This window comes from Bidens hawaiensis, unplaced genomic scaffold, assembly GCF_021521415.1.
Source record: "Bidens hawaiensis isolate Kalapana, Puna unplaced genomic scaffold, B.hawaiensis_p1.1 tig00008036_1, whole genome shotgun sequence".
Taxonomy (NCBI): Eukaryota; Viridiplantae; Streptophyta; class Magnoliopsida; order Asterales; family Asteraceae; genus Bidens; species Bidens hawaiensis.
In genome coordinates, this window is record NW_027491563.1 from 491 (window position 1) to 72,579 (window position 72,089).

A 72,089-nucleotide genomic window follows, 5' to 3' on the forward strand; every position below is an offset into this window, starting at 1 on the left:
ATGAACTGATAACTATTATTATTATGGTATCCTTGTAGCGAAGCCGTCTCTGAGAATGTATAAAACCTTAAAGGCCCTGTACGAGTATAAAAAATGGGCCCATATATATAAAATATGTTTTATAAAAATACCAAAAAATAACCCTTAATAAGTTTGTTTAGGCTAAAATACAAATAAAATTTATTCTTTAGATGATCTGAAACTTAATATACTTGCAAAAATCTTTTAGTTGGATTTCAAATTTAGTTATGAGCTTTGCTTTAAAAAAGCTATATATAATATATCTATAAAAAGTTTAATATAAACAAAGAACTAAACATAAATATGCATATATTTGTGGGCACCATCAAAAAGAAATTTTTGTGTGAAAGCGCAAAACAAAAGAAAGGTGTATTGAGCCAGACACCAACTAATGAAAAAGAGAGGAAATATTAGTGGAGATAAAAAGGTTCGAACATGAGTCAATCATTCACCTTGCAAACTGAAGAGAAACCTGTCTGAGCCAAACAAGAATTTTGGATTATTTGTGTCTGTGTTTAATTTATCTACTAGCTGAGTGCACGCGCGATGCGGCGGTGTGCGCCCACAACTTGACATTGAACACATGATCAGTGTCGATACATACGTCACCTTATGGCAGTGCGCACGTAACCCGAAATTGGACGTGTAACTTGTGTAAAGCCAGTACACGTGTAACCGAAGATTGAACACACCTAACCGGCACCGAAATGCACGTTATTAACATTAGACATGCTTCGCTGACTCAACACACTTGACCCCTTTCGACTTGAACCCTAACCGACCTAAAGCAAATTAACCCTTTTTTTTGTATCTGCTCGTTCTGACTCTAATCCAGTATTACACATGATCCGAGCTTGCCCGACTCGACTTGTTGCCGGTTCGAACTGGTATTCACGTAACATGTTAACTTTTTAAAACTAAAAAAATATAGCAATATCATAATCAAATTAAAGAGAATAAAATGCTCGTTTTTATTGTTCAATTAAAAAAAAGTTATTAACGAATGAAAAAGTTATGACTATTAAAAGGTCGTGGGGGTAGTTGGTTTTGAATTAAGGGGTATATGTGTAACTATTCTTTAAATTAACAACAAGAGATGTGTAAGGCCCCGTCACCGGTAACCCTACTTTCGTGTTGGATTTACTCATAAACACAGTTCTAAATATCAGAGTTAATTAAAACTTTACGCGGAATACAAAACTTTCATAAAACATTACATATCAATTCATAATCATGTCGTAAAACATTCCTTTTGTCTTTCCAAAATTAAAACATAACTTATAAAACATATCAGATCTTCAGATGCCAGGCTTTAGTCTTCTGCCATGTGTCCTCCACTCAAGCCAGCTGTCTCATCCTACTCACCTGCGTGCATACTAAAAGTCAGCTACGCTGAGTGAGTTCTAGTTAATCATACAATACCATACAATACCTTATTACATACATACGTACTTAACCTCATAACTTTCTTTTATACACACATAAGTACTCATACCTTCATTCTTACTTACATACTTTCTTTCTTACTTACATACTTTCTTTACATTCATAATCATACGTTTTAAAGAGCCTTTCGCCCTATAACCTCACAGATATTATAAGGGTCTGGTCCCTAACATCACAGATATTATAAGGGTCTGGTCCCTAACATCACAGATATTATGAAGGGTCTGGTCCCTATCCTCACAGATATTGTAAGGGTCTGGTCCCTAACATGACAGATATTATAAGGGTCTGGTCCCTAACATCACAGATATTATAAGGGTCTGGTCCCTTGCTTTCGAATATTAGTAGGGTTCAGTTCCCTCTTCGTTACCATACAACCATGCAACATACCTCGAGTATTATTAGGGCTTGGTACCCTTTTCGTAGCCATACAACCATACAACCGTCATTTCCTTCTTTTATTAACTTTATTACGTTCATACACATAAACATACATATCATACTTACCATATTTATAACGTTACAACCTGACAGTACGTGCAATATCCGAAGATCGTTCACGAACCATCAAGCAATCATTCATACATATCACATATATCACATATGGCTTTATAACGTTACAACCTGACAGTACGTGCAATATCCGAAGATCATTCACGAACCATCAAGCAATCATTCATACATATCACATATATCACATATGGCATACACTTATCACTTAGGATAAATGTATTAACAACACATCAAGTATGCACACAGCCCCGAAAACATAACAAGGAATGGGGCTAGAAACTCACCTGGATCCTGTTACGCTCGTCGTTGATCGTAATTCCTTTCTTTAACTGGGCTCGGCTAACTGTATAATATTTACACATATCAATTAACTACTACTACTCGTTTTGTATTTCTATCTATATATGACCCACAACGAACGGGGGTCCGGGGGCAGCGCCCCTGGCAGCAGGGTTCTAGGGGCGGCAGCCCCTAGCGGGGTCCAAGGGGCAGAGCCCCTGGCTGGGGCTAAGCTGCCAGGTCAGCTTGGAAAAATTTTATTTTCGATAACTGCCTTAACACATTTTCCATTAGGTTTTTAATTTATTTTATAAACGAACTTCACTTCAGGCGAAGTTAAACCTTAGGCGAACTTGGCTTCAGGCGAAGTTAAACCTTAGGCGAACTTGGCTTCAGGCGAAGTTATACCTTAGGCGAACTTGGCTTCAGGCGAAGTTAAACCTTAGGCGAACTTGGCTTCAGGCGAAGTTAAACCTTAGGCGAACTTGGCTTCAGGCGAAGTTATACCTTAGGCGAACTTGGCCGTAGGCGAAGTTATCCTTAAGCGAAGTTACGCTTGAAGGCGAAGTTACGCTTGAAGGCGAAGTTCATCAGGCGAACTTAATCTTGCAGGCGAAGTTATCGCGCTGCAGATCTGTTTGCCCATAAATCCTTCGTTTCTTAGCCAAATAACTCGATTTTGGTACCCACGGAATCGTATGATCGGCGCCTACAAATCCCAACCATCAAATCGGCCTAAAATCGACGTTTTAGGGGTCCGATTTGGGCAGTTTGGGTTTCGGGTTCGGTTAACCCATCAAATCCTAACCATTTTCAGTAATATAAGCTTTGGTGGATTTGTTCTTACCTTACCAACTCAGATCTATCAACAAAATCTCGGGTCTCGGCTTCGAATCTTGATCGGTTAGTATGTGTGTGTTTTGAGTGTGTGAAGAAAGAAGGTGGAAATGAAAGATTGGGTTTGGGATGGGATATTTATATCCCTCTAAGCCCACGGACCCAAGGCCCATTCTCATTTAACCCATCTTACGCAATCTAAGCCCAACTCCCTCCTTACTCGACATTAAATAATTAACAACGTGAAATCACTAAACATAACTTTCTTTATTATAATTAAAATTTAGGATGTTACAAGATGTGAAGTTAAGAGATGAAAGTTGTAACTATGTTTTGAAAGAATGAAAAGACTTAATTAACCTTAGATTTTATATTTTGAATGCATTATATGTTCTACATAAAGCATTAAGTTTGGCATGTCTTAAAATTTAAGCGGTCCATAACTCATGTTTTATATATAATATAGATTATGTCAGAAAAACTTTTTTTAATTTTTAGGCTCTCTGCGGTAGCCTAGCCCGCACATGCTATGGCCCGGCCCTGACTTGTAGGAGGTGAACCATAAAATAGGTGGTCTCGAACTGTTTTATTGACCAATTTTAAAGATAATCCAAAACCTGAGCTCGGTGAGTCCAGTTGACCTGTCAGACTTCACTTTCGGTTCAAAACATAGTTTGTCCTTACAATTATTGATTTTATATACTCTTTGGACGTGTGTGATAAACAAGCAAACTGCAAATACACCTAAATCATAGTTATATTGTAATATTGTGGACAACAAGAGTAATAAAATTAACATTTGGTCGTAATTGGAGGCCATGATTTCAGTTTCTAGCTATCACATGTAGCACGTCCGCATGTGTCATCACTTATGTTGGATTTTAAAATGGAAATATGGTTCATTTAATAAATAAAAATAATCTACATTGAAACAAGACTAATTTATTGTTTATGTATTCTTTTGAGCACTCCAAAAGAAGAAATAAAAAGTAGGGAAAGGTGTTTTAGATGGTAGTTATTGTAACCTACATTTATATATATTTAAAGTTAGTTTATGTATAACTTATAAGGATAAAATAGTTTATATGACATGGATTTCACATAATTTTTATCGTCTTTTAGTGTTAGGAACCAAACGTGTTAGCGAACAGCTACCCATAACTTATAAGAAATTGCATAGAATTATAAGACGCACATACCAAAAAAAATCATTCAAATTATATAATATGAAGAGTTGGTGTCTCAAACTTAGTTATGTTTTAAGTTTTCATTTTAACTTTGTTTTTCAATTGGAAAGAAAGGGAAAAAAAAGCAAATTAGTGTGTATAAAAGAGTTACTATGTCGTTGGAAAGGTAACTTTAAAAATAGTCATTATAAATATCAAAATGACTTGCATTTTTTAAAGTCTTCATCCATATAGTTATAAACAATTTTACAAAACAAATGATATTGATTTGCATAAGGGAGTGTGTAGACATATTTAGGATTTTTAAGTACGGAACAAATAATATTGATTTGCCTAAGTGATCATATAGAGAATGTAGCACCTAATATGGCAAAAATCTAGTAGCCGAAAGCATCATTAGCTTAAGATCTGACCCGGTTAGCATCGGCCACATGAAACCCCCCTTCGATTCCCATAGTCTCATGCTCTCCAGGTAAGCAAGCTCGAGCTTTTCCTAGCTGTTCATTTATGTTGTTATATCTGGTATTTTCAGTCTTGAAAAACCATTATACAAAATCTTTTAAACATTAAAAGGATTTAGGTTCGAACCACCCACGTAGTATAACAAAATTTGTTAATAAAAAATATTAAAAAAATGTATTTTAAAAACGTTTCTAGAAATGAATATTTAGTATTAAACCAAAATATGAGTGGTTTTGGAACTCTTGTTTGGTTGATGTGAAGCATTTAATGCCTTATGGGATGTTTCATTGGTTTGCAACATGCAACAAGCGTTAACAACGTCAATGGGCCAAACTTGAACCGACCACACGACGCCGTTTCTTCCACCGACAGTGACCACATACTAAGGCACACAGTTAAGGTTATTTTCATCAGAATTGAGTTTGAGTAATTGATTACATATTTACGACGAATGCGCTGATTCGTTAATTAGATGTGTAATCGCATTTACAGTGACGTCTTACAATGATCTTCTTGTCGGGACCATAAGATGTCGCAGTTTAGAAGAATTCTCCGTGGCTTTAAGGCCCTGTTAACGACAGTGGCCTACAAGTCTGCAACCATTTTTAAGATCATAAGCCGTTCAAACATAAGAATCAAATATTAACATTTTTTCTTGTATATAATCTAAAAGTTAAAATGGCTATAATAACACAACTCACATGCTGTTTAACTTAAAATTTATGTCAGACCTTTTTATGATTTTTTTTTAACTACCAACAAACATTGTATGCCTAAGTACTTCGTACGGAGTGACCCAATGATAAAAGGCTACCACTAGCTGACCCAACCCAACCATACGAAGCCCTTAAACACCTCCAAGTTATCTCCAATTTCGGAGAAAACCCATCGTTCAAAGGCCCACTAGTGGTAAAACCCGGATGCCTTCAGGATCGAACTGAAAATCACAAAGATCTCAGTCTTTCTTCATAGAGCCACTCATATCCCCCCAAAGTGTTGTAAGTGGGAATTGAACTTAAGTCTCTATTAAGAAACCCAAGCTCCCTACCACCACACCACATTGGATGGATAGACCTTTTTATAATTACAAGACTTAAATCTTCATCAACTAAGAAAAGAAAAACACTTTTAATCCAACTACTTGGTACTGTCGTACCAAATGCCCTTAGGTTATTAAAGACTTTATGACAAACATTATGATGAGTTCACTTCCCTAATACGCAAACGGAAAGTATTGAAATACGTGTTATGACGGAAAGTAGCCGGTTAAGTTAGCTGACCATGTCTCCCATGACATGTATCGGATTTTATAAATGCCTATCATATAAAACTAGTGTTTTACCCGGCGCACGGGTTGATAAAACTCGGGCATCGGTAAATTCCAAGCATTGTAGGTCCCAGCTTTGAGGCGGTAAGTTGACACGAATTCGATCAGCTTTGGTTATGTGTGTTATGGTATCGGAACTAAAACAAAAACGATTTAAAAACTAAGGTGGACCGATGGGGTGGCGTCGGTCAGTAAAGCTCGGACTTTGGTAAAACTCGAAAGTTGTCGATTCTGGGCGTTGAGATGATGAGTCTACACAACTTTGGTCGGTCTCCATCACGTTCGTTATGATACCGGAACTAAAAAAACAAAATTTTTATCCGGTCAGTTTTCGTCACTGTACCAATACTAAAACAAAACGCGGTGGTTGTATGCAAATTCGGTCGGTTTCACTTAACAACAAAACTATCTGGTACATGCCAAATTTAATGTTGAAAGACAAATCATTCTACCATACACAAAAACATAAATAACACAATTAAAAAAATGAAACCATCATTTGGGGCATCAGGGATTTGAATCCGGGTTGGAAACCGATGCAAACAGTTTCACATATCAACAAAATCATCTAGCCAACACTAATGCATGTGCTAACTATCAAAACCATTACAACATATAAAAAACATAAAGAGTCAACTTTGTGCCACAAAAGTTCTCAATTATACTAATTAGATAATGTAACTAGTAATTACTGAATTATACTACTATCACTAATAATTTGATTAGGGACCAGATTGTACCAATTTTTCGGTTCAGTACCAATTGATACATGTGCCATTGAAACTACGAATGCTGGTATCAATACCGGCTCAATACATACGGTAGATGCTCATCCTAAAATTACTATAAAAAAACAAAAAGCATTACATTAGTTACATATATTCCAAACAAAAAACTCAATTTCCAATTATAGATTAATCAAAACAAAAACATATCCAAATTTATGGGTTAGGTTCAAAGAAGAAGTTTGATTTTTCTAAGAAGGCTATGAAGAAGTGTATTTTAGTCTAATATTTTAATATCAAAACACACTTACTTTAATCTCAAAACCCATTTAAATTAATTTCAAAAACCCACTTACATAAAACCCAATTATATTACAATATGGTACTCATATAAAAGATAAAAAGACACTCGTTATTATGGTGAATTTGTTTTTCAATAAAAACGTCGTAAAAAAAGTTATGGACGTTTTAAAATGATGGGGGAATTTGCCATGTGCCTTGCATGTAGAGAGAGAAAATCAACAAATATGTTATTCCTTTTATGCCATTTACCTTGTGTTCACACTTGATTTCCCCCTAAACTAATCTCAACCCTTCATATTCAAAATCAATGGACAAAATTACTTCTTATCCTTCCTACAAAAACTAAACTTCCTATTATAACCTAACCCCCAAATTTATAACGTGATCCCATATAGCATATAAATATATAATCCTGTACCTAAACACATGCATATTAATCTATTATACTATTATATGATATTATCACCAACAAAAATAATCACACTAATTTTTACCAAAAATTGACTAAAACCAATCAAATCACACCTTCAATCTAAACCGTCCATTTCCAGATCTTAATCCTCACATCCACCTTACACTTAACTCCGGCAGTCGCCACCTTCGTCGCCGTCGTTTTACCCACCGGAACCCTAATTCCGTCACACGTAACCCTAATCGGCAGTTTCTTGGTGTTCAAGCTTCCAATTTTCACCTTCACTTTAGTATCCAACTGGGTTTTCAAATTCACACTCTTCTTATTCTTGAACTCTGTTTTCAACTTCAACCCATTATCATCATCACCCACAGTTTGACCGGTCAACGACACCACGGTTCTTAACGCCGTCGTGTTCTTCATCAGCGAGACAAACGCCGGAATATTCCCGTCGCCGACGTTAACGCCGTTGGATTTAAAACTAATAATAACCGGATCGTAATATAATAATATCTTCTCATTAGGGTTTCGAGCTAAAACAGTGAGATTGAATCTGGTGATTAATTTATTTGATGACGTCAGGTTGAACTGGGTGACGTGGAGTGAGGATATTGAGAACGTGGGTCGGTGAGGACGGAAGATGACGTACGTTACGCCGCCGGAGACGGCGGCGATGAGGAATAATACTATTATGGTGACGGTGAGACAGAGGCAGGTGGTGCAGCAGCAGCTCCGGCGGTGGGTCCGGCGAGGTTGTGGGCGGGGTTTGGTGGCCGGAAAAGTGGGTTTGGCCGGTGCCGGAGTTCCGGCGGGGTGGATTTTTTCTGCCATTGGGGGTTTGAGATGGTGAATTGAATTGGGTGTGTGTTGGTTTAAGCTGGTTGTGTGAATTGACGGTGACGGTGACGGTGATGGTTAACCGGAGAGGTGGTGGAAGGTCGTTATCGGAGTTGGAGGGAATAATAATAATAATAATAATAATAATAAGAAGAAGAAGGGGCATTTACATATTTCCTCTTCCTAAACTTTGAAATTACATATTTTCCCAAACCATGCTTAAAAAGCATTGTATATTGTGCATTAAAAACTTGTATTTTGGGAAAATATGTAATTTCAATAGTTTAGGAAGGAGAAATATATAAAAATTCCTAATAATAATATCAAATTCTTTTTATTGTTGTCTTTACATCTTATTATTGTTTTTGTTTATATTGTGTATGTGAAGGTTAAGGATGGGCGAGATAAGTGCCGAACCCGATAAACCCGGTTACTTGACATGTAAAACCGTGTAATAGACCTGGTTTCAAATTAGGGGGTTGGTTCTAGGTAGTGTTGTAAAAATTTCGACTAGGCGTTGATTAATCCCAGATTAATCGTAAGTTCTCACTTCACTGATTAGTTTTGAGTTAATCGGTCAATGGTTCGCCCAGGATCGGAATTCATCGGATTTTTTTGATGAGGTTCTGGCCAAAATAGACGGTTTATGGCAGGATTCTGACCAAAATTAGCGATTTCCGGCGAGATTCCAACAAAAATCAGTGGTTTTCAGTGAGATTTCAGCCAATTTCCGGCCAAAATGTGTTTGTGTATGTATAAAATTGAAAATTACATATAAAAATGTGTGTGTGCGTATATAAAACTGAAAATTATACATTAACGTCTAATTCGATTAATCCCAATTAATCGGTAGTACCCACCCACCGCACAACTAACGACTAGCGATTTTTACAACACTGGTTCTAAGGTCTTAGAATTTGTTGAAAAAGGGTTCGGGTCAGGTCCCTTTAAATGTGAAGGTTTCAATTGGACCCTTTTACCCGATTTAAGATTATTTTGAAATTTGATTATGGGGTTTTGCTGATCTTCCAATTGTAGTTATGCTATAACTAGTTTTTTTTACCCGACGCGTTGCACCCGAGACAGCTGACAAAACCCTAGCATTGAAATCCGGACGTGGTAAAACCCGAGTATTATGACGATGAGTTGACACGAATTCGGTCAGTACCAACTTAAGGTACCGGAATTAAAACAAAAGGTTGCGGCGGCGTGTCGGTAAAACCTGAGCGTTGTTAGTCTCTGGATTTGGGGCGGTAAGTCGACACAAATTTAATTGTTTTCAATTACGCTCGTTACGATATCGAAACTATAAAACAAAATAAAAAATACAAAAAAATATTGTCTAATGTCAGACCGCCACTTGGACCAATAAAATGCTAGTGGCACCAAACTTTCAATTTATATATATTAGATAATTCGAATTAAAAGTTAGTTTTTTTTGACAATTTTGGCCCTTTTAGTATTATTTTATGATTGTCACTTGTATAAAAGATGAGGATTGTAACTTGTAAGCTAATCCGATCATGTAGAGGAAATTACGAGATTGTGTACGTCTATCTAAAAGTGGTATGTTTTGCATTCCTTGATTAGAGTTGTTGTAAAGATAAAGACGTGAAAAGATAAGTATCTTTGGTGATTTGTAAGATATCTAGCAAAATCTTCACGTCACCGCCATGTAAAATAAATAGTCACTTGATGAACTAGGTTTAAATAGATTAAAGAAAATAATAATAATAATAATAATAATAATAATAATAATAATAATAATAATAATAATAATTTGTGATTGGTTGTTAATGCGGTGGACCAACTAATACTTTGTCGATCACCAATCACGATTATGCACATGGCACTTGGCTTTCATGACGTTTGGCTTGTTACTTTGTTTGAGGCGACGAGGTGTTCGTGGCACCATCATGTCATGGATGACGCCTCCAAACCACACAACCTTATAATACAAGCTATTTCTAAGTAAATGCATCAAATGCTTATAAGAAACATATATTAGCAAAATATAATTATAAAAACTGTGAAATTGTGTGAAACATATATTTGAGGGGAAAAAAAGATGTGAAGATTACAATTTCTGATAATTTATATTGGGCTTTCTGTTATGAGAACAATCGAAGGAAGATATAAGGCAACGGCCCAAATCAACACATAATTACAAACTCTTTTTGTTTGACAAAAGCCCAATAAGACTATAAAGCCTTTAACAAGAAGACCTATATCTGAATAATATTCTATCATTTTTTTGATTCGATTAATCCATCTTGGATATCTAAAGTTATACATTTAGTTTTTTAATCGATACTAAAAAAAGTTGTTTAGAAATAACCCAACTCATAATTGACGAATTCGTAGGTTCAGTTCCTACTGGATGGTGGATGCACGCCAATGGAACCCTCGAATAATATAAAATACACCCCCACCCCCACCACACAATTGTAATATTGCAATGGCTTCTCAAAGATATCAAATAACAACTTCATATAAATATATCATCGCAAAATTGGACAGTCACATAACAACATATTATTATTAATCGTTCATAAGACGCAAACGCAGTAACAAATAACTATTAACGAGACAAGCGTGTTAAAACCTATCGTCGGATGGAGGCAGACACTCAAAATAACAATGGCAAAGGTCGTGACCTTTGCATTGTGAAGCAGAACGTTTTCCATACAAGGAATTGCACAACCCCATACATAAGTCCCATCTGCATGCAGGCATAGCATAATCTTTTTCACAAACTTGTTGACTCATAACCAACTCTGTGCCTGCAAACATATATAGAATACATGCATGCATGGTTTTAATATCACATAAACTATTGTCATATTTTAGTTATAAATAGTAAAATATAGAGTTTACACATTACACCAATGTTTTAAAAGCCGGTACGTACCGGCCGGTTATACAGGATTTTTGTAAGCCATCCGGTTTTTAGAGCCCGATATTTTTGGACGGTTTGCTAGAACATCGTACCGCCGATTGTTTTTAATAACGGTTTAAACCAGCTATAAAACCAAGAGATTTTTTATATTGTTTGCAGCCCATATTTTTAAAAAATGGCTTTTAACATAGTAGACAAAATTGTAACCGGCAAACACGGTAAACGACGATTCGTTAATCATGCAAATCCAATGTTGACTAATTTCGTATACAAAGTACAAACTTTCTATCTAACTCGATCATTGTTCATCATGTGTGATATTTGGTTCAATTGATGCTTATTAGTGTACTTTTTGCGTTATTTTTAGTGTTAAAATTGTATTTATATGAAATTACAAAGTAAATTATTTAACCCGGTTGAACCTCTCGGTAAACTATTGCACCATTTTTAATCTAAATCAGGCACGGGTAAAATACCGGTTTTCAAAATATTACTTTACACCAAGACATAAGACAAACTGGCGCCACAAGCCCTTTTTAAATAGCAAAAACCAATCTTTTAAAAAAATTACGTCGATAGAACTTGGTGTCATAACATTATGCCGTCACATAAATCTTAAAAAACATAATAATGAATAAAGGGAAAGAGATTTATTTACCTAGTGTCATGAGAGCCAGAAGAAATACGGTGACAATCAATGACCTTGCCATTTTAATGTTTTGTGTATTTTTTTTTTCTTTAGTGCCAATAGTACTACAATGCTTATATAGGGAAGATACATATTGATGAAAGTTAAATATGTACATCTTTAATTGTAATAAATGAAAATATATATACAATAAAGGAAATGATTGAATGCTTCCTAAAATCTGGTTGTCTTTTTATTTTTATTTTTTTAAATTTTATTGGTTTATAATAATTAAAATAAAAGAAATCAAATCTAAGATTGTAATAAGCAAGCTAGCGATTTGGTTCTAAAATCAAGCTTCATTTTATTTTTTAATTTTAGGAATAAATCAAGCCTTTTATTTTATTTTTTAATTTTAGGAATAAATTTGGCCCTAAAATCAAGCTTTATGCATCAAATTCTTTTTATTCTTTTCTTTACCTCTTATTATAGTTTGTATTTATAATGTGTATTGCGAAAGTAAGATTTCTTTTTGTTTTTACAAATTACCTCTCTTAGTATTATTGTATAATCATTACTTGTATAAATGATAAGAGATTATTAATGTACTCCGATCATGTAGAGAAACTTACGAGTATAACTTATCCTAAAATGAGAAAAGATTAGAGGCGTTGTAAAGATAAAGATGTGAAGATCACATAATTTCACATTCACATTACAGTAGAAACTCGATAAATTAATACTCGATTATTTAATAAACTCTCTAAGATAATATTTTTTGCCGGTCTCGACTCGGGGATAGGGTGCTAAATTAATAATTCGCAAAAATTATAAGATAATACGTTTTTGATAATTTCTTTAGACCCCATATAAAATATAAATTAATAATTCCTTATATATAGCATATTACATGAATGATTTATGAAGGTTTCTTGAAAAATGACTCAATTGTCTTTTGTTTTTTGTTGAAATCAATTTCCCCTTGAATCTCGTCTCTAATTTTCCTTAGCATGGTAAGAACTTCTGGTGTTGTTTTCTCATAGCTCAACAAGAAATTGTTCAATGTGATTGCCGCTTTAATAGTTTCGTTTCGCGAAGGGGGCTCAATTGTAGAACTTTCATCATCTCCGTCATCGATATCATCTTTATTAATTCCAATAACGCTTTCAATAATTTCTTCGTCAGTCAACAACTGTGCAACTACATTTTCTTCTGGGTGAGTCAGAACATTCTACTATAAATTAACAAAATATTAATTAATATATAAATTAATAATTATTAATTTATCGATTAATTAATAACTCTTTTAATTAATAAATTTTGGTGGTCCCAAATATATTATTTTATAGAGTTTCTACTGTACTTGTATTGTGTCGGTGAAAACATTACTTGTGTTTTTCTAAAAAGAAGGGATTTGGTGTATATAAGATTATGGTTAGGTTCAAATAAGAAGTTTGATTTTCCTAAGAAGGTTAGGAATGAGGGTATTTTAGTCTAATACTTTAATATCAAAACCCACTTAAATTAATTTCAAAAACCCACTTACATAAAACCCAATTACATCTTCACTCATCTCTTAACCAGCACTCCACCGCCCACCGCCATCACCTCGCCGGAAAAGTCCCAAAAAACACAATGAAAAAACACAATGGAAAAATACACTATGAAAAAAAAACACAATGATAAAAACACAATTGTATGACACAATGTAAATAACACAATGTAAAATACTATTGTATAACATAATTTTGTAAAACACAATTCCGTAAAACACAATTTGTAGAAAACCCACTAATTTTTTTAATTTTTATATTACAAGGGTACTCATATAAAAGATAAAAAGACACTCGTTATTATGGTGAATTTGTTTTTCAATAAAAACGTCGTAAAAAAAAATTATGAACATTTGGTATGTGGAGAGAGAAAGTCAGCAAATGTGTTATTCCTTTTATGTCCTTTACCTTGTGTTCACACTTGATTTCCCCCTAAACTAATCTCAACCCTCCAAGTTCAAAATCAATGGACAAGATTACTTATTATCCTTCCTACAAAATATACATCCTGTTATAACCTAACCCTATAAGATTATTATAAGTGATATATAACATTAATTACAAATTTAGTTTTACTTTTTAGACTAATAAAGTCCAATAAGGGAAAAAGAGCCCTTAAATAAGGACAACGATGCGAATATGCGATGCTATAATGTGAATGCGCATATCACTATAAATGTTTTCAAATGGAAATTAGGGGCAAATTCAAATAGTTGGTCGACTAAAATAGATGTTCACTGGTGTTTAAATATAGTGAAGTTTCGGTTCAATAGCAAATTAATATTGAAAAGATTAACGAGTTTATCAATTTAGTTGTTGGGCTTTTCTAATATTGTATATGGTGTTGGTCTTAGATGAGGGTTTTTCCCAGATCAAAAGACGAATGTGTCCTGATGTAATGAATTTAGCCACCAGCCCATTTAAAGGATTTGTTGTACGTTTTTAAAAAAAAAAAAGAAAACTGGGCTATAGACATAGAGTGAAGATTCCAATTACCGATAATTTATATTGGGCTTTCTGTTATGAGAAAGGAGATATAAGTCAACGACCCAAATAAACCCATACAAATACTGTTCAGCAAAAGCCCAATAAGTTATTAAGTTATTGTGCTGATGGCATTAGATGAATTATAAATATTTGCAGGTCGTTTACGTAATTTGACATGCAAAGACAGGCTCAAAGACAATCAAATAGAAGGGTCAACTGAAATAGACTGTCACTAGTAGTGTTTTTTTTTTTTTTTTGATTTTTTTTTCTTAGAGCATTCTCAACCCATCCCCTGTAATGAGAGGAATTCGTAAATTATAGAGTGTGGTTGTGAGTGTAAATTATAGGGTGGAGAGAGAAAAGGTAGTGATTTTTTGTAAATTTGGGAGAAAACTAGTGATTTTGTGTAACTTATAGTATGGAGAGAGAAAACTGTAATGATAAAAATATAAAAAAAAATATTATTTAATTAAACTTTAGAGAAAGATGCGGTGTTATATAATGTAATTATGGAGATGAAGATAGGAGACAGATTGGGAATGCTCTTAAAGATGACGAAATATCACTAATAAAAAAAAAGCTAAAAAATACAAGTAACTTATAGTGGAAAAAAAGAAAAAGGAACACTACACTAGTTAGACCATTCAATAGATGGGATATTCACCCGAATTTTAATAAAAAAAAAACAATATTGTATTTATATCCTCCAAAGCTTTTGAAACCGATGTCGCATTCTTATAATATCAAGTCAACCGACGTTTTTCTTTGTGTACGTGGTTTGATCATTTTTGTTACTTTCATTCAATTCTTTTTGTTACAAAGTTTTTGCAACCGGCTTCCCCTCCTCATTCAATATTTTTAATCCAGAAGAACGATGTTGTATGCCTTTATGTCCATCTTTAGTTAACCAAAATTTATTATCTTATCAAAATTATTTCTTAAAAAACATCATTTACAGTAGAAACTCGATAAATTAATACTCGATTATTTAATAAACTCTCTAAGATAATATTTTTTGCCGGTCTCGACTCGGGGATAGGGTGCTAAATTAATAATTCGCAAAAATTATAAGATAATACGTTTTTGATAATTTCTTTAGACCCCATATAAAATATAAATTAATAATTCCTTATATATAGCATATTACATGAATGATTTATGAAGGTTTCTTGAAAAATGACTCAATTGTCTTTTGTTTTTTGTTGAAATCAATTTCCCCTTGAATCTCGTCTCTAATTTTCCTTAGCATGGTAAGAACTTCTGGTGTTGTTTTCTCATAGCTCAACAAGAAATTGTTCAATGTGATTGCCGCTTTAATAGTTTCGTTTCGCGAAGGGGGCTCAATTGTAGAACTTTCATCATCTTCGTCATCGATATCATCTTTATTAATTCCAATAACGCTTTCAATAATTTCTTCGTCAGTCAACAACTGTGCAACTACATTTTCTTCTGGGTGAGTCAGAACATTCTACTATAAATTAACAAAATATTAATTAATATATAAATTAATAATTATTAATTTATCGATTAATTAATAACTCTTTTAATTAATAAATTTTGGTGGTCCCAAATATATTATTTTATAGAGTTTCTACTGTAGTTTGTTATTTAACAAAACTATACTTATTATGTAGTTTGTTATTTAACAAAACTATACTTATTACTAAGTTTTCTGATGAAATTCAACATGTTTACTGATTAATCTTATTTTATAGCTAAGAAAACACTTTCATTACATTTTTTTTGTTTGAACCGTGTTAAATTTTAAAATAAAGGTATGTGCCTATTGACACATTTATGGCTACCGACAATAGTTAAAAAAGAATAACATAAAATAAAATATAAATGGGTTAGGTGATCTCCAACACCACATTCCAAAACAAAACATTTGTGGTTTGATGGGACAAATATTTTTTTAACAATTATCAGAACAGTCGGATCATCCTAGCAAACAAATCACGCTTTCATCTAAAGAATATCACATGGTGGTCCAAACAGTGGGGATCACTCACCAAACTCACAACTAGGAAACCCCCTATTCTGCACAACTCGAACACACGACATCTTATAAGGAAAACATAGGACTATCATTGAACCAATTGGCTCAATTGACATATAGATGGTACACAATAACGAATGGTCGTGTACCGATAAGTGTAAATTTAAAGAATTATTCAAACGAATGGTTGTGTGGTAAATTTATTATAATTTTATTGCGTTAGGTTTATTGTCATGGTTGTATAACATAAACTAACCAACTAAGTTCAAACTTTATTTATGTACATTATTTAATTACCAAGGCTTTTTCTATAAACAAAAATGTCAAAATCTAAGTAAACATCACTCCCTTTATTTTACTTTCTCCCTTATCTTGCCTAAGGATCATACAACAAAGGACAATGGATTATGTTTGTGAAATGCATAGCCACAAATAAGTACGTGTAATCTTTTTTTATTTAATGATATGCATGTTTAAAACTATGTGCAAGTCATTTTCATTTTATTATTTCATAAACGGCCTGCACATTTTCTTTTTTATTTAGTTTGATCATATATCTTTGTAAGACATATTTTTAGACGCAAATTTTAAACATTTAAATTTAAATTCTTTAATAAAAGAAAATATAAGCACTGTCTCCTCAATTTTCAAGATATATTGTTATGGTTGGTTGGTTGGTTGGTTATAAGTCAAGTAGTCTTGAAGGGCTTGTTTGTATTCTTGTAAAAGTAGAGGGACTGTAAGTGTCATTGTATAATAGTGATAGGAGTTAGTTAGTCTGTTGGTTGTTAGGTCACTACTTAAACGGTATTAACGATCAATAACATCATGGATTGATTTGTGACCTAATTCTGTTCTCTTTCTCTCTAATCTCTTGTTCAACCAATCTCACGTATCATATATCAAGACGTATTAAGTTATTTAAACCAATTTACTTACGTTGTGAGCTTAAAATCAGTATAATTAACTTCATATATCTTTACATATAATGTTTTATTAATCCTTTATACACCGTAAGTATATGATAAAGAGAATAACAAAACTAATACAGTTAAAGCATAATAATTTCTTTATCAATTAACATGTAGCAACTAGTGAAAACTCTAGCGTGCGATGCAACTGAAAACAAGTATTAAAAAGGAGAAAGTAAAATATTTACAACGATAATAATACAAAGGTTTTCAAAGATTGGAGATGATTAAATTTCCAAACAAATAATAAATTAAATTAAATGGGCTTTTTAACTTCACACAATAAATCTCCAAACAAATAAATAAATTAAATGGGTTCTTTTTCTACATTTCAGATAACTTCAATTCTCAGAGGGAGTCATAATCATCCTTATTGGGGCACTGAAGAAAGTTAAAAAGAATTCATATTTAATAAGCAATATCCCCACTTTCTCTCCAATCAAAATGTTTTGGTCAAATAAAGTTTTTCTAATTAAAAAAAAAAAAAAAAAGAAAATAAAGTCTCATAAAACTTCTTGCAACACATGTTTCTAGCTTTTCTTTATGTTTTCTTGATTTCAGTATCAAAAAGATACCACAATTCCATGAATATCTTGCAAAATTTGGTCAAATAAGTAGAAGTTATGTTGGCACAGTACAAGTGTTTAATAATTTTTTAATGCAGTTATTGGTTATGAAGTGATCAAAGATTAAAGCTTTTTCTTTGGTGGTGGTGGTCACTTTTATTTTGCTTGCTAATGGAGCTTCAAGTGACTTACTGGTTGATCACATTCTTGATTTTGTTTCTTGGCTGTGAATCTTTGCCTTTTAGATATGCAGGTAACAACTTATATGTTTTGGAGTCTCATGATTTTAATTTCTTGAAGAGATTAGATGTTTTTAAAGCTCTTTAAGCCATTGGGAACCATGATTATAGTTTTGTGTCCTTGTGATCATCACAATTGGTGATGGGAAATGATAAGATTGTTGTTCTGTGAAATCAATGTTACATGATATCAATAACTTGACAGTTTAACTATTATGGTCAAACTAGTCAACTTTCTAATCCAAATTTGACATGATAGAACAAAGGTCAAGAACTATGCTACTATTAGATCAGAATTTTTGTTTTTCAAATTCAAATTAACAAATAATATTATCTTTTGTTCTACATGAATGCATTCATGTCAATTTGGAATCCTAAAAATAACTTGTTTGACCTAAAAAGTCAAACTATCTACAGATCATGGTGTCTCGCAGGCCCAAACTCCCACTAGTGATCAATCTTTACCACCCTCAGAGCATCATGCACCAAAATGGATCAAACGACATGATCATCATGAAAAATTTGATCGTTTTGCTCCTACGCCCTCGTATCCACCTCAGCCTCCAACTAACATGCTGCAGGGTTAGTTTTGTCATTATAAATATATCCTGAAAACCGGTTATTACATAAAGATTACTAAAGCTTTGATCTTTTTACATTGAATAGGTTCATCCAGTCCTGCACCATCGCCGGTTGATCTAATAAGTCAATTTGGTAGGCTAAAGTTTTGATCTTTTTATAGTTGCGTGACGTCTTTATTGTCATATCGTTATAATACGTTGGCTAATGGTGATACTTATACTATAATGTTCAAGGGCCTGCAATATCTCCATCAGGCTCATCTTTGACAAAGGACACTGCTGCTCCACCCTCGTCGGTTTTCATGCTACCTTCACCACCTCCTAATGAAGGTAAACCATATGGGTAACGATTTAAACTTATTTGATTATAACTGGCGGGCTTTATATTATATTTGAAGGCCATATTTTATAAACATATAAAATATGTTCTATGTTATAGTCATGTGCTTGCTTTTGTTTAAATGGTCACTACTAGTATGTTCTATGTTCCATTTGGATCATTTTAACGTGTCTTTGGGTTATATATATTTCAGAAAAAGGTGATTGAGTAAATCCAAGACGACAGCTTAAACAAAATAAAACTATCTAGACCCGAGACCATTTATGGGTGTAAACAAGCCGAATTCAGCTCATTTTAACCAGAGCTCAAGATCAACTCATTTCAAATTTTATGACTAAAGCTGAAGCTCAAAGCAATAAAGTTTTCAAACTCGTTTTTTATTTCTCATTTATATACATATATAACTACTTTTGTATATATTTGTACTTGTAATTATATATATGGCATAATACATATGATTTAGCTTTTTTTTTATTTATCATAACTATCCATAATATAGTACTTTTTATATGATATATATTTGTTATAACAAATACTAAAATTATATAAATAATAAGCTCATTTAGTCTCTTTGATCTAATCAAGCTGTGAAGCTCGAGCTCGTTCATTAAACAAGCTTCAAATTAAGCTCGAGAACAACCTCAATTTGAGTTTCACAAGTCGATCTTAACTAACTAACAAGCAGCTTTGACTTGACTCAACTAGTTTACGTATTTTGGAACTAATTTCAAACTTTATTTGTAGATTGTACAGCAGTTACCTGCACACAGCCATTAACATACACACCAGCCGGATCACCTTGTGCTTGCGTATGGCCAATTGAAATCAAACTACTCCTCATGATTTCTCCATACCAATTCTTCTCATTAGTCTCTGAACTCGCCCACGAGATCGCCACCAGCGTTTCACTTAATGCGAGTCAAGCCCGAATCACAGGCGCCAATGCTGCAGGCAACCAGCTCGACAGCACCATTGTTCTAATCAACTTAGTACCTCTAAACCAAAACTTCGATGCCCCCACCGCGTTTTCAATCTACCAAAAGTTCTGGAAGAAGCAACTTTCGATTAAAAAATCTCTGTTCGGAGCGTATGAAGTCCTAAACGTTACATATCCAGGTATTAAGAACTTATAATCGCATTATCTGCAAATTTGAACAACTTCAAATATTGCTATAAACAAACGAACACGAACACATAATCAAACAAATTTTTTCTGTTCATGTTCGTTCGTTAAGAAATTTGGCATTTTCGTGTTTGCTTATGTTTGTCCGTTTAAAACCTAAACGAACAGTTTACAAACAAAAACAAGCAAATTTAAACCAACATGATTGAACAAACATACTCGAATACAAATGACAATGATTTTCTTTTTCAATAAAAAGAAACTAAAGTATATGCATATAATTAGGCCTGTAAATGAATCGAACGAACACGAAGGGGGCGTGTTCGTATTTGTTCATTTAACTTAACTGAACACGAACACGAACACGAACACAAATGCGAACAAATTTTGTGTTCATGTTCGTTCATTAAGAAAACGGGCACTTTCGTGTTCGTTCGTTTAAAGCCTAAATGAACAGTTCGTGAGCGTAAAAGAACATAAACAAAGAAAAAAAACGGACTTAAACGAACATAACAAAACAAACATAAACAAACACAAACACACACACACATATATACAATTTAAAAGAGCCCATTTTATGTTTATATTATACAAATATAACTGCATACACGAACGTAAATAAACGAACATAGGTTCATGAACTAAAACCTGTTTAAACGTGTGTTCGTGTTGGTTCGTTTTATTAAATGAACATTTCGTTTATTCATAAAATATAACTACTAATAATGTAATTCTTAAAATTTAAACGAACATAAACAAAGACGAACCTAATTGTGTGTATCTGATCTGAAATTAGGTCTTCCGCCTTATCCGACTTCGAATCCTTCAAATTCCGACGTAACAATCGACCAATCGGATGCTGATAAAAATAACGGAGCGCATAATAATAAGCCAGTCGGAGTTGACATACACAGAATTGGAAGAGAGAACAATAATAATAATGATAAGAGTAAGCCGAATGGAAGCATACTCGCAGTGATTATATTATCTTCTGTAACCGCTGCTGTTGTTCTCGTCGGAGCTATTTGGCTTCTGTTGTTGAAGTTGAAATTAAGATGCTGTGCTTCCGATTCTGAACCGGAAAAGAACCGGACGCCGTCACAATTGCAACCATCAGGTTCTGTTATTCGGTTACTTTGTCGGTTTTCGGGTCGGTTAGTTTGTAATCTAGATTCAGTTTATTCGGTTAGTTTGTCGGTTTTTGGTACTTAGGTTGATAATCAAAACCAAACTTGAGCTAAATTTTTTGCTTAGAAATCAAGGGTGTGAACCGGTCAACTTTAGACAAACCTAACCAAAAATCGAAATTTAGGATTTTGAGTTTTTTAAAATCGTTTTGTTTCGGTTTTTTTGATTTTGTTGTTTGAACTTGAAACTTTTCCGTTTGTTTGGTTAATTTCTGTTGATAATTAAAACCAAACTTGCGCTAAAATTTTTGGTTTAGAAATTAGGGTATACATGGGTTGATTTTGGGCTTGAGTTTTTTTTTTTTTAACTGTTCGATTTCGGATTTTTCGATTTTAGTTTTTTTATTTTTTGTTTTTCGGTTTGGTTCCCGCCTCCCGATGCTTTTAGTTTTGTCATTTAATAAATTCTTATAAATTATTTAAAATTAAATTTAAAAAAATGAAAAACTATAAATTCTGTTTTTTCGTGTTTCGTTACATAAAAAAATCAGTTTTATTTTTGCTAATATATAAAACCAAACCGACGGTTTTTGTTTAAATTCGGCTTTTATGGTTTTTCGATATCCATTGTTTTTTTTTTATTTCATGCACACTCCTATTAGAATTGAAGGTATAAATACATGAAATGGATGCATATATATACATTAAGTGGAGGTATAAATACATGAAATTGAGGTATATTACATCAGGCGAAGGTATAAATCCATGAAATGGAGGTATAAAAGCTAGAAATATACGAAAATATGAATGGTTTGGTCCGCTTAACGCATGGTACCAAAAAAACCAATAACCAATTTTCAGTTAGTTCCGTTCTGGTTTCGTCAGTTTTCGGTTTGGTTTCGTTTAACTGTTCGGCAATTGCTCATCCCTATCAGGGACCGGAGATTCATTGATCGTTGGAAGCAGGAAAAGTTCAGAAACATTGTCGCCTAGCTCGAGTTTAGCTGCTTACGCCGGGACAGCTAAGATCTATAGCTTGAGTGAGATTCAAAAGGCTACATGTAACTTTGATTCCAGTAGAATACTTGGAGAAGGTGGTTTTGGTGTTGTTTACAGTGGTGTTCTTGAAGATGACAGAAAGGTTGCTGTCAAAGTGCTCAAGAGAGACGACCGGCAGGGGAGCCGCGAGTTCTTGGCTGAAATCGAGATGCTGAGTCGACTTCATCACAGAAACTTGGTGAAACTGTTTGGTATTTACACAGATGATCATTTTAGATGTCTGGTTTATGAGCTTGTTCCACATGGAAGTGTTGAATCTCATTTACATGGTAAATTAGTTTCCACCATTTCTTGTTTCGATTAGACCGAAAAGGAGTTTGCTTTTATGTTCTTTTGATATTTTCAGGTGCTGATGATATCGCGCCTTTGAACTGGTGTGCAAGAATGAAAATCGCTTTAGGTGCAGCTCGAGGTTTAGCTTATTTGCATGAAGATTCAAGTCCTCGAGTCATTCATCGTGATTTCAAATCAAGTAACATTTTACTTGGAAATGATTTCACGCCTAAAGTTTCGGATTTTGGTTTGGCTAGAACCGCATTAGATGGTCATATGCACATATCGACACATGTCATGGGAACTTTCGGGTACCTTTCTTCACTACTGTGTGTATTTTCACCATAAACACACACTAAAAGAAAAATTAACACTTGTTTCATACAGCTACCTAGCACCAGAATACGCCATGACGGGCCATCTTCTGGTGAAAAGTGATGTCTACAGTAAGGGGTGGTTCTTCTCGAGCTTCTAACGGGAAGAAAGCCTGTGGACCTGCTGCAGCCACCGGGTCAAGAAAATCTAGTCACGTGGGCTCGACCACTACTCGCAAACAAAGAGGCCTTGGAGTCAATCATTGATCCAATCATCATAAACTCGAACACTCCATTTGACAGCATACTAAAAGTTGCAGCCATAGCATCAATGTGTGTGCAACCAGAAGTATCACACCGCCCGTTTATGAGTGAAGTGGTTCAAGCGCTTAAACTTGTGTGCAACGAGTTTGATGAAATAAGAGAAATGGAGTCTAGAAGTTGCAGCCGTGCTGATTACCTCGACTTTGAAACATTTGATCAATCCGAGACTCAGCATGAAACGAGTGGCTATGACGCACGGATTGGGTTATCGGCTCGGATAGAAAATATTGGGGGTTTGGAGTCTGAATCATTCAGAAGGCAGTTCAATTCTGCTCCATTGAAAATGGGGAGAAAGAAGCGGTTCTGGAGACGGTTACGAGGTTTGTCTAGAGGAAGCATGAGTGAACATGAACATGAACATGATCATGGATTTTCTTCTAATCTGTGAAGTTGTAAGGTTTAGAACTGGTCTGAATCTAACCGGTGATATTTGTACCGTCAATTTCAACAATTATATCTTTAAAACAAATTTGAAGATCATGCAACAGTAAACATACCTCGAACACGGATGATATTATATTATTATATCAATAGTATACAACAAAATCATTCTAATTAAGTTTGACAAAATGCATGGCTCCTTGTAAACTCTATGCCCTCCATCTTGATTATCAAGCCGGCTAAATAAACAAAGCTTGTCGTATAGATTACAAAAGTAGGTTACCATGTGGCGGGACGTTATTTGTTTAACTGATGGCGGTTAATCCTGGTGTTTTGAAGGGCTTGTGTATTCCGTTTCATTTTCCATAGTTACCTGAGACGAGGCTGTTGATGATGTTTGTAGTGAATGTTGGTGATTTCCGGTGTTGGCGGGTGTTTGACCTTGTTCTGCTAGTTTCTAAGATTTGTGACTGTTGGAAGAAACTTGGTGGATAATGAAAGGATTCCTGGAAGCTGTAACCACCAAAAAGATTAATTAGAAAGGTGTGTGTAACTAAACCATGGACTTTTAAATATTTGACAAAAAGTCATTTTGTAAAGTTTCATGGACCAGATTTTATAAAAAATATAGAAAGGGGCGTTTTTGTTATCTTTAAAAAAGTTTAAAAGAACTTGATCATGCAAAAAAAGAAAGATTATTTTGAAAATTAATATCCAGGGACTTTATCGTTGATCACTTTATTAAAATAGTACTCATAACTCAAACCGAACAAACCCATACTATAAAGTTGTTCATTTGACCTGTTAACAATTCAAGTTCTTGAAAGTAAAACTTACCGCGCCATTACGAAATTCGCCAGAAATGTCTAGTTGGACCCACAAGGCCTTGGCAAGCAAGTAACTCACAAATATAACAAGTAGCCACAAAGGATTCCTGCAAAATAGAATTCAGATAAGGTTTCATGTAAATGAAGAAATATGATGGAGAAATGTAAAAAAAAAGACAAAAGAACCTCAAAAGAGTCATGAACTCATTGAATCCAAGGATCACCATGGCAGCAATCGCTCATGGAGGTGGTAACCAATTGTTGTTCCTCTTATTCGCTTCCTATAAACCATACCAGAAAAACTTTAAAAACACATAAAGGCACTGGCGAAGTCAAACAAAAGTCAACGAAATGGCAAATTCGTACCTGGGAAGCAATTGCTTGAGTGATGGTATATTCAGTCTCCCTTTGAAATTGACTCCACAATGATTTACACTGAACAGGGGTAATGAGTGTCTTTGTAGGTGGAACCTAGAAAATCGTCATAAAATAATGTATAATAAAACATTTAAACCCAATAACAGACATATAGATAAAAGCTACACTTTCATGCAGAAAAAGAAGCATGTACGAGTCACGCTATACCTCTTCCCATGTGCTTGAGGCTAATGGGTCCTTACTAGTGCCTTTCTTAGGATCCACTAACGTGAGGACAAGTGTATCCCCGATTTTATCAGTGTCTTCTTCATCCAAACGAATTGCAGCCAAGACAGAGAGCAACTTTAAGGACTGAGATTATAAAAACATAAATAAATAAACAAGATTATAAGCCAGCGAACCACTTATCAAAAGACTAATAGATCCAATATCAACATGATTCTTACAGAAGAACGGGCAGTTTTAGTTATTGCTCGAATATCCTCCTTTCCAGTCCAGACTCGTGGCATCGAATCGTTATCATGGTTGAATAAAGATGTAAACCTGTATTGATTTAAAAGATTTTTACAAATGAGTTATGGTAAAATGTTTACACGAGATCACGTGCACACACATTAGAGGTGACAATTTTGATCCACCTATTTATGAATGTATGCATTACCTTTCCTTCATGCGGTACAAAACTTTGGCAGCTTCTTCTCTCGTCTTCCCTTCAACTACTCCTCTTGCATAATTCTTCAAATTTGATATCAGTTTTTCTTCCTCTTGTTCGTCCATTTCAAAACCAGTTAGTGCCAAAGAGAACTCGGAAACAGCCTTTTCAGTTTCTTGACAAAGAAGTTTCCTTATTGCGGGCCAGGTGTCATCACTAGCTCCTTCTAGAAGAGCTTCTACTGGACCATATAACGCCTCTTTCAATTTTGACTGCCCAAAAATGCACAAAAAGATTTTTAGAATCTCACAGATCAACGAGTAATCACTTCACAGATTATAAACAGATATTAAACTTACCTCATATAATGCGGTAAGTTCAGATAGTTTAGAGGTTCGGACTTCAGCGGTATGTGACTCTAACTCACGTGAGAATTTATCCCTTACTTTACCGGGGCCCCAATTTGCTTGCTTGATGACAGCATCTGTAGAAATGTGTATTAAGGCCAAGAACTTGAATCAACATATAGTTTAAAAAAGAACTTAATCACCATCTAAAATGCATATCAATAATATCAACCTTGTGAAATATACTGCAATAATGGCGCAAGTTCAAATATGAACCACTAAATATTTATAAACTGAAGTAGAACCAAATGATATATAAACATCTACATGTGAGAAAAGAGTGTATTCATATGTGAATGTGCATTTATAATAATATGTATTCATTTGGTTTCTCTATATTTGGTGGTTCCATCTATAGAAATTAATAGCTATATACCTTGACATCGCTCATTGAATAGTCTCATAAACTTTGTGGTGCAATCACGAGCAGCCACTGCAAACCCTAGCCCTCCATCCAAAGCATCATTAAGCGCTTTTTTTAGATTTTCCAGTGTCTCCGATCGTATGTGTTCCAACATTAATTGGTAAGATGGTTGAACAAGCTGAAAATAAAGTACAACAATGAGAATAGAAAAAGGATCATATCTGGCAAAAAGTCAGCCATATTGATATGAACAACCAACAAGAAACATTACTTGCAATAATTTATCTTCCAGTTGCTTTCTTTTTGCAGTTCTAACACCATCTTCGAAGTACGTAGCCTCTTCATCATAGCTGAAAAAATATTGTAGCAATTGAATATCAAGATGTTATGAATAATAAATGCTTGAAAAGTAGGTTGTTATTACCTGGATAAACACATGGAAAGCAGAGAACTAAGTTTCTTTCCAAAGCCTGGAACAAGATGAGATTGTACAGCCACTTCTATATCAAGCCAGTCCTGCAACAATTACTTAGTTCAAATATCTATAACAAAAAATGTTTTGGGATAATTAGTTACTAAAATATGTACCTCGTTTGTAGCAAAGTAAGCATATTTCTCATTAGCAATTTCTTCACATCGTACAGTTGCCACCATAACCTACAAAATAAAGGATAAATAAAAAGTTTAAAATCCGACAGAATGTCAGATTATACTAGAAGGGTCTAGAACTATTACCTTGTGAGCTGGCAAATCAAGGTCTTTATTCTCCTTGATAACCTTCCAGATTTGTTGTGCACTGAAAGAAAAACCTGAAGCAGGAACCGCCCCTCGCCTATCGCCAGCTAGACCACCAGGTGCAATAGAGTGGAAGAATTTTTGCCTCAAACTAGCCACCTTCAGAAACCAAGAAAAAAACAAAAAATAAAAAACCATATGAATACATCAACATGCTTCAATTGAACATGACCCTTAATCCTAAAGGCAAACAAGAACATGGTTCGGTTGTGTTGATCGACAAAACACCTTTTGATCATTTTAAAAAACATATATAGATATATGAACTAATGTTTCAACTTTGGTTACAAAAAGAATATGAATACAATAGTAATCACATCTTTCAATACAAACAATTTAGGACGTGGTGTGCATTAAAAGTACTTTTGAGAAACTTTCAACCTGCTAGACCCACAATCACCTTTTATCCATTTGAAAAAAAAAGATATATATAATGTGTTAATTATGATTACAAAAACAATATTATTACACTAGTAATTTAAACCTTTAGAGTTAAACTCAAAACAATATTGCAGGGCAATCCATTTGACCAGTTTGGCAATTCCCCTTCTAGCTAGCAGTTCTTATTTCACCCGTTTGTTATATACAGAGACCCACATTGACTCATTCATAAGTAAATGTATACAAATATTGCAGGCTAAGGATCACATTTGTAAAATGTCCATCATGCATACCTGCTCTTTAAATTGGTCTTCCCTCTCTTCATAACTAGACAGTGCAACAACTTGAACCTGGTCATTCAATCAGTGAGAGTTGCTATTTAATAGATAAGCATAAATAAATTATTGAACAAAATATACCAAGTGTTATATCTATGTTCTTACATTAAAAAACTCGCTCAATGGGGTGTGCCTGTGGGCTTCTGGCTTCGGAACAGAATCCCATATCTACATATTATCATAAATGGTATGTTGTAATTTTTTGTAAGATGACAGGATAAAAAAAGATAAAGCCATATATGTATAGAAAGAAAAAGAAAAAAAAAAGATACCTTCTGGATATCTTCCCTCAAAACAGGCTCTAGATTTTCAAGAGGAGTCTGTAAGAAGTATTGAGATACATATATCAAATTCACATTTTTGTTACCCCTACACAAAGTATAGACATTTTTTCATGGCATGCTTTTTAATATAATAACTTAACCTCGTTTTATCACGTATTACGAACATTAAAGTTGTTTTACGTGGGCTAAATAACCGCAACATAACCTGAAAAACATAAACCATATGATCAACAAGTGCACAATAAGAAATGAATAACATGCATACATGTGATATAGTGTACCTGGAACACGGTTTTCAGAAGAGGTTTATTTGCAGCCTGCTCACGTCCAATATCATGACACCACCTACGTAACACAAATTTATTACAAACACAATGTAACATACTTTCCACATTTATTCTGTTATAGACAACTTCACTTCTTACAACTGTATGTTTCATACATCAAAATTTGGGCAAATGTATGTAACTTTCTTACCGCAACAATTTTACATAAAATTGCCAAAAAAAAAGATGGAAGTTGGTTACATACAATGGTAAGAAGTGAAATAAGTTGTATGCAATACAAAAAGGTAAAATTTTGGTGCAATTAACCCTAAAGTTTTCAGATCAACAACACAACTATCTGGAGCTAACAGCAGGCTTACATGTTAATAAGCACTATTTCCGAAACAGCAAGCGCAAAAAGGGCACTTTGTTTCTCGAATGCGGTATCATCCTGGAAATTTTATAAATTCTTATTAAATAATATCAAACAAAATAAAGATAAAACAGTAACTAAGAACAACCTCTCCTCGTTCTCTAGAGGATTTGATTGAGTATCGAGGAGTATTTTGGCCAAAATACCAAAAGGAAGTAAATCCATTTTTTTTTATTCCCGCGGAAGTCCACATTTTGGCCGAATCTTCTTCCATAGCCTAACAGAACGCAGCAGCGAGGGACAACCCGCCCATACAGCCAGCGGGGAGGATGGCACTACTGGCAAAGACCGTCTGGCGAAAACGCCGCAGGCGCGAAGGAATACCAAATGCCAGGTGGTGAACCGGTCTGGTATGGAGATCTAAAAGACAAGGATTTAGATAGTTTGTGTGGCTTTATAGAGGCTTATGTGGTCTGTCCGAAGACAATCAATAAACCCTTTCTTCCCTATCGGGAAAAGAACGAGACACTGGTCTTTCCTGTCCAGTTGGAAAAGGAAATCCAATTAGAGATAAGCTGCCCATGAGCATCATGGCATAGGTAAAAGGGAATGAGGAGGCAAGCCCCCCCATCTTCCGCATATCTTGCTCATCCGACATGGCATGCGGTTTATCTCTCCAACGAATCAAATTGGCCAAAGGTGTGCGTTCATGAGCCCATGCTAAAGTTTCAATCAATTCCTGCCAATATCCACGCCAGGAAATTAAAAACATAAATCCAGTAGCCCAAACAAGGGTAGATTATAAACCTCTAGTAAAATGACCGCCCGTAACCCAATAGTCCGTTTTAGGGATTGGCGACTTACCCATTCAGTGACTTTGGCACTGGACGTTCCCCAAACGGGTACTGTCGGGTCGGGTGAGATACGCCCCAGTAGAGCTGCTTTTGCTAAAACCCGCGCGGTTTCTTGAAAACTCGCTTCGGATATGAAACTTTGAGTAACAATAAATATGTAAAGATATTTTAGCCTAAAAGTATAACATTCGATTACTTATTAATTAAAAAAATGATTTAGGACTAAATTCATTATATTGGGCTAAAAATTCCGACCGAAAAATTTGAAGATCAAATGGCAAAACCGAAACCGAACAGTTACAAAATTTAAAAAGCCGAAGTTTTGGTTTTAGCCCAAAACGAACAGTGCATGCCCCTACTTTCAGGTATAGATTTAGGCTTTGTCCAGATCCAAACATAGACATGATATTTTAAGTCAATTTAACTTATCATGTACTGCAAGTAACGAATCAACTAAGTTAATCAAACATTCAACATGCTTATGCTTCTATCATAATAGCAGTTTACGCCTAAATTATTAAGATCAAATTTAGCAAAACCTAATTGAAAACAATAGCAACTAGCAGCATCAATTGAACTAAAATCAACAACTATTTCAAACTCCTGATGTTATAAACCTAACATAATAACACTAACAATCAGTTTAAAAAGCCTCGGTTGTATCAATTTTTGTCAGATAGGGTTTTGACTTGAAAATTGAATTAAGTAAAAATGTAACTATAATTATTTAGCTCAAATGTATAATAACAATAATAATAATAATAATAATAAATATATAAGTTATGAATTAAGCCTATATCCATTATTTTGAGCTAAAAACTTTTCAGCCCAAAATTTTCAAGCTTCAAGCGCAAATGGCAAAACACAGAAAAAGCCGAAACCGAACAGTTTCAAAAATTCCAGATCCAAATATAGACCTGATATTTCAAGTCAATTAAACTTATCGTGTACTGCAAGTAACGAATCAATTAAGTTAATCAACATTCAGCATGCTTATGCAGTTCTACGTCTACCAGAACAACAACAATTTACGCCTAATTTAACATCAAGTAGTAAAGTAACAAAACCTAATTGAAAATCATAGCAATTGGTAGCATCAATTGAACTAAAATCAACAACAGTTTCAAGCTCCTGATGTTATAAACCTAGCATAATAACACTAACAATCAGTTTAAAAAGCCTCGGTTGTATCAATTTTTGTTAGCTAGGGTTTTGACTTGGAAATTGAAGAATTAAATCATTAGAAAGCAATACTAATGAATCAAATGAAGTGCGTACTCATAGCGAACAGTTGAAGGTGTGATTTGATGTTGGATTTGTGGATTGAAGAAGATGAAGAACGAAACAGAGTGAGATCTCAGGCAAGAATAATAATATTATTATTATTGTTCTTGAAAGGGGGGCGTGAGAAGTAAAAGAAAATAATTGGAAAATGAATGAATGAATATTGAATACTGGTATAAATGTATATAATAATATAAAGCGGCGGTATAAATAAAAGTATTATATTATTATCTTTGTTTATTTCAACTCTAACGAATCATCTAAATGAGCTATTTAGGGTTGTGCAAGAAATCGAAAAAACCAATCCAAAACCAAAAAAATCAAACCTAAACAAAAACCGTCGATTTGGTTTTATATTTTTGTAAAAACCGAACTAATGCTTCGGTTTTAGTTTTGCATATAATAAAAGCGAAAAGACCTAACCGAACCGAGTTTCTAGATTTTTATTTTTTTTATTTTTTATTATAAGATTTATAAGAATTTAATAAATATGTAACTCAAATACTTTTGACTAAATGTATAATTGTCTATTAGTTAACAATTAACAAAATTATTTATACCTAAATTCATTATTTCTAGCCTAAAATTTTCAAACTCAAATGGCAAAAACCGAAAAAACCGAAACCAAAACGACAACCAAAAAACCGAAACCGAACGAACCAAAGTTTTGGTTTTCGGTTTCGTTTTAGCCCAAAATTGCACCGAACCACACCACGCACACCCTTAGAGCTACTGACTAAATTTATCACATCGAGATACATCGTCTTTCAATTAGGGGAAAACCCTCATTTAAAGGCAACGCCTGTGAAGCTCGCCCAAAGGCACGATATTGCAGGAGATAAAACTCAATGATCCAACTAGTGAACGGGGCCTTTCGATCTGGGAAAAACTCTCACTTAGGCTAATGCTCGTGAACACTCACCCGAAGACATGATAGTGTAGTGAGATAAAACTTGTTTACTTTAAGGATCCACGTATCCAACTGGTGAACGCAGTCTACTCGCCTAGTCTTTCATCATCACCCTGTTGCTATTGAAACTAAATGATGAGGGCAAAAATCAAACCTAAGTCATATGAAACACCAAATCTATTTCTAAGCACATCCCCAAGGGGCTGTTTGGCCTAGTTTTTATTTTTTGGCTTATTCTTATATTTTAAAGTAGCTTATAACTTATTTTCTATTATTGATAAGCTCTTTTTAAGTGTTTGGATTAGCTCATATTCTACAAGTTGATAATAAGTTGTTAAATCCACCATTCTTTAATTTGTTACATAAATAAGTTGTTTCAACAATTATTAATCAATTAATCCACCACCATTTGAGAACAAATGAGTAACTTACACCCTTACACAAATAAAATTCTTAAAATAAGCTAAAAACCATCTTCAAATAATCTTATTCAAATTAGCTTATATAAACTTATAAGCATAAGCTTAAAAGGCTAAACCAAACACCAAATTAAGTTATTTTGTAAAAAAAAAAGCTAAAAAATCTATAAGTTTGGGTAAAAAAGCTAGGCCAAACACCCCTCAAATCTATTTATAAACACATCACCGCCGGTTCATTGGAATATTAATATCTTGTATTGTGTACCTTATTATTATATTGTTTTTTAAAATAGTTATCAAAATTGATGCACGTGGGTTCAATGAACATTTGTGTGTGACGGTAGTTGGAAAATGAGTTTTATTGTATCTTATGAAAATTACAAAAAAATTTACTTTTTTTTTGTTTGATTTCGGTTGAAAATGGTTCGGATATGATATTAAAAGCTTAGTTATAAAGTTTTGAAGCTGAAAAATGTCAGTTTAAAGTTTGATTATAATGTTCAAAGCTTAGTTATGAATAATTTTTTTTTTTAAACATAAGTTCTAAATAATTGCTGCATGCATTTTAAAATACAAAGTTGGAAATTAAGGTTTAAACATGATAATATATATATGTATGAAATTTGAGAAAACACAAAGATATAAGGTTTGGTTTCAGTTAAAGTCGGTTAACAATGACGCATTAACTGTAAGTTTGTAATTTGTAATCATACTCGAATGGTCAGTTAATCAGATTCGCTTAGCCACAATTAATCAGTTTTATTCGATTATTATGGTTACTCCAATTAACTGTTCACTTCTCACCGTTATGATAAAAGGGTAAAACTAGAACTAAATAATACTTTTGATGAGCTTCTATTTTTAAAGCATGAAAGAAATATGATTACTTCAATAGATTGAACCATATTTTATTCTTATTCTTATTCTTATATTCTTTTTATACAGTCTCTCTACTTTTATTGTGTGTTTATTGGGATGCACGTTTTACTTACGTACAGAGAGCATGGAACATTTTTTTATCATTATAATACAATTAGTTGAGGTTAACCAAATTTTTAATAAGTTTATTTTCTAATGTGAAATCTAAAACATTGTAAAGTAACTGTAACTTTAACCATAATGTAATAATCAGACTGAAAGTAGCAATTAGAAAACATGTGATTCAAGAGTGATCATTAGTTCATTACCCTTATACATCCTTACCCCAAGTATGGTAATATACTAATATTAAAGCATACCTAACATCGTTTTGTCTTGAGTATATATTGACTAGGGTAGTAGATCTCAGAAAAATGTTTTTGTCTTTATGATGTATACGGTAAGTCATATTAAATACCAATTAAATGACAACGCTAGTATTTAAACATTATACCATTAGACCATATGATCATTGATTAATATTACCAAGAGTTATTCTTTATTATACTTCTCGTTAATATATAAAGATTGCCATTGCACAAACGTCCCACTAACAAGTTGGTGATCGCTATGTCATGTCCTTAGCTTTTTACCAAGAGTTATTCTTTCCTATACTTCTCGTTAAACTATAAAGATCACCATTGTGTACAACCGTCCCACTAATAAGTTAGCGTTCACCTCTTCACTTTTTTGCGTAGTACATACAAGAACAAATCGCCTTAATTTCGCTTTTATTACAGTGTAAGTGTAAGGATCATCACTAACTTTTCACTTTCCATGAGTAATCACATTCACACAATAATTATAAAAAATTCCTTTTTTTTTTGTCTATAAATATTTCTTGAAAACTTGATCATATGGTATCTAAGAACTAATCACTCAAGAATGTATTTTTATATTTTAAGAATCTTATTTGTGCAAAGAGCTTAGTCAAATTGCTGGAAGAGAATGATCTTAATACGCGCGAGGGAGAAGAACAAGAATGACCAGTGTTTTGAAAACAAACAGGATATGCAATTGTAATTAGATCATTTTGTTCAGTATTCAAAGTTAACGCGAGAAAAAAAAATCGGTCAAACTAGTTTAACACTTTAACCAGGAACCAGCCAAAAGGTTAAACATATGCTTTATACTGATATATCTTGTATTGTAAGGTTGTATTGTATAATATAATGTTACACAGTAATAAAAAGTTACAGAACAAGAAATCAATAAAGAAAAATGTGGATTTGCACACTTTATATATTATTATTTACATTACATAACCAAAACAGGCTTAGATAATCTCGTTAACATATGTTATAAATTACATAGCTTTCATAATCGATAATAAATAATCTTGGTTGAGTTTAGTTGATGGAAATCCAATTCATCATCATAAGTATAAGCACATCAAAATTAGCATCTCCTTCATTGCTATTCCAAAAAAAAAAAAAAAATACAATACATGTAAAATAGTAAAAATACTAATTCAACATTCTTCATAGATCACTTGATCATTATATTTAAAAAGATACTAACCACGAGTCACTAGATGCTTATGTTTGTGAAGTAGACAACTCATCGCCGTTTGACGAAGCCTCTTCCTTAAGCATTTTTTCTAATTCACCATAATCAAGTTCTCCTTCGGGCTCTTCATCAACCACCCAAAATTCAGTCTTGTCTATGTTTTCATAATCAACTGGATCATACGGCCTCTTATCATCCTTGATCCTAAACAATTCAAACGATAACATTTTTGTAAGCATCGTTCAAAAAGTAAGGAACAAATAAGCGTTTTTTTTGTTTCTTATAAATACTATACCGTACCTATTTTGCAGACGTAGGTTATAATAAACATATACCAAGTCCGTAAGCCTTTGATGCTCCAATCGATTCCTCTTCTTGGCGTGAATTCTTTCAAAAACACTCCAGTTACGTTCACATCCGGAAGAGGATGCGGTTTGACTTAAAATTCTTATTGCAAATCTTTGCAAATCAGGATGATCTCCACCAAACAATTTCCACCACTCATCTAGCGAAAACAAGTTACACGCATAATAGCATTAATCAAAAAACTAAGATATTATTCAAAGTTAAAGTAGTCTTACCGGGACGGGAAGCAAAAGGAAGTTGTCCATCGAGGCTACACATTCTTTCACGAAATTTGACAAGTTGACTTAAGAGCTTCATCGAATCTTCACTTGACTTGCCCTCAACCATATCAAGCACTCCTCCAAACGCAAGTCGCTTGTTGCAAGGGTTATCTTCGTTATACCGAAACATTGGATTCAACCAATAAGCAGCTGCATGAAGCCCGGTGCTTAACGTCTTATCCCAACGAGCATCGATTATATCAGTATAAAGCTTATACGAATTTGCTTTGTCATGAAAAAGCTCTACAATGCCTTTCCTTGTCCTATGCATACCTTCATATACGTAACCTAACGCAGGTTTTTCATCCGACTCGCAAATACGCAATAGTCTCAAAATTGGTCCAATCACCTTTACTAATACAGAACAACTTTCCCAATATGTTTCATCCAAGATAATAAGTTTCACGTCATTAGCTTTGGGCAACGTCAAGACGTTATTATAATCATTAGAGGTGACCATGGCTTGCAAATGAGACTTATTGTCATACAAGCTTTTCAATGCAATGAAAGACGTACCAACGCGAGTTGCACTTGCGTTCGGATGAATGATTTCTCTCCAACCTTGTCTATTTCTCAACCAATTCAAAGGCCATGTATTGTTACAGATAAAAACTGACACCCGTGACGCAAGCGTAAACAAATTAGTCACATGAGGAAGCTCTTCTATATCCTTCATAATCAAGTTAATACAACGAGTTGCACACGGCGACCAACAGATCAACGGATACCTCTCGCATAGCAATTTTCCAGCATCCTTGTAATAGTCCGAATTATCAGTAACCAAGTGAACAACATTAGTAGGACCGACTATTTCAACAATTTCGCCAAACAAATTGCACAAGCTTTCAGCATTACTCTCAATATCCGATGCATCAATAGACTTAATAAACGATATCCCCATTCGACAATAAACCAAGAAATTAATAATAGTTTGTTGCCTAGAATCTCTCCATTTGTCACACAGAATAGTGCAGCCTGTGTCCAACCAACTTTCTCTAAAGGAATCAACTGTGAGTTTCGCTGACTGTTTAGCGTCTTCTAATAAATGCGTACGCATTGCATGATATGTCGGTCCGGTATAACCCTCACCCATAGAAGCTATTTTGCTCATTGCAATTGGGAAAAAAGGAGAATTAACCGCACTCATAGGTATACATGCAGCATAAAGCCACATAGCAAGAGCTAAATCTGCATCATGCGATCTTTCTTGACTAGTAGGAGCATCTATATCAATGTCAGAGATAGAAGCAGCTTTTATCCTTTTACGAGTTACTTGTGGAGAAACCGTTTGCGGTTCTACTTTTTCATCTTCATTTTTATTACATTTCTCTTTTGCATTTTGTGAATTTTCAGCTAACGCATTTTGCATAAGAGACCTTACATCTTTAGGAACCTTTGAACATGGTGAACCGTTACCTGTTACTCCAGCAAGGTGTTGCTTCACTCTAAAAATACCACCTCCACGAAAGACTTTGTTGCAAAAGGTACAATTGAATATTTTTCTTCCCACTTCGTCTTTACTTTCACTGACATATTTCCAAGCTTTATCCTTTTTCAAATGTTTTTTTGCGGGAGACTGTGAATGTCCCCCTGATGATGGTATTGAATCATTCATGCCCATGCTCTATAAAATATAAAAAAATATAAACAGTCAAAGACTAAACAAAATCAACAATAAGCATTCAAACAAAATACAACAATTTACAGCAGCATTATACATACACAAAGCAACAATTTACAGTAGCAGTGTATCGAACATGTAGAGTGTGCAGGTCCAGGTTCGATAAATGATAAAACAAATGTAGTTTGCAATTTCGCATATAAGCATCTAATGATGCTACAGAATCATTCATACCCATGCTGTATAAAATAAAAAATACTTAAAACAATTAGCGAATAAACAAGAATAAACAAAATGCAGGTCATACAACAAACCAACCATAACAAACATTTAAACAAAATACAACAATTTACAACTACATATTCATAGCAGCAATATCACAAAGTAAAACTGTATAAAGCATAATGTGTACGAGTTAATTCACAAAAAGCCAAAAAAATTGTTTAATTAAACCTGGTCAAACATTGAGCCTGGGTTACCGGTTAAACCGGAATTTGACATACCCAGCCCAAAACAGAATGATCCATGGGTACCCAACAGATCTTGGTTCGAACATGAAAACCATGGTTCACAGTCGTGTAAAATATTTAACACAAGTAGGTCTGTAAACGAATCGAACGTTCGGTGAACTGTTCGTGAACTGTTCGGTGGGAAGTTCGTTTATTTAATAAGCGAACGAACATGAACACATGTTTCGTTCGTTCATTCATGTTCGTGAACGTTCTTTTATGTCCGCTTATTTATGTTCGTTTACTTATTGATATAAAATAATTTAATATTATCTGGATGAGTCGTCTAATTAATGGTTTTATTTATATTTGTTCATTTAAGTGTGTCCATTTATGTTCATTTATGTTTGTTTGCATTTGTTGATATATGTTCATTTATGTTTGTTTATGTTCCAGAACTGTTCGTTTAGATTTTAAACGAACGAACATGTTCATTTTTAAATAAACAGAACATGAACACAAAATATGCGTCCGATCAAGTGTTTGTGTTCATCTTCGTTTAAAGTTAAATGAACGAACACGAACATGCCCTTGTTCGTGTCCGTTCGGTTTGTTTACGGGCCTAAACACAAGTGTCTAAACTGTAAGCAATGTACATCTTGTTATAAACCCTTGAGCACAGCCGTGAAAAAAGACCTAAACTTTGCATCATTGTCATGATTAATAAGTCATGACATAATGCAAAGTTAGCGTTTAAAGACACTGCACTAACAATTTCCAACAAATGATACAGTAAACCCTAACTATTTATAAAATCAATCAATCAACAGTTATAAATTACGGTCTGTATTGTATCATAACAGCTAATTGAATGAATGATTACAGAGCTAGGGTTTCAGGGTCAAAAAATGAAGAATAATATTATTATATAACCAAATTGAAGCTAGTATTATACATCCTGTATTCATCAAGGACGGTTGAAGATTGTTAATTTATTACCTTCGATTTCTAGAACATGAAGCATGCAGATTACACACAGTGCGGCCCTCTTTCAGCTTCTGTTTTTGTTTCTAGAAACACGTTAAACCCTTATTACGAAGACAGGTGTAATTCGGATGCCAATTTTACCCCAAAAAACTCATACCGAAACCCGAAATAACATGACCATGAATGACCCGAATCCGAGGAAAAACTAACCCGAACCTGAACCGTAGTAATTCGGGTTGGTTCTCGAATTTGATATATAAGTTTCAGATCAACCCGAATAAACTTGTAGTTTTGAAATTAAATATAGGTATAATTAGCTTAGTCTAGGTCACTAAAGTTATCGAAATCTGAGCCTAATCGACTGTTATCATTCCAGCTATTATTAATTGACTATTTATTGCTAATTTATGTTTTTCATTTATTACTAATAGCAACCCTAATCGATCAACCAAATCACGCCTGATTGAAGACAATTATGGTTCGAGTTGGTTACTTAGTTTTACTCTTTTTTAGAATTGTTTTATTATGACTTTATCAAGTTATGTTGATTTATTATTTAATTATTTGCATTACGAGCAAAGAAGAATATGTTGTTTTAATTTTGGCATTTAAGTTTTTTTTAATTTTTTTGTTTTTTGTTTCATTTTCTAGGATATTCGAAATCTAATTAACCTAACCCGAATAAACCCGAACCCAAATTACCTGAACCCGAAAACCCGTGAGAGATTTGGGTTGGGTTTCGGGTTAAGATTTAAAAGTTTGAAACCCAAAGTACCCGAAACTCGAAGAACACCCCCTAGTTGTAATGTATCGGGTTTGGGATCGGTTTATGTAATCCCGTCAAATTTTTATCGGGTTATCTATCTAAGATATACCCGTTTGTTAAAAATTTGCTATGTATACTCGACCCAGAACTTGTTGTGTATGGTTTTTTCTTTTAGAACGGCGATTATTTATTTATTTATTTTGTATGTTTAGGTCACAGCACTATGTAATTTTGAGAATTTCATGTTGCCCCTACTCTGGCCAGACTGTGTTGTCTTAACTGGGCTCACGATGTCTTCAAAGCTTGGCTTGGGCGTTCCCCCGATAAACCATACCGTCGGCTGCCACTTGACAGTAATTGTGCCGCCACAAGAGCAGAACTTGTTGGCGTAACACACGGTGGGACGAAAACTCAAGCGGACTCGGGATCCGAACTAACAACCTTGCAAGGCCAATATCAGATACTTGTCGGGTATGTAGTGGGTAAATATAAAAATAGTAATTAAAGCAAAAAAGAAAATGATGTCGGGTATGTATAGTTAAATTACATACTGTGTATACACTTGAAATAAATAAACAAGAAAGAAAACCATGCCAAGCATATAATCAAGTAAAACCGTAAAGGCCCCAAGAGACGAAGATAAACATGTGTATAGTCTTTTTAAATTGTTTTTTATCAAGGATAAAAAGGACATTGCAACTCAGTTAACATATAAAGTTAACAATCATCCGTGACAAGAAACCAAGGGCTGCCATTGTTATGAAAATTGAACCATAGGTAACCAAATGAGTGGTAAGTTGTAAACCTTGCAAGTTTGTAATTAGTGAACTATGAAAGCGTGCAAAAAATGTATACCATAGAGATCGATCAAACAATTAACTCTTTTTTCTTTAAACGACAAGCTTGCTAATAACTTGATGTAAAAAACAAAACTGAATATGTAAGTTGTCTATGGTTTAAAAGGGTAGCTTTAGAAAAACTAATAATTAGTTTATGATACAAGTCGGATTTTAAAGGACGGAATTAAAATACCAGGGATGTGTGAGGTTTTCTAGGCTTGAGCTTGTCTCGTTTTTTATTTTATCAATTATTTTATTTATATTTATACTTAATTTCTAACAGGTATTTCTACCCATGCATTGTGGTGGAGCGGCTTAAATGCATTACATGTTTGAAAGCTACGGTGTTATGGTAAATGTTTTGTTGTAAAAGGTTACCAAAGTTGGAGAAACTGAAAAGTAAATATGTGAAATTAAAGTTAAGGCCGAAGACGACATTTACAGGCATGTAAGACCGACGGGTCCACTAGTGTTAAAAGTTGAGGAAACATCGTTAGGGCCGCATTGTTTGAGAATACAAAGTTGAGAACTCTCATATCAGGACACATGATTAGCTATGAATTACTTGTGGGTCTACTCGTCCCGCTTCCCATGCTGATAAATATTTTCATACTTTTTTGATTCTAAAAAAAATTCAACTCAATTTCAAGTTCAAATTATTTTTCAAGTAACCTATAAATCATACTTTGTTTTAAAAAAGTTATCAATATCTTTTTAGTATTTCCAAGTATATTTCCTTTTCCTTTTAATGAAGACTAATTTAACAACTTGAATATAAGCATTAATTTTTAATTGCTCTCAAAACTTGTTCCTAGTTTACAAAATTAAATTTATAAATTTTGCCGTGAATTAATGTCCAAGAAGATATGAGACTATTTTGGTTTAATATTTAACTTGTTTATATCATTGAATGTGAAGCAAAACGAATAAATTTTCGAAAACACAAACCTAAATTTCTGTAGAAGGGCCTCGGATTTTTTAATCGCTTTAAGCCACCAAAATGATTGGCCGCCAGTGAGTACATACCGTTTTTAAACGGGTGATTTGAGTTACCCGAAACCTAGAAACCAAATCTAAAAACTAACTCGAATTACATTGGTTCATGTTCGATGGGTTCGGGTGACAGCCAAAATGATTTGCCACCTTTTTTAAGTAGCATCGACAAATATATTCGGACGTATATAAAAACAAGTGAGACCATTCGTGTGTGTGTCACAGTGAAGCTCGAGTGAGAAAAATGAAGGATCGAGTCGGTGGCGGGAAACAGCAGCAGCAGCCGTCGGTGAACGAACGGTACTCGCAGTGGAAGTCACTCGTGCCGGTTCTCTACGACTGGCTCGCTAATCACAACCTCGTCTGGCCTTCTCTTTCCTGCCGGTTAGTACCGTACATTCTAGGGTTTTGTTTCTTATTTTTGATTTTTTTACAATTTTACTTTCTGTTTCATTTAAGCTGCTGCTTATTGCTTGGATTTATCAACAGTAGCTGCATTTTGTTAGACGTATAAGATAATATTCGTAAAACTTACTTTAATTAGGGTTTAGGGTTTAGGCAGTGAGGTGCATGGTTTGGTCTGGTTAGGTTATTAGCTGAAACTGAAATTAAAGTTATCTGTTAGTTTATTTTGTTAACCAATTGGTTTTCCGTTAATTTTGGACTTTTTGGTTAATTGGTTAGGCTTATTTGGTTAGTTTGTCGGTTTTCGGTTTGGCTTGGCTAATAACTAGAACTAAAACCTTTTGCTTACAGACACACGAACTGGAGGTGTGAATATACATGAAATTATGGTGGTTAAATACTTGAAATGGAGGTATAAATACATGAACTAGAGGTATGAATACATGAACTGGAGGTATAAATGCATGAAATAGGGGTATAAATACATGAAATGGAGGTATAAATATATAGATACATAAATGGAGGTATGAATACATGAAGTAGAGGTATAAATACATGAAGTATAGGTATAAATACATGAAGTGGAGGTATACAAAGATGAAACAGGAGTGGGAGGTATAAAAGCTAGAAATCTAGAAAATATGAATGGCTCGGATCAGTCAAATGAGGGCTCAAAAAAAACGATCACTGGTTTTCGGTTTATTTCGGCTTGGTTTGGTTTTGTCAGTTTTGGGTTAACGGTTTGGTTATTGCTCACGCCTGTTAGAGTAACTAAAATTTTGATTAATATTTTTTGTTGATATGACAGAGGGCAAGTGATTATTAGTTGTGTTGCATTTTGTCCCAATTTTGTTTTAGGTCATACCTTTTTCCCTTGAATTGAAATGTAGATAAAGTGTGTACTGATTTAGAAATTTATTAGTTTTATTTTCAGTTGGGTTGAATGCATGTTACTCACATTGGCTATTGTTTTGTTAATACTTAATAGATGGGGGCCACTGATAGAACAGGCTACTTACAAGAATCGCCAACGACTCTACCTTTCAGAACAGGTACATTGATATGGGAAGTTTTTAATATCTAGATATAAGCTGTTTTCTATTTATTTTCTTATTTAATCATTTTCAAATCTTCTTTCAGACTGATGGAAGTGTTCCGAACACGCTCGTGATTGCTAATTGTGAAATTGTTAAACCAAGAGTTGCAGCTGCTGAACACATAGCACAGGTGAGGTTACGGTGATCTGAACTTGTAACCTGGCTTGTTTGTTTTTTCTCACCCAAGCATCAAATTTTGATTTTTAACTTTTGTGAAGTTGTTTGTTTAATGACTGCTGTTGTAGTTCAATGAAGAAGCACGGTCTCCCTTTGTTAAGAAGTTTAAAACCATTATCCATCCTGGAGAGGTAATAATCCTTGCCATCTGATTATTGTAAAAGATAATACATAGTATGACCAAATGGACATTATTGTGAAATATGGATGTACGGTTTTTTTTTGAGAAGGGAGTAAAAGTCCTTGAAATTTGGTTCTTATTTCAGCTATTTGATAATCATTTTTGTTACGTTTATCCAAACATTAAAACTATTTTATCAGATGCACTTATTTCTCCATTTATTTATCATATTTGCAAGGCAAATGCATATTTATTTAAAGTTCACTTTTATCTGTGAAGGTAAATCGCATCAGGGAGCTTCCTCAGAACAGCAAAATAGTAGCCACACACACAGACAGTCCTGACGTATGCATCGAGTCCCTCTTTTTGTCCATATATAGTTACTTTTGATGTATAATTAAACCAACATAATTTATAATTCGTCTTTTCCCTCTTCAAACCAGGTTCTTATCTGGGATGTTGAAGCTCAACCCAATCGCCATGCTGTCCTGGGAGCCACAGAGTCCCACCCTGATCTGGTGAGTCGAAGTGCAACCCAATTGACTCATTTACTCATGGAACGGGCCAAAGGCGTTTTTCTCGACTTTAAAGGCAAAAAGTTCAGATTTTTATATTCTTTACCTTGCAGATCTTGACTGGTCATCAAGAAAATGCTGAGTTTGCTCTTGCTATGTGCCAAACTGAACCTTTTGTACTATCTGGAGGTGATGTACTGCAACAAGATTTTTATGTTTTGTTTTGCAAATCCAAAGTTTTAGACTTTAGTTATAATAATAACTTTAGTTAATAGTTAATTTAATTTGTTGTTTTGGTTGTGACAGGCAAGGATAAATCAGTTGTGTTGTGGAGTATTCATGATCATATCTCGACTTTGGCAACAGATTCTGAGGCTGGTGGTAAAAGCCCAAAGGCTACTGATGATAAACCACCTACTGAGAGCCCTAAAATTCAAGCAAGAGGTGTTTTCCAAGGGCATGACGATACTGTTGAGGATGTACAATTTTGCCCTTCTAGGTATTTTCTTTTTAACGCGAACACGGTTTATTTTATCCATATTGATGGCATTCTCTACCCGTTTACTTGTGTATGGGTCGATGCTGGTTGAGCTTTATCTCTAACAGGCCAACCTGGTAGATAAAAAGAGTCAGCTTAAAAGGAAGTTGGTTGCATGGTTATGACCTGCTAACGTGAATTTTGTTTATTTTTTGTTATTTATGTTATGAAGTGCACAAGAGTTCTGTAGTGTTGGTGATGATTCTTGTCTTATTCTATGGGATGCAAGAACCGGGTCTTCTCCAGTTGTCAAGGTTATTTTCACATTTGTTATTTAGGGTTTCGAGTTTCGACTGGTTCGTTTATTTGTCTGTTCTGGTAATTATTTGTCATATATTTTTTTTTGGAACATGGTAAAACTGTCAACTAAAGTTATATACAAAGTGATATGCGCAGACACACAAAAGATAGTTTATTGTGCTTTTCTCATATCCTAAAGTACAATATATGAACTAAATGTATCACATGTACAAAATTTAAGTTTAGTTTATATAATTATTTGCAGGTTGAGAAAGCTCATAACGCTGATCTCCATTGTGTTGACTGGAACCCAATTGATGACAACTTAATATTGACAGGGTAAAACAGATATATGTTATATTATGCTGATTTAGTTACTACATGTCCACATTCGATCATATATTGACATTCACTAAAAGTACTTGAATACATTTCTTTTCAGGTCCGCTGATAACACTGTTCGTCTGTTTGATCGTCGAAATCTCACTTCTAATGGGGTTGGGTCACCCGTCCACATATTCACTAATCACAATGCTGCAGTTCTTTGCGTACAGGTATTAACATTTTGGAGCTTTTTTTTCCTTTTGTTTTTTACACTGTTCTCACTATACTACATTATTCATGATATTAACCGAGTTAAATATATTTCAGTGGTCTCCCGACAAATCGTCTATCTTTGGAAGTTCAGCTGAGGATGGTGTGTTGAACATCTGGGATCACAACAAGGTGAGAAGCTGTATTTAACTCTTCATGGTTTAATTAAGTTTTATCTAAGGCCTTCTAGCATATGAAGGATAAAAGGAGCATTTATTTGTAAACATGTTTTTTTTTAATACAGATTGGTGAACGCTCTGGCCCAGCCTCAAAATTTGCACCGGGCTTATTGTTCCGTCACTCTGGCCACAGGTACAAAGTTCTGTTTTTCTTAGCACCCGACAGAGATTGCAAATATGGGTCGGCCGGGTAACCGATCAAACGTGCAAATATTAAGTTCCGGTCAAAATCATTAGGACCAGGTTGACCCACCCAAGAGTTGCACTAATAATAAACGTATTACATATGATAATAAAATCTATGCTTAATGGTGTCTTTAACTGTCTTTAACTGTTTTATTTTAATATATTAACTGTCTTATTTTTTTTTTCTCGTTAGTACTAAATATTACACTTTCCCAATAGTCTAATTTATACGTTATTTACTATTCTACTATTATGTTGTTTGTTTTTGGAGCCGGGGGTCCCTTGGAAGCAGCCTCTCTATTCCCCAGGGATAGAGGTAAGGTTTGCCTACATCCCACCCTCCCCAGACCCTACTAATAGTTTTGCTATGTGTGGGATTTACTGGGTATGATTGTTGTTGTTTGTAAATGAATGGTGTGTATCCTACAATTGCAGGGATAAGGTGGTTGATTTTCACTGGAACTCACATGATCCGTGGACAATTGTCAGTGTGTCTGATGATGGTGAAAGTACTGGTGGCGGTGGTACACTACAGGTAGGGTTTTGCTATACAGTTTAATAATAATCTCTGTGATTTTTTATGATGACTGCGTACTTTATTTATTTATTCGATGACTGAATTTGTAGATATGGAGGATGATTGATTTGATTTATAGACCACAAGAGGAGGTTATCGACGAGCTGGAGAAGTTCAAGTCACACATCCTCACTTGTTCAATTCCGTAGGGTGGAACTCTAGATTCTGTAAGCGTGATATGGTGTTGCAGTACTTTGAAGTTTCGTTGCAGTGTTGGGATTTGAAACTTGTACTTTTTTGTATTAGACTCGTGTGGTAGGAAGCTGGATTCACTTGTTAACGTAAGGGCAGTATTGGAACTAGAAATTCAATGCAATTTGGTGCTCGTGCGTGAGTGAGTGGGTAGTATTAGATCATCTGCAACGTGAGGGCTTACGGACCTGCCATCTCAGCATTGCACCATGGACCGCCCCTGTCTTTTCTTTCACATGAACTGCCCTAGTCTTTAATATTTCACACGGACATGTTTTCATTTTCACGTCTACCCCTATTGTAGCAAACCAAGCTCTTTTGTGGGTTGTCTGGCTATAGACCAATCATACATGTGTCATGCGCTCACACTTCCCGAGTTTGGGTTTCCAACAAATATTGCTGTAGAGTTTTTTTCATCCAAACATGAGCGGACCATACGGTATTCTATGGGCATTCAGAGTTAATCATGTCTCCCGTACAGTGTTTCCGCAACTTCTAAAACAAGTGGGCTAATTGATCGTGCATATGCTTGTAACTTGTAGCCATAGTCTTTGGGCCCTCAACTTTAGCTTCACTATTTACATCTAGAAACGAAGCTTTTTTCACAACATTTACCATAATGCATTTACCAACTCTGTCCCAAAGCACGGATAGAGATATTTGTTAACATTAAAATGCAATAAATAAGTACAAGTATAAGTATATTAAATGAAATCAGCTCGAGTCGAGCTCAAGCATTAAATATATAACTCGAAATGAGTCAAGCTCGAGCCTAAAAAAACTCAGGATCAGTGTGTTTACATCTCTAGTATTTGAAATCAACTCTTTATAATTTTTTTGCAAACCTAACCTTTTTAGAAACTGTATCATATTTTGGTTAATTGTCTGGTTGGTCCCTGTGGTTTGGGGTTCTTGCATTCTTGATTCCTATAGTTCACCAATTACAAACTTGCTCTTAAAAGGTTTACAATTTACTACTCATTAATTTCTATGGGTCAATTTTCAGGACAATGACACTCATTGTCATGGATGATAGTTAACTTTATTCGTTAAGCGAGTGCGAAATGTCCATTTTATTGATAAAAGACAAAAACAATTAAAAAAAATTGTTATAAAAATATTGAATAATTAAACATCACTACACCACCCTTACCCTTACCTGCCATTGGATCTCAGCCACCACCGCCATGGCTTCATCTCACTCCCTATCCTCCTTCAACCTCTCCTCCACCTCCATGATACTCATTGTCAACCAGTGGTCGTTTCGTGTGTTATGGTCTCGGTCTATCGAAAAACGATAGTACGATGATGGTGGTTGATAGTTGAAGATGAAGAAGGTTTCATGGAGGCATGGAGCCCACATGGATTTAATATTTATTATTATATCTTCAAGGGTAAGTAAGTAATTTAATACGTATTTAATTGAAGTTTTAACGACGTCAGCTATTAAGGACCACAAATGTTATGAAAAATTTAACTATTAATTAGGACCACCAACCATGTAATTACTATTAAACTATGAGGAGCACACTTGCAAAATAGCAAACCACAACAAATTAACGATTAAAACTCAAGAAAAAGAGAATTTTAACATTTTTCAAGAAAGTTATCCCAAAAGTCACACTCTGCATGCTTCTTGTTCCCAGGTAATAAAATGCATCGATTAATCTTTCTTTTAGTTATATTTTGCTGGAATTTATTTACTGCAAATTATGTTGTTGATATCTTCACCACCATGTTTTAGAAGATGATTCTAGTATCTCATTTTGCATGTTTATATGTATAGTATACACACATGCATGTATTCATATATGTATGCATTTATGTATACATTTTGATCTATTTTTATGTTCTAAAGCTCATTCTGAATACTCTAACAACATTCTCAACCCGTTCTCTAAAAACATGTGTGTGAGATTTGCAAATTATATGGTATGATTATGGGTGGCTGTGAGCAAAGGAGATAGAATATGTTACTGTTCGTACGGTATAATTTTTTAATATTGTATAAAAGTGGTTGTGAGTCGAGAAGAGAGAAAATATAATGATAAAGGTATAAAAAGTTATTATTCAATTGAACAGATGAGAGAAAATGAGATGAGAGAAAATGAGTGTAATTATATGATAAATATGGATATATGGTAGGGAATAGGCTGGGAATAATGTGATTCATTGCAACATCAAACAGCAACATTTGCTATTTTTTTTAATAGTTTCAGAAAGTTTTGGCTGATGGTGAAATTTTGCAAAAAAATGAATGAGGAAAACAAGAAGCTGGCTGGAGATCAAAGTGGTCATATCTTCAATGTGACTGTGAAAGCAAAGGACAAATATGAAGTGTTGTTTAGAATCAGACGAAGCACGCAATTTAAAAAGCTGATGAATGCATATTGTAACAGGCAGTCATTTGACCTTAACTCCATTAAGTTTTTGTTCAATGGATGCCATGTTCTAGCCGAGCAGACCCCACATGAGTTGGATATGGAGGATGGCGATGCGATTGATACTGTAATAGATGTTTCTCATGGCTTTAATAATTCTAGTCCAAATGATGGTTTGCAAAGTGGAACTGATATTAATATGTTTTCACATGATGGTATGTTTCTTTGTATGCGTTTATTCATACTTTGGACATTAGATAATTAGTTTATGCATAAGTGGAATTTAAGCTTCATCATGTATATATTCATGTCTTGTACTCTTATCAGTTCCAAGTTTAACTTAATGTGAATAACTTTACGCAATCAATGATCATGTGATCAATGTATGCTTTTAAATTACAACCAGTTTGAAGTGGATGTGTTGATCTCTTATTCCAGACAAACAAGTCGAATGCTGTTCCACTCACCTCATAGACGGTGATGGTACTTTCAATGCAGCCAGACTTGATACTTTTATGAAAGATGCCAAACTTGGAGAATGTGGAATTTCTTATGCAGTTGTTGCGATCATAGGTCCACAGAGCAGCGGTATGTGCTGTTTATGTGGAATCTATCTTTTAACAGTTACTTATAAATTTGTGACATTAACGTGCTTCTTATAATATATGGAAGAGCACGCTTCTAAATCATCTTTTCCATACCAACTTCAGGGAGATGGATGTTTTGATTTTTTTTTCATTCGTTTATTATGTTTTCGTGGAATGCTTATAACATTTTTGATTATCAGGTCCAAGATGACCAAAGGTATTTGGATAGCAAGATGTCCCGGTATCGAACCTTGCACTATTGTAATGGAGGGCACAGATGGAAGAGACAGAGGGGAGGTTAAAAATGAATTTTACATTAATGTATATATGTGTGAACCCTCGGGTGGGCAAAAGTGAAATTGCACTAATTTTGACGTTATTTTACTAATCTCGTGAAAAAAATGTTAAAAGTGGCGGAAGGTTAATTAGGCATCATGTGGTGGCGCTGATAGCCGAAAGACAAGGGTACACGCACCATGCACCAATCGGCCGATGTCCCGGTGGTTGAGTGTTATGTGCCTTATGTCCAAGGCTTGATGCAAAACTACTATCGAGCCGGGGGTCTCACCGGAAGCAGCCTCTCTATTCCTTCGGGGTAGAGGTAAGGCTGTCTACATCTTACCCTTCTCAGACCCTACCATAGCTTTGCTATCGGTGAGATTTACCGAGTACGATGATGATGATGTTTTTACTGTTATCTCATTATTGGCTATTATTTATTAACATTTTATAGCTTGTACAGGATGAAACAACATCTGAAAAGCAAAGTACCCTTTTCACACTTGCGCTTTCTGATGTAGTGCCTATAAATATGTAAGTTTGCTAGTTGCTGATTTGACTTTTTGTAGATTTAGTTTCTAAATAAGTGTGTGTTACATAGGTGGTGTCATGATATTGGGCTTGAGCAGGCTGCGACTAAACCTCTTTTGAAAACTGTTTTCCAGGTACATCATCTATATATGTATTTAGTCTATACTCATGGATCTTTTGTTTATGTTATGATTTTTTTTTTCAGGCTATGTTGCGATTAATTTGTCCACATAAAACAAGTTTAGTGTTTGTTATACGTGATAAAAACGGTTAAGGTTTGTCTCTTGTGTAATCATAACATATTTTGATGTGAATTTGATTAAAGTATCTTTAGATTTCTGTAGATACCTCTTGAGTATTTGGAACCCGTCTTGAGAGACGATATCGAGAAGGTAACTTTTTTTTACCCTTGCTTTTTTATATATAAGTTATTTTTATGTTGTCACCTTTAAAAGTGGCAAAATTTTACTTTATGCTAATGTGATATTTATTGTAGATATGGGATTCCATTCCCAAACCGGAAGCTCACAAACACACTCTACCGAGCGAATTTTTCAATGTAAGAACCTATAGATATTATATTAGTTATTATCGCCTTTCAATTGTTTTTTGAGATAAAATAGCATGCATACGTACTATATAATATCCTCTCGTTGATTGTGTGGCCAGGTCCAAGTTGTTGCATTGTCGAGTTACGAAGATAAGGAAGAACAATTTAAAGAGCAAGTATGGTAGCGATATAGGCATAGACCACCTAAATATTGAGAAGCTATCATTAAGGTCACCCAAATATTTATAACTACGTTAAAGGCCACTCAAGTATCAACTTGATTATATGTTGATTTACGCATCAAAAGTTGCACAGACACTGAAAATGACGAAATGCCACAATTTTAAAGATTTTTGTTACGCTTAGACTTGTAAAAAGACAAGTTGCCCCTGAATATATGTTTTGAAAATTCATATAGAGAGTTGCATAAACAAAACTTGGGTTGCTTGGTGACTTATATATACATGGTTTTTATTCTTTTTAAATTATTTAATTCTACTGTTTCTAGGTTGCTAGTTTGAGGCAGAAGTTATTCCAATCTATAACACCTGGCGGTCTAGCTGGCGACAGGCGAGGAGTTGTTCCGGTGTCAGGTTTTTCTTTTAGTGCCCAACACATCTGGAAAGTTATTAAGGAAAATAAAAACCTTGACTTGGCAGCTCTTAAGGTAATGGTTATAGACCCATCAAGTAAAATCGGACATATCGTATAGATTTCATTTTTTTTTAAGTTTGTAGGTTATGGTGGCAACTGTAGTATGTGAAGAAATTGCTAATGAGAAATATTCTTCCTTTGCTGCAAACAAGGTATATATGTGTTTGTGTGTGTGTGTACACACACACACACTTACACATACATATGAAAATTTCTTACTTTTATAATTAAGGGTATACGTGAGAATAATTTATTTGTTTATTTATTATATTTGAACTAACTAAAGTGTTGTAGGATTGGCTTGAGTTACAAGAGGCTGCACTGTCTCAACTTGTTCCTGGCTTTGGAAAGAAACTTAGTTCTTTGCTTTACAATTGTTTATCCAGGTGACAACAACCTATTATCGTATTATGGAACTAAATGGTATTTAAATTCTGGAGACTTTTTTCTTTTTCTTTTTTCATAATATTTGGTTTTCAGTTACGATGAAGAGGCTACTTCGAAGACGGTGTTAGATATGTAAAGAGAAGGCATTTGGAGGAGAAGTTGATGCAAGTAATGTGATTTTCATATCTATATATTCATAAAATAATAAAGTTTTATCGTTTTATTGATTTTCACTCTATTGTATTTTTATACGTAGCTTGTTCAACTGGCTTACCAATTGATGTTGGAACATATATTACCCGTGATCAAAAAAGCACTTAATGATGCTTTGAATGGACAAGTAGGGTTTGCGGTGGCCACTCGTGACTGTGTTAAAGAGTTCATGAGACTATTTGATGAAGAATGTAATGATATATTTGTTTTTCTATAAAAGGGCTACTTTTACAAGGTTTTTATCCCACTCTTATTCATGTGTTGAATATTCAGATGCCATAAATCAAGCCTTTTGGGACTCAGCTAATTTAAGGGAACAATTTTCATGTGATTTAAATTCACATATTGCTGTAATTTGAACCACCAAACTATCTGAACTAACTTCATTATATGAGGTACTATCAGATAAAATTTGTGTTTATAAATTATAATTTTATATATAATCCTTGTTATATAGATTGTTATTTACTTCATTTACTTTTCTGCAGTCAGAAATAAAAGAGGCGTTATGTAGTCCGGTGGAAGCTCTTTTAGTAAAAAGCGGTGATGATACTTGGCCTGCAATAAGAAACCTTCTTTGTCAAAAAACCGCGAAGGCTGTCTCTAAGTTCTGTTTTGCAATTTCTGATTTCGGAATCGGAAAACAAGAAAAAGAAGATTTTATTTTGAATTTGAAGAATTACGCACGAGAGTTAGTTGAAGGGAAGGCTAGAGAAGAAGCTGGAAAAGTTTTGTACCACATGAAAGAAAGGTACCCGCAAAACTTTTAATTTTTTTTTACAAATAATTATCGTTTAAGAATGATTTCAAGAATGTTAGTGATGCAGTTTTGAAGCGATCAATGGCTCGAGAGACTCATGATTAACAAAGACGATAAAATCGAACCAATGGTTCAAGAACAAAGTTCTTATAATTAAAATTCAATCAAAAAAACAATAAACCCTAACACCCTAGTTATACTAAACGAAAAAAATAAAGTAGGAAACGAGATAAACACAAAATAATAAAAGATATTAAAAATCATAATTCTAATAAAGAGAGAATTCTGCATCATTACTCCTCGTCTTCAAAAAAACTCGTCCTAGAGTTTTGCCACCCGGATCAAATGGAACATCAATCCGATTATTTTCCACAACCCACCTAAATAGTTCAACTTCTTGGAACATCTTGCTCAGCTCTAAACTTTTACCACCCGGGTCGAAGGAAACACCTAACTGTTTCGTGTTTACTTTAACAGTCAGCACATAAAAATTTAGTGAAAAGAAACCAAGGTTAATATGTTGAGTTTTCCTTCTAGAACCCCCAATATATACCTCTACGTAGGCTGTAATTACATGTGGCATTTGATCTTTTAATCCATCTCCATTTTGTTCATTAACCCTCTCCATTTTGTTTATTAACCGTATCTACACCAATAACTACAGTATCCTCCTTCAAGAAATCAGGACACTTTCTCGTGGATTCCGTCATCTCCCGATCCAACGATTTAACATTCACCCGCCTAATTTCCTCCATGAAACCACAATTAGAGCTGGACGATAAATCAATCCCGACAAACAATTTGCCCCACTTAATATCATCTTCCTCGTCCCCTTAGTCAGCAAACGCAGGTGGCGAATCATAGATAAAATCGCCATCAGAAGGATACTCCTCATCCCCGGTTAACTCGTCCTCGACGGGTGATTCCGGTTCCGTTTCCTTCCGTGTCGATGCTTCAAGATCTCGGATTCGTTGGCGAAGCCATTTGATCTCTTGTTGTATTTCAAGATCTCGGACTCGTTTTCGGAGCCTTTTGATCATCTTAAGATCCCGTGGATCGGAATAGACTCCATCGCTGCCTCGGTCTGCGAATCTGCGTGTAGGACGTCGATCTTCAACACGAGCACGTGAATAGAAAACACTCTTGCCGTTGCCTCTGTTGACGAATCTACAATCAAGCAAGTATTCACCTCCACGTCGAGCCATTTGAGAACCAAAAGCTCTGATACCAATTGATGCAGTTTTGAAGCGATCAATGGCTCGAGAGACTCATGGTTAACAACGACGATAAAATCGAACCAATGGTTCAAGAACAAAGTTCTTACAATTAAAATTCAATCAAAAACTGACTAAACAATAAACCCTAACACCCTATTTATACTAAACGAAAAAGATAAACTAGGAAACGAGATAAACACAAAATAATAAAAGATATTAAAAATCATAATTCTAATAAGGAATATTGGCCTCATATGATTCCAACTATGGCCCATTGGCAAATATAAGGACCAACTATTGAAATGGCAAAATATAATCCCAACTACGCATGTGGGTGGAAAATTAACGGGAAGTTAACCTTCCGTTAATTTTTGTGACATGGCGGCTGAGTTGCCTCATATCCTGCTGACGGGGGATGCTGACAGGGCTATTAATTAAAAAAAATTTCTTAAAACACCTAGATAATGACATGGACTTTGAAGATTAAAACATGTTGAACTTATAATGGTTAATTAGTTTCTATTAATTAACATTTCAACTTATTAACTCATTACCAAACCCTAGGTCCACCTTACATGAAATTCACCAGACACCTTCGACTACATCATCATCGGCGGCGGCACCGCCGGCTGTCCTTTAGTCGCCACCTTATCCTCATTCTCCTGCCAAATCTTTCACCTCCGACGAAAACGTCTCCAGCGCCGGTCTCGGCAAATGGTGCCGTGGTGTTGGGCCGCCGGGAATTTTAAGTCGCCTGTCGCCGGTCTCGGATCTCCGTTCAATGGCACTTAAACCCAAATCTAGTTGCCCCAACATTGAACCACCACCTCCATACAACCCTAGATCTTGGAACAGAACATTGGGGGTGTTCGATTCGGTAACTATGGTGGTTATTTTGTCACCGGAAACCTGCAACTCCGGTGCTCTTTGACACACATAGCTCAAAGTTGTTAATTTCAGTAATTGATTGATTGATTGTTGGTGTTGTGTTCTTAGGGTTTTGTAATTTGGGGAAAGTTATCAAATGAGAAGATAAAGATTTGGTTTTGGAGTGTGTACCGGAAAGGGTGTGAGGGATGGTTGATTTGAATTTTTTTTTAATTAATAGCCTCGTCAGCATCCCCGTCAGCAGGTTATGAGACAACTCAGCCGCCACGTCACAAAAACTAACGGAAAGTTAACTTCCCGTTAATTTTCCACCCACATGCGTAGTTGGGATTATAATTTGCCATTTCCATAGTTGGTCCTTATATTTGCCAATGGGCCATAGTTGGGATTATATGAGGCCAATATTCCTTCTAATAAAGAGAGAATTCTGCATCATTACTCAATGATACCGATTCCACGGGTTTACTCAAATGGCTCAAGAACAAATGATAATCAAAGACGATAAATCGAACCAAAGGTTCCAAGAATAATGTTCTTAATATTCAATAATCAACAAAAACTTAAGAACTAAACAACCATAACCCTACTTATACTAAGCAAGGAAGAGATAAACTAGGAAACGAGATAAACATAAAATAATAAAAGATATTAAAAATCAAAATTCAAATATGGAGATAGTTCTCCATTAGTTAGCTTAATACATGAGGATTTATTTTACTTAAACTTTTATAGTATTAATAACTCATTTCAAATCTATTAAATCACACAGATTTACATCTATATTCAAGCATGATGATGGTTCAGCGCCACAATTTTGGTCTGGAAATGGAAAAGAAGATATTCAAGCAACCGCTAAAATTGCCCAGTATGATGTAAGAATATTTCATTATAGGTTATATATATTAGTCTTAATATGTGTCTTCACAATCTTGTTCCTTGAATTTTTATCTTTTAGTCTTTAAAATTGCTCTCTATGTTGGCTGCAATTCGTTTGAATGAAGAAACCGATACAATTACAGAAACGCTTGCCCTAACTTTAATGGATCCTAAAAAAGACAATAGTAAGAGTACCACTTTCTGCGATCCATTAGTTTCAATCACGTGGGACGAGGTATCGTGTGTTTTTCTGCATGAATATTTTAGCTTTTATGTCTTCAGTTGATGAATGTAAATTATTTATTTGATTGATTCATCTCAATTCAATTCAGGTTCCTGCTACATGGACACTCATAACTCCTGTTGAGTGCAAATCTTTATGGAACCAATTTCGAAAAGAAACCGAGTGTATCATCACTCAACCTATTGCTTCCCAGGTAAAACTGCAAATGGTGGATCACTCAACCCTCAGTTTAGATATATATACTGAGGAAAGTTAATTACAAATTAAATTAACGTGCTAACCGTGAAAATCAAGTGATACAAGTAATGTAATTGCATTGTAGTGTAATTACACTATGTTGTATATATAATTACATAACTTGATTCTCACAGTTAGCACGCTAATTTAATTTGTATTTGATCCAAACCACACACACACATATATGTATATTAATTTTTTGTTCAATACAAAGAATCAACATAAGCTTGCTGAAAAATCAAAGACTAACAATTACATAAATACTCAAAACAAGCATGTCACTCGTTGACACCGGGTTCTAAATCTCGGGCTAGAAACAAGGAAATGTGGTGTGAAGGCTCAAACATAGGCTAAAGATATCCTAAATTGAAAACTGGTTAACTAAGGCATAATGATGTTAAGTTGGGCTAAACAAGCAAACATGCTAAAACAAAGGTTTTTAATCAGATTTTTATCTCATTATTTGGTTTCTTTTAATAATTTTTATAATAAATTCTAAAAATATTTCTCTTTGTTTTTTATAATTTTTTTTGTTTATTTTGCTTTTAAAAATTCAAAAAATGTTTGAAATTAATAAGGAAATGTCATGTCGTGTCATGTTGTGTATGTGTTTATTGTTATATTTAAATTTGCAGAATATGGCACCTACGCCTACAGCAGCGGCATCCAGCCGCAAGAGGGGTCGGGAGGTAGAGTCTACGAGGGAGGTTGTGAGGCAGCTGCCTCATATTAGATACAGAAAAAAGGCGCCTAGGCCCAAGGTTGAGGTTGAGATTAACCTGGATGAGCAGCCGAAGCTCAAGGACCACCCATTGCTACAGTTTGAGCCGGACACTGAGGAGCATACACGTCTTATGAAGATGATAGATTTGCAGCACCATCAGCCACGCGTGATAGATTGGCAGCTGATTGAGGAGTTGGGACAAAGAGTTCGCTTAGAGGAGATGGTTACGGAGCTATGGAGGAGAGTACTGGATGCGCCCGGGTGCCAGTACCAGGAGCTGACTTTGGAGTTCTTTTCATCATTCAGGCATACATCTGACCATTTTGATAATGATCACACTATCATTTTCAGTTTGGGACGTCGGCTACATCACATGATGATCCCCGACGTTGCCATTCATCTAGGTATGTACACAGCTGAGGAGACGATGCAACCGATATTCACTAAGAGTTTGAGACGGGTTTTCAATGAGGAGAGGCCGGATGGCGTGACACTAGCGCAGTTGAAGGAGTTTTGGATTACAATTGCCGAGGGCGTATACCGCTCGTCCTCTCCAGCATCGCAAATTCATGATCCAGTGATCCGTTTTCTTCATCGGATCATCGCATGCACGGTCGTTGGACGTTATATGAGTATCGAGAAGGTTAGCCAGCTAGACCTTTTCATTCTATATTGTTTAGTTCAGAAGAGGCCGGCAAACCTGGCCACGATCATGATTTCATCCTTCGCTAGACAAAGAGGTCGTGGAAAGGGGTCTCGCATTGCGATGGGGACGTTCATTGGCATGTTGGCGCAGAGTTTGGGGGTATTTAGCAATTATCCTAAGGATAGGTTGACAGAGGGTCAGAAGGCTGCACGGTTTAAGTTTGAGGATATGCAGCTGATGGGCCTTAGCCAGCGAGAGTTGCTAGAGAGGCAAGGGATGATGCTGCAGCAGATCATTGATTTCTTCGATATCTCCTCACCATATTCTCAACAGCCAGAGCCATAACATTAACAGCAGCCTCTACATGAGGATTAGCAGTTCATTTGCAGTTTATATTTTGTTCTCATTTTGATTGGCATGTACTTAATATTATTTATGATCATATTATTAGGAAATTGTACGGTAACCGAATGGGTGTTTGTTTTATATACATGTTATGATTATGTTATTTGCGAGCGGGTGATGTTCGTTGTAAATTCATTCGATGCTTTGGATGTTGGTAATTTTAGTGTTATCAATATGTATTTTAGTATATTGGATTAACTTGTCGATCAAGTAAATAACGTTAGATATTAAACGAGTTGGGTGACGCCGAAGTGCGTGCTCGATTTAATTCTAGATGTTATTTGGGTCTTATTATTTAGACTTTGTTATTGAAACATGGGCCTTAGTTTATTATTAGTGGGCTACTAATTAGTTGGGTTTTGGGTTAAACCCAATGACATCACTATGCCTTATTAGTTCAAAGACCGGGCTTGGGGGTTGGTCTTAGTGGTCAAAGAAAATGTACTAGTGTGCTGTCTTAACATGCAGAAATTGTATTAGACTGCTAGCTTTACCAGCGGTAGGAGAGTTAAAAGACGGTACATGAGCGAAGTAGGATCCTCTTTTTTTGTAGCCCATCGACGATATTCTTTGGTTTTGGTACATAACAATTTGCATAAGCAAAGTCGAATATTTGTTACAAATCTAGATCCTCCCGCACTCTCATCTCTAGTCTCTAGCTATCATCTTAGTATATTAGTCAAATATATCTTGTACTTTCTTGGGCCTAACTAAGAAAAGAGAACAAGAGAAGAAAAGCAAAAGCAAATACGACTTTCAGCCAGGCTGCAATCTTATTTAAGATGATATAGGCCACATACAGATAGAATTGATATAGATCGAAAAGTAGAGAACAGAACGTCGGTTACCGTGTTCTGTTCTTCATGGCATTCACATAAACTTACAAATCCAATTCCAATAAAGAGAAATCTCTGTCTTATTCGATAAATCAATCGTGTGTAACCGGCGAAATAGGTTTATCTGAAAGTTCTCACACGATTCAGAGATTAATCCAGGCTGCTTATTGTTTATGAAGATTGAAATCAAGATCACAGGTTTGAATATTCGATTGAATACATAATAAACAACAAAGATAAACCTATATGGGCTTGATTGATGATTAGTTTTGTTTCAACATCATAAATCTGGTACGCAAGTAATTAGGCGTTGTATATGTTATTCTGGGTAAAAGATATATAATAAAAGATAAAGGTATAATCGCGACACGAATGCAATATGAATATTAATAGTGTAAAGCAAATTTGTTCGTGGGTTGTGTTTTGGTTCATGTGCATCAAATCAGGATTGGTTATATATTTGGCCTCTGATTTGTTTCGGGGTTGTGCAAATATTTTGGGAATATTATTTGCAATTAGGCCATGGATACGTGGTGGTTTTTGATCACTGATTATTATATTTATTATAATTTTGTTTGTTCATCCGTGGACGAAATTGGAGTATGAGGATTTTAATTTGAGTCATATATATTTTGATATATATTAATTTGAAAGTCAACTATTTCAACTATTGCAAATATTTGGATGGATATCAATCATATTGTTTCCACAGGTATACAAACAGATACATACTTTATAATTTTCGTTAATCTATTATATATGCTTAGTGTTCTGCTCAAGCGGTCTGTGTTGAGTAAGTTTTAATTTTATTCGAAGAAGTATTAATTGAAATTCATTCTCCGCATGACCGCATCCGATCATAAAGTGTGCATTGTGCATTTATAATTTGATTAGTTAACCGAAAGCATAATTATTGTTGTCCACTGCGGATCGGAGAATTATTGTTTCTGAATATGAGTGCGAATTATATGTGTGTTTCGGATTGCAAGAGTAATGTTTCTGGAAGCATAGTTTTGAGGCAGGTTCAATTGAACTAACCAATTGGTTAGGTTGGATGGGAGTGACAAATTACATGGAATTATTGGGAATAAGTTCATGTATAGATTAAGTGAATTTCGGATAAATGTTCAAGTTAAACTAGAGTTATTGACGTAGAGAAGAGGAGTGGTGGTGATGATGATATAAAGTGTGGAGTCGGCTATTACGAATGAAGATGGTAACAAGCCTAGTGTGGTTGATCCAAATGGTTCAAGAGACTCGAATGCTTCAAAAGGTAATTTTACTAATTCTACTTTAAATTTGACAAAACATATGAGTTTGTAGTTGATTCAATGTTTCATTCGGGACATGTTAAATTTTACTAAACATAAAATTGGATTTGATTCAAAGAAACAATGTTTATTTTATAGTTGAATGAAATAAAAATATTGTTAAAATATTTGTTCGTATGGTACACACATGGGTTGATGGGCTACGAGCCCATTAGAGGTATACAAGTCAGGAAACCCTTTGGGGTGTGAAATAAACGAAACCCGGGTTTCGGGTTAGTTATTGGACTTAAAAAGGTCAATGGTTTCTAAAAATAATTCGGTTAAGAATTATTTGTCGTTTATTTCTTCATTTTATGTACAGGATGACATGCTTGCATGGTGGGTAGACATGAGTACTACAAGTCACATATGCAAGGATCTGAAATGGTTTGAAGAATTTTAAACCAATTAAAGATGGATGTGTACATAGGATGAGAAATATAGCAACCAAGCCTATCAAAGGAATAGGAAAAGTTAGACTTGTATTATGGGCTATAAAACATTTGTTGATGGATTATGTGTTGTATGTTTCATGAATTCGAAAGAATCTCTTGTCTTGGATTGTTTTAAATAATAATAGTTTTAAAGAGGTCATTGAGGATAAGTTTATCTTATCTCAACATATAATTTTGTTGGATTTGAATATTTGTATCATGACATGTTTAAACTAATTATTAGTGTCCCGAATGGTGTTGAAAATTTTTATATGGAATTATCTTAAACCAGAGTAGATTACGTTTATGTATTGTGACATGCTAGATTAAGTCATGTGAATTACTTAGAATGAAATATGCCTAAATGTCGCATTCTAAGGATGAAACTCTGGAAAATTTTAAAATTTTTAAATAAGAAGTAGAGTTTCATCAAGGTGGTTTTGGTAAAAATCTCTATACGATAGAGGTGGAGAATATTATGATTCGGTGTATAGGAGTCTACTGGTATAATATACAAAACCACAGTTCCTTGTACACCACAAATAGGACGGTATGGCTGAAAGCCTGAAAGGAAAAATGAAATCTTAAAGGAAATACTTAATTCCTTATTGACTTACTCGGGTTTGAGTGATTGATAAGATAAAAAAAAAAGTTATTGTCTTCTAAGTTTGATATGAATGATCTGGGGGGAGGTTGATGATATCCTAGTTATGATGATAAAAAGGAGTGACAATGGTATAGCTATGGCTCGATCTCATTACATTGAGAAAGCATTGAAAAAATTCAATCAGATTGATTGTCCTTTGGTTAGTACTCCTATAGATCCTAATATCAAGCTTATGTTTAATCAAGATGATTCTATTTCTTGGCTAAGGTATTAAAAGAACCATGAATTATGGTTTGTTTAAGTTTTTCCTTCAATTCTAGAAGGGTATTTTGGTGTAAGTTGTATAACTAAGTGGATGCATATTCTCTATTGGGGAAGGTTTCATTTCTTAGATAATTAATGAATGAATTTGCATCGATTGACAATGGAATGCGAGTTTATAGCATTTGTAGCAACTGATAAAATGGGCTGAATGGCTAAGAAACTAGTATTATGAAATTCCATTGTGGTTAAAACGATATCACCAAACTCTATCAGGTGTGATAGTGCTGACTATGAGTTATAGTCAGGTGTATAATAGAAAGTTTAGACGGTTATATATATTATACATAGCATAATTCATCATGCACAATGTGATATCTGAGTATAATTTGGCTGATGATCTAACTAAAGAGTTAGGAAGAGATCTCGTGAATAAATCAGCTATGGGGATGGGTTTAAAGTCCACATAAAATTTCTTATGTTAAGATACCCAATTCTCATCTAATATGAAATTAGATGCTTAATTCAATATGGAAAGCTTAACATCTAGAAATTGGAACACATTAGTAGCATCATCCCAAGGTATGTGTTCGGACCGTGAGATAAAGAAGGTTGAAGTATAGCTTCTTAATAGTTCATTAAAAGTTGTAGTGCGGGTGCAAGATTAATGAATTACCTATAAGAATATGAAGTTTAGTCGCTTCAAGAAGCTTTGGACTTGAGCTTTGATATATTCTTTGAAGGATTGAGACATAGGCTAGTAAAATATTGTGTCAAGTGGAATTTGGATTTATAAACGTATGTGTATATTATCTTCGAGTATTCACTATGAATAGCAAGGGTTCAATCCATAGCGACACCCCGATATTCGAATATTTGGAATGTGTAATATACTAAGATGAAATTCAATCGTCACGACATTTCATTTATGCATACGTTTGAGTTTATGTGAGAATATTTAAGTTAATCATGGATATCACTAAAATGGAGGAGGATTGTTAGTAATTTTAGTGTTATCAATGTGTATTTTAGTATATTGAATTAACTTGTCGATCAAGTAAATAACGTTAGATATTAAACGAGTTGGGTGACGCCGAAGTGCGTGCTCGATTTAATTCTAGATGTTATTTGGGTCTTATTATTTAGACTTTGTTATTGAAACATGGGCCTTAGTTTATTATTAGTGGGCTACTAATTAGTTGGGTTTTGGGTTAAACCCAATGACATCAATCTTATTTAAGATGATAGAGGCCACATACAGATAGAATTGATATAGATCGAAAAGCAAAGAACAGAACGTCGGTTACCATGTTCTGTTCTTCATGGCATTCACATAAACTTACAAATCCAATTCTAATAAAGAGAAATCTCTGTCTTATCCGATAAATCAATCGCGTGTAACCGGCTAAATAGGTTTATCTGAAAGTTCTCACACGATTCAGAGATTAATCCAGGCTGCTTATTGTTTATGAAGATTGAAATCAAGATCACAGGTTTGAATATTCGATTGAATACATCATCAGGTACGCAAAATAAACAACATTGGATGCGTTTCAAGAGGCGCTTGCATATGTATTATTGGAGTTTTAGTTCTCCAGTTTTTTTTTCTTTTTATTTTGTGGTTTTTTTGTTTCCATTTCTTCGCATAGATGCCTAGACACATTAAAGACATTGCGTGTCTCAAGTGTGAGATGAGGAAATTAGTTTCTTTTACTGCAATTGACTATACTAATCTATAATGAATTCTCAAACGTGACCACAAATTAGTTTAACTGCAGTTTGCAATTCCTTATCCTGGTGGTTCATTCACTATACCCTAAACTTGGCGGTTCGCTCATTCATTATACTGTAAACTTGAGCTCACTGCAACTTGCGGGTCTAATAACTAGTTTTTATTAATATTGGTTGTAGATTTTAAATAATATAAAAAACGCTTCACTAAAAGATAATAAAAATGTCATAAAAATAACATTTATTTTAATTAATAAATTTTTATTAATAGCATTAGCTTTAAACATTTATGAAAAACAATTAATTTCTAATAACATTTATTTGTTTTAGATGTGAAGTAATAAAAGTAACACTTCATTAATATAGAAAAGGATCAGAAAAATTAATTGTAAAAAATTGTCTTGGATAAATTACCGCGAAAGTCGGCCTACGGCGTCGGTGTCCGTACTCGAAATCATATTTAATTATTTAATTTTCCAGACCCAAAATCAAATCCAAAAGCAGTGTGGAAGTAAAATAAATAAAATAAGCAAAATACAAACCTGAAATCACAAATTCATCACAAATTCTTTGTAGGCGGAATTTGAAAAAATTGTTAAGCATTAGAAAACATGTGTCGAGAATTAACACGTTATCATTCTTTTTTGCTTTTGATATATTTGGGTCTTTTGCCCCGGAAGCTATTACGTTTCTGAAAAGAGTTTAGCGGGTCGTGCACAGTAATTTATCAACGCCAAATAACTATAACTTTGTTTTCAATAGGAACGGTTTTGTCATTCAAAAGAAGGTGACAACACAACTTGTTGTCCGCTTACCAACCTCTTTATTGTAATTGAATCCTCTTGTTCAGTATATGAATGAATACTCAAATTCATTATAAATTATAAATTGCAAATAATAATAAAATGTCTCATGTCAATGAGCTGGTAGTGAAGTGGTAAGAAAAAACTTGGTGTTTAATGTGTTCCAGGTTCAATTTCTGCTCCGTCATTTGGTTTCAGCGGTACCAAGGTGATGATGAGAGACTAGGCGAGTAGGTGACGTTTACTAGTTGGATCACTTAACTGAACGAATTTATCTTTGGATGAGAGTTCACAGACGTTGATCTTAGATGCGGGTTTTCCCCATATCAAATGACCTTTCGACGATTCCTGCTCCCACCATTTAGTTTCAGAGGCATCCGGGTGATAATGAGATATTAGGTGAGTATGTGTCGTTCATTTGTTACATCCTTTAACTGAACACACTTTATCTCACCGCACTCCGGGCAGTCTTCACAGAAGAAGTTGGCCTTAAGTGAGGGTTTTCCCTGAATCGAAAGATCAGTGTATCCCGATGTAATGTATTTAGCCAACAACATATTTGAAGGATTTGTTAGCCGTCAAAAAAACAAGCAATAAAAAAAAGGTGTATTGGTTTTTATTAACCTCAACTATCATCGTTTGGTAGCTGCCCGTCCCAACTAACAAATTGGCTGATAACGATCCCACCTTTTATCATATTTGTTCCCAACGGTACACGATTAACAGAATCCTAACAGCATTAGATGCAGGTCACTGGAAAACTCAACATTTTCGTTCCAAACATCTTTGTAACTTTGGATCAGACATTTAGGAGCCTTTTCAAGTAAAAACCCCAATTATTGAGGCCGCCAAAACCCTAGAACCATCGTCGAAATCGGTAGGTGTTGCTCAAATGGTGGTAGTTGGTTGATAGTGAGTTAGTTGGTGGTGTCCTTTTTCCGACAAAAAAATTGATTTTTCCGGTTAAAAACGTTTTTCAAACGACCTGCAAGTGACGACGTTAGAATTATGTTAGTCGCGAACTACATGTTAAAGAATTGAAGTCTTGACCGGCTAATTCGTTATTTAAAACCGACAGCTGATAAAATAAATAAATAACAATAATGATAAAACGTCTCACGTAACCACCATTTGTATATTTTCTATTTCTTCTGGTTTCTTCCATCGATCATCCTCTTCACATTCACATCGAGATCTCATATTCATATTCACTCCGATCGATCAAAGATGGATTCGAGATTCACTCGATTCATCTTCATCTTCATATTAATCTCAGTCTTCTTCGTCTCATTATCCGAGTCATTCTACCTTCCAGGTGTTGCTCCGCGTGATTTCCAAAGAGTATGTGTTTTCAAACCCTAGCTCTTCAATTCGATCTGTTTTACCGCATTATGTTTTTATTCAATTTGGTTTACTCACTAAGGACAACGCGAATTTAGGTTTTACGTTACTTAGATTAGAGCTAGATATACGGTTTTCAGTTAGTTTAGGGTTGTAGTAGTAGTAAGTCACTATTGGTTAATAAGGTTTTGATGATTTTGTGAATTGTGTTTGGATCTAGTGTTTTGGTTTCGTATTGACCTGGACTTAGGCCTGTAAACGAACCGAATGTTCACCAAACTGTTCGTGAATTGTTTGGCGGGAAGTTTTCATTTATTTAATAAACGAACCAACATGAACATCGTTTATGTTAGTGAACGATCGTTTATGTTCTTTTTTTTTGTTTATTTATGTTCGTTTACTTATTAATAGAAAATAATTAAATATTATTTTGAAGAGTCAACTTAATGGTTTTATATATGTTCATTTGTGTTCATTCGAGTGTGTTCATCTATGTTCGTTTATGTTTGTAAAATATGTCCATTTATGTTCGTGAACTGTACGTTTAGAACTTAAACGAACGAACATAAATGAACACAAACATGGTCATTTTTTAAATAAACGAACACAAACACAAAATATGTGTTCGATTAAGTGTTCGTGTTCGTTCGGTTCATTTACAGTCTCCCTTGCTTATCATTTTGTCGCCGATTAGTTTTTCTGAAGGTCCTGTTTGATACAATTTTGTTACGGTCCTTATTGTAATGTGTGAAGTTTGAGGAGTTAGGTTTAAGTAAATTATGTATTATGTTTTGATTCTCTAACACAGGTAAGTCCTAATTTTAGGCATGTAAATGAACCGAACGAACACGAACAAGGTGTGCTTGTGTTTGTTCATTTAAGTTTAACCGAACACGAACAGTTAAATGAACATATATTGTTGTTCATGTCTGATTGTTTAAAAAATCAACATGTAACAGTTAATGAACTTAAACGAACATAAATGAACAAACTTGAATGAACCAATGTAAACGAACACAAACAAACATGAAATGAACACAAACGAACATATATGAAACATTAAGTACATGATTTGTCCAAAAATCCGAAAAACACATTTAAATTATTTGTTTAAAAGTATGAGTTGGGTTCTTTTTCACTTAACATATTTGTTTGTTTTAAAATATATACAATTACATAGTTAAATGGGTTAATCAAGCATAAACGAACAGACACAAGCAAACAAACATATGTGCTGAACATAAATGAACGTTCATGAGCGTTCATGAACATAAATGAACGAACGAAACATGTTGTTCATGTTCATTCATTTAATTAGATGAACAAATTTTTTTGTTCATGTTCGTTCGTTTAATTATATAAACAAACTTCCTGCCGAATGGTTCACGGATAAGGCATACAAGTCCTTATTTGCCAATCAAACTGCTCGTTATATAATGTTCTCACATAAAATGTTTAAGAGCTTACATCTAGCTCCTTGATCAATGCTTAATCATTATCTATTTACCTTATACACACGTATATTCAAGTTATGGTTAACTACTGTTTGAGAAGCCTAGTTGGCTTTGTTTAAGCTATTTTCTGTAGGCTTATTATTGTAACATGAGAAAGTTTATGCCTGATTTGACCTTTCTATCAGGGAGATCCTCTTCAAGTCAAAGTCAACAAGCTATCCTCTACAAAGACACAACTTCCTTATGACTATTATTACTTTAATTATTGTAAGCCTAAGCACATTCAGAACAGTGCTGAAAACTTGGGGGAGGTGTTGCGTGGTGATCGCATAGAGAATTCGGTCTACACGGTGACCATATTTTTTGTTTGATTTTCTTTTTCCAAACAAAGTTAGGGGAACACACTACAGCATGATTTGTTTTTGTTATGATCTAAGCTTCTTATCTTTATTTCAGTTTAATATGAGAGAGGAGATCCCGTGTAAGGTTGCTTGTAGAGTAAAGCTTGATGCTCAATCTGCAAAAAACTTCAAGGAAAAAATCGATGATGAGTATCGCGTCAACATGTATGTGTCATTGTTATTCTTTTTTCTCCATCTTTTTATGGCACCTTATTAACATATGTTTCTTTTGGATATTTGATATGCAATTCAGGATTTTGGATAACCTCCCGGTTGCTGTTCGTAGACAAAGACGGGACAGTAGTCAGTCAGCCACTTATGAACATGGTTTTCGTGTGGGGTTCAAAGGAAATTATGCTGGGGTGAGTTTTGTAACCAAAGTTTCCACTTTCCACTTTTCTAATAAGTAATAATTAATCTCCGTGAATTAAAGTTTTTATTTACTTCTGTAGAGCAAAGAAGAAAAGTATTTCATCAATAACCACTTGAGCTTTCGAGTCATGTATCACAATGACCTCGAGACTGATTCTGCAAGAATTGTTGGATTTGAAGTTACTCCAAACAGGTATATAAAGTCATTTCATCATATAACTTGTGTTTATTAATGTGAAAATACATAACCTTTTTTAACTGTCGTGTATCAGTATCAATCACGAGTACAAGGATTGGGATGACAAGAACCCTCAGCTGACAACATGTAATCAAAATACCAAAACTATAATTCAAGGAAGCACCGTGCCACAGGAAGTTGATACTGACAAGGAGGTGGTATTTACATATGATGTCACTTTCAAGGTATGTTCTCGTGAACACATTAATAAGAAAGCTAACCATTTTGTGTTGTATTTGTCTAATAACACGTCAATGTACGTTATTTTATCTTTTCTTTTTGAAAATTTGCAGGAAAGCGAAATCAAATGGGCATCACGTTGGGACACCTACCTTCTTATGAACGATGATCAAATCCACTGGTTTTCAATTATAAACTCTCTTATGATAGTCTTATTTCTTTCCGGTATGGTAGCAATGATCATGATGAGAACTCTTTATCGTGACATTGCAAATTATAACCAACTAGATTCACAAGATGAAGCCCAAGAAGAAACCGGATGGAAACTCCTCCATGGAGACGTTTTCAGGGCCCCCACAAAATACGGCCTTCTTTCAGTTTATGTTGGAACCGGTGTCCAAATCTTAGGAATGACAGTAGTGACCATGTTATTCGCGTTACTAGGTTTCTTATCACCATCCAACCGCGGAGGTCTCATGACGGCTATGGTTCTTTTATGGGTGTTTATGGGTTTGTTTGCCGGTTATTCCTCAGCCCGTTTATACAAAATGTTCAAAGGTACCGAATGGAAAAGGAACACGTTGAAAACTGCATTCATGTTTCCAGGTATCTTATTCGTGTTTTTCTTCGTTTTAAACACGATAATTTGGGGCGAGAAGTCGTCTGGTGCAGTGCCGTTTGGAACCATGTTTGCTCTTGTTTGTTTATGGTTTGGGATATCCGTACCGTTAGTGTTTGTAGGCAGTTACTTGGGCTTTAAGAAACCTGCAGTCGAAGACCCCGTGAAAACAAATAAAATCCCGAGACAAGTCCCGGAGCAAGCTTGGTACATGAAACCCGTCTTTTCAATCCTGATCGGTGGAATCTTACCATTCGGGGCGGTTTTTATTGAGCTTTTCTTTATTCTAACCTCGATTTGGTTGAACCAGTTTTACTACATATTCGGGTTTTTGTTCATTGTGTTTGTGATCCTAATCATCACGTGTGCGGAAATAACAGTTGTGCTGTGTTACTTCCAGCTGTGCAGTGAGGACTACAATTGGTGGTGGCGCGCGTATCTTACAGCAGGATCATCTGCACTGTATCTTTTCCTGTACTCTGCCTTTTACTTCTTCACGAAACTGGAAATCACAAAGTTAGTATCGGGGATTTTGTACTTTGGGTACATGTCGATTGCTTCGTATGCGTTTTTTGTGTTGACGGGTACAATCGGGTTTTATGCATGCTTATGGTTTGTGAGGAAGATTTACTCATCTGTGAAGATAGATTGATTGATGTAAGCGCTTATACGAGTATGAAAAGAGAACACAAGTGAAGCAGTCGTTGCACCAGAGCCAGAGTCAAGACAATTTAGAGGTGTGCAATGTTTTATGAGATGATGTTTTATATCATCATTAGTAAAAGGATGTTGTCTAATTTTCTTATTAGGTTTTTGGATTCTATGCTACTGCTTGTTTTATATTTTCTTATCTCATGTTAAACACAGGCCAGTTACTTTTTGATGTAACAAAAATGATAATAAAAAAAAGTCATTTAAAAGAATTATTTTTAGCATAATTACTTTGTATGTGTAATCTGTTTGTACACAGCATGTAACATCAGTTTGTGAATTCTTTTTCTCACATCATACATTTACATTTACTTTTTTGACATGGTTGTAAAAATCTTGTCTATACGTCGATTAATCACTAGTCGGTTGACTAGTAGCCGATTAATCGCGATTCTGATTTTTTCAGAATTGAAAATTATATATATATATTTGTATATTTGAAATTTTACATGTGAATATCAATCCGATTAATCCCTACTAATCCCCATTAATCGCTATTCCATACCCTACTGTCAGGCCGTCTCCGAGAATCACTTAAAATTTTGGGGCATGAGACGACTAAAAAATGGGGCCCTAAAATCGCGTTCTAATTATGTGAAAGACAATTTTACCAATAAGGTTGCCTTTTAAAAGCACGGTATGGACCAAAACAAAAAAAATAAAAATAAACAAGTTATTAAAATGACTCATATGTAAAACACAAATAGTTTTTTTCTATGGAAAAAAGAACACCAATATTGTGGGAATTGAACTCATATGAAAAAAAAAAGATCATCAATTTTGGAAATTGAACCCAAGACTTTTAGTTTATAGTCAACACTCTTTACATTCAACCAATAACTCTATTTGTAAGCCTTTGTTTCAACACAAAAATTGTATATAAAATATAAATTTATTCTTTTTTAGCAATTATGGGCCTCTCAAAAGAGTGGACCCCGTTGCCCTCCTCACCCTCCCTTTGGGCTGGGCCTGCCCACAGCCTGACTAGTGCCTAGCAATTTATTCAATGTTGAGTTTTCACGCATCTAATTATACATTCTAACCACCAAAATTTACAAGCAAGCTATGGCTATCAAAAACTGAAACAGCAATGTTATAAGTTTTAAGATTGTTTTTATGCTCCAAACTTGAAAAAAGTTCAACTTATAAAGCAAGACAAATTATTGTGGCATGTTGCTACTGCTTTTAAAAGTAAGGGTCATTCCCATGATAGTAACTTCCGCTGAACTCCAAGATTTAGTTCATCCATAGACTAAAAAACAAAATTCTATAAAGTTAATTTTTTTTTTTTGGTATAATCTACATAAGATAACCCAAAATAAGCAGCAAAAAGTTAAAAACCCTGAACAAATACATCATTGGGCTTCACACTTCTATTTGCCAGCCATCAACCCGGCCCGGATTTCGGTTTCACCTTCTTTTGCCAGAAAGAATCTTTTTTCTCCTGAGCTAATAGCTCCTCAAAAGAAATATCAAATATATCTAAGTCACTATCTTCTGTTGCTTCAATAGCTTTTGCCTTTGACTCCATGGAAGCACCAACTTCAAGCATCTAGACAACATGAGTCAAAGTCAAATGTGTGTCGGGTCGGATACGTTCTAGCAAACGCTTACATAAAACCCAATGGGAGAAAGTTTATTATCATATATCAAAATTTTCAGTTATTACAAACGATCCTCTATTTATACATTAATTTAGTAACCGAAATCTAAAAATTAATGAAGAACTTAATGAAAAAGATTACGCAAGAGTACAACAAGCAAACAAATAAGTTATAACTATCAACTTTTAAAAGTGAACAACGACTTTAGAACAGGATGAGTAAATTAGTGCAAAATTTACCTTCTAGGTAGTCTACTGTCTCAAGGGCAGCGGATTTCAACTTTCCTTAAAAGTCCGCTGCGGACTTCAACTATCCTTCAAGTCCGTTACTTGAGACAACAGACTACCTAGATTTGCTTAGTCTTCCAATGTCCACCTAGGAACACCTCGGTTTTCTACAAAACACCTGCTTCTAAAAATAATTCGTATTCACACACACCAACCAAACCATGGTTGTATAAATACCGACGACTATTTGGTCAGAATTGAAAATTACATACAAAATCCATTCCGATTAATCACTAGTCGTTAATGCTAAATATAACATTACATAATAAAGAAATTGGAGCCATGGGACTTAAGAAGCTGATCATACTGCTGCTTAATCCTCCTCTGCGTCGCACTCGAACCCGGAGTAAACGGATACAGACTCACTAAATCCTCTTTCTCAACTTGACTGTACGGAGCCGGGTGTAGAGAGAGAAAGAGAAGAAGGATATTAATAATAAGAGTAGTAAGAAGGTGGCGGTTGTGGAATAATATCATTGGCTTTGGGTTTACAAGGATTATTATTATATTTATCGCCGGAGGTTGAAGATATTTATTTCTTTCTTTTTATATTTTCTGTTATGGAAATCAGAAAATTATCCCTTTATTTTAATTTGTTCTATACACCCAACCTTTTCCCTTTTTTTAAGCTTATCTTCACTTTATTATTATTATTGTATTGTATTCATCTTTTATTCTTTTCCCATTGCTTATATTATTATTATAATAATATGAAACCAATAACATAAATATTTCTTAAAAACTAGTAACATGGAGGCTCACATCTACACCTTCCATATCTTCACTGTTGAATCTAAATTCTTGGCTTTGGTGTATCAATTTTCTTTCTTTTTCATATTTACTTACTTTGTAAAAACATCATCTTGAAAATAATATCATTTCAAGTCTAGTTTGTCAGTTTCAAACTTTAAGATTAATTCTTCTATATCCGCTCAAACCTCGAATTTGCATACAAATTTATTGGTTTTTCTTCTCTCTTAATTAATTTCTATTCTATTTCTATTTGTGCTTTTGCTCTAATTCCACATTTTTTTTGCATGCGTGTATAAATGTAGATGTAATTATGCGTTAAGTCTCTTCCAAATAAATATATAACTTTTTTTACAGGATAATTTGACCAGATTTTCTATGGAGTAGACTACTAATGTTTTTTTTTTTTTTTTTTACATTTTTAATTTTTTAAAAACAAGAAACCTACTACAAAAGGAACAACATCTAGTATATGGTTTTGTTATCAATCTGGAAACTTTCTTAATAAATATGACACTCATAAAACAAGGTCTTTCCCGAAAACATTCATGAAGTGTTTACTTTCATCTTACATATAATAATATATACACCAATCTTCAAATCTAATGCCTTTGGACCAAAATGGTGTGTTGCATTTGCATTGCATATCTCTACAACTTCACCTTTCTCAAAAGCACATATCTTCAAAACACTGCTTTTATTCTGAAGACATGTAAATCTTAAATAAACCTTCAAAAATATCAGAATAGATTTGATTCAAGCTGACAATTGATCAGCTACAAATGACCTCCACAGAT

The 72,089-nt window shown here is 34.4% G+C and overlaps 5 protein-coding genes and 3 pseudogenes across 7 annotated transcripts in view; 4 read left to right on the forward strand and 4 right to left on the reverse strand.

Annotated features, from left to right (window-relative positions):
• Positions 1-7,632: 7,632 nt before the first annotated feature.
• LOC143636654 (NDR1/HIN1-like protein 6) lies at positions 7,633-8,343 on the reverse strand. Its single transcript, XM_077104194.1, has one exon. It carries the CDS (start codon positions 8,341-8,343, stop codon positions 7,633-7,635), a length of 711 nt encoding a protein of 236 aa, XP_076960309.1.
• Positions 8,344-17,077: 8,734 nt separating this feature from the next.
• Positions 17,078-23,720, forward strand: LOC143636608 (receptor-like serine/threonine-protein kinase ALE2; annotated as a pseudogene). The gene is made up of 10 exons (XR_013154267.1): positions 17,078-17,154; positions 18,066-18,205; positions 18,609-18,773; positions 18,858-18,905; positions 19,007-19,102; positions 19,857-20,228; positions 21,032-21,352; positions 22,298-22,690; positions 22,768-23,005; positions 23,082-23,720. The product of XR_013154267.1 is annotated as a receptor-like serine/threonine-protein kinase ALE2 (transcript).
• Positions 23,721-23,755: 35 nt separating this feature from the next.
• On the reverse strand, positions 23,756-28,238 carry LOC143636646 (protein ROOT HAIR DEFECTIVE 3-like; annotated as a pseudogene). The gene is made up of 16 exons (XR_013154277.1): positions 28,128-28,238; positions 27,961-28,023; positions 27,811-27,867; positions 27,077-27,235; positions 26,930-26,998; positions 26,766-26,857; positions 26,613-26,691; positions 26,354-26,519; positions 25,930-26,054; positions 25,580-25,842; positions 25,365-25,461; positions 25,126-25,269; positions 24,907-25,011; positions 24,727-24,821; positions 24,551-24,647; positions 23,756-24,226 (listed from the first exon to the last, which is right to left on the reverse strand). The product of XR_013154277.1 is annotated as a protein ROOT HAIR DEFECTIVE 3-like (transcript).
• Positions 28,239-34,574: 6,336 nt separating this feature from the next.
• Positions 34,575-37,021, reverse strand: LOC143636630 (uncharacterized). The gene is made up of 3 exons (XM_077104176.1): positions 35,254-37,021; positions 34,973-35,177; positions 34,575-34,876 (listed from the first exon to the last, which is right to left on the reverse strand). Exons 1-3 carry the CDS (start codon positions 36,917-36,919, stop codon positions 34,702-34,704), a joined length of 2,046 nt encoding a protein of 681 aa, XP_076960291.1. The 5' UTR covers positions 36,920-37,021; the 3' UTR covers positions 34,575-34,701.
• Positions 37,022-41,192: 4,171 nt separating this feature from the next.
• Positions 41,193-45,794, forward strand: LOC143636631 (WD-40 repeat-containing protein MSI4-like). The gene is made up of 15 exons (XM_077104177.1): positions 41,193-41,337; positions 42,347-42,410; positions 42,499-42,585; positions 42,701-42,763; positions 43,033-43,098; positions 43,197-43,271; positions 43,382-43,457; positions 43,575-43,767; positions 43,979-44,060; positions 44,312-44,385; positions 44,489-44,600; positions 44,698-44,772; positions 44,885-44,952; positions 45,441-45,540; positions 45,633-45,794. Exons 1-15 carry the CDS (start codon positions 41,198-41,200, stop codon positions 45,729-45,731), a joined length of 1,374 nt encoding a protein of 457 aa, XP_076960292.1. The 5' UTR covers positions 41,193-41,197; the 3' UTR covers positions 45,732-45,794.
• Positions 45,795-48,027: 2,233 nt separating this feature from the next.
• On the forward strand, positions 48,028-57,293 carry LOC143636609 (protein ROOT HAIR DEFECTIVE 3 homolog 1-like; annotated as a pseudogene).
• A 7,230-nt stretch (positions 57,294-64,523) lies between these two features.
• On the forward strand, positions 64,524-68,698 carry LOC143636647 (transmembrane 9 superfamily member 7-like). Its single transcript, XM_077104187.1, has 7 exons — positions 64,524-64,676; positions 66,316-66,480; positions 66,587-66,696; positions 66,785-66,893; positions 66,984-67,096; positions 67,176-67,326; positions 67,435-68,698. The coding sequence occupies exons 1-7, from the start codon at positions 64,563-64,565 to the stop codon at positions 68,590-68,592; spliced, it is 1,920 nt and encodes a 639-aa protein (XP_076960302.1). The 5' UTR covers positions 64,524-64,562; the 3' UTR covers positions 68,593-68,698.
• A 3,187-nt stretch (positions 68,699-71,885) lies between these two features.
• The window catches only part of LOC143636648 (beta-galactosidase-like), a 7,001-nt gene continuing 6,797 nt past the window's right edge, over positions 71,886-72,089 (reverse strand). The window contains exon 19 of the mRNA XM_077104188.1: positions 71,886-72,089. This exon is cut by the window's right edge and continues 86 nt beyond it. Coding sequence (XP_076960303.1) covers positions 72,065-72,089 — 25 coding nt within the window. The 3' untranslated portion in view covers positions 71,886-72,064.

Bases quoted from the DNA above. Each gene is read 5' to 3' on its own strand.
- LOC143636630 (XM_077104176.1), bottom strand. From the start codon at position 36,919: ATGGGCATGAATGATTCAATACCATCATCAGGGGGACATTCACAGTCT. The intron at 35,178-35,253 runs GTAAGACTACTT...TGTTTTCGCTAG, and splicing joins TCCTTTTGCTTCCCGTCCCG to ATGAGTGGTGGAAATTGTTT. The intron at 34,877-34,972 runs GTACGGTATAGT...TGAATTGTTTAG, and splicing joins AACCTACGTCTGCAAAATAG to GATCAAGGATGATAAGAGGC.
- LOC143636631 (XM_077104177.1), top strand. From the start codon at position 41,198: ATGAAGGATCGAGTCGGTGGCGGGAAACAGCAGCAGCAGCCGTCGGTG. The intron at 42,586-42,700 runs GTGAGGTTACGG...CTGCTGTTGTAG, and splicing joins CTGCTGAACACATAGCACAG to TTCAATGAAGAAGCACGGTC. The intron at 44,953-45,440 runs GTACAAAGTTCT...CTACAATTGCAG, and splicing joins TTCCGTCACTCTGGCCACAG to GGATAAGGTGGTTGATTTTC.
- LOC143636654 (XM_077104194.1), bottom strand. From the start codon at position 8,343: ATGGCAGAAAAAATCCACCCCGCCGGAACTCCGGCACCGGCCAAACCC.
- LOC143636647 (XM_077104187.1), top strand. From the start codon at position 64,563: ATGGATTCGAGATTCACTCGATTCATCTTCATCTTCATATTAATCTCA. The intron at 66,481-66,586 runs GTGACCATATTT...TCTTTATTTCAG, and splicing joins TAGAGAATTCGGTCTACACG to TTTAATATGAGAGAGGAGAT. The intron at 66,894-66,983 runs GTGAGTTTTGTA...TTACTTCTGTAG, and splicing joins TCAAAGGAAATTATGCTGGG to AGCAAAGAAGAAAAGTATTT.